This window comes from Melozone crissalis, unplaced genomic scaffold (assembly GCF_028551555.1).
Source record: "Melozone crissalis strain CALT ecotype California unplaced genomic scaffold, PUWL_Pcris_2 ptg000107l_1, whole genome shotgun sequence".
Taxonomy (NCBI): Eukaryota; Metazoa; Chordata; class Aves; order Passeriformes; family Passerellidae; genus Melozone; species Melozone crissalis.
This window is the reverse complement of record NW_026535884.1, coordinates 1248383-1306628: the sequence shown is the minus strand read 5'-3', so window position 1 is coordinate 1306628 and position 58246 is coordinate 1248383. Positions and strand designations below refer to the sequence as shown.

The 58246-nt window shown below is 45.1% G+C and overlaps 5 protein-coding genes across 9 annotated transcripts; 2 read left to right on the top strand and 3 right to left on the bottom strand.

Annotated features, from left to right (window-relative positions):
* Positions 1 to 1279: 1279 nt before the first annotated feature.
* Positions 1280 to 11215, bottom strand: AGTRAP (angiotensin II receptor associated protein). The gene is made up of 5 exons (XM_054292146.1): positions 11156 to 11215; positions 5330 to 5364; positions 5020 to 5131; positions 4045 to 4243; positions 1280 to 2029 (listed from the first exon to the last, which is right to left on the bottom strand). Exons 1-5 carry the CDS (start codon positions 11180 to 11182, stop codon positions 1923 to 1925), a joined length of 480 nt encoding a protein of 159 aa, XP_054148121.1. The 5' UTR covers positions 11183 to 11215; the 3' UTR covers positions 1280 to 1922.
* Positions 11216 to 19299: 8084 nt separating this feature from the next.
* On the bottom strand, positions 19300 to 34855 carry DRAXIN (dorsal inhibitory axon guidance protein). 2 transcript variants are annotated; one of them, XM_054292149.1, is made up of 8 exons: positions 34780 to 34855; positions 34322 to 34404; positions 25570 to 26036; positions 24076 to 24263; positions 23565 to 23676; positions 23126 to 23215; positions 22801 to 22890; positions 19300 to 19434 (listed from the first exon to the last, which is right to left on the bottom strand). In XM_054292149.1, the coding sequence occupies exons 3-8, from the start codon at positions 26012 to 26014 to the stop codon at positions 19322 to 19324; spliced, it is 1038 nt and encodes a 345-aa protein (XP_054148124.1). In that variant the 5' UTR covers positions 26015 to 26036; positions 34322 to 34404; positions 34780 to 34855; the 3' UTR covers positions 19300 to 19321. The 2 variants fall into 2 exon arrangements, with proteins under 2 accessions (XP_054148124.1, XP_054148123.1); XM_054292148.1 differs by lacking the exon at positions 34780 to 34855 and having other exon boundaries at positions 34322 to 34517.
* On the top strand, positions 34537 to 42421 carry MAD2L2 (mitotic arrest deficient 2 like 2). 3 transcript variants are annotated; one of them, XM_054292154.1, is made up of 9 exons: positions 34537 to 34651; positions 37265 to 37316; positions 37531 to 37649; positions 38174 to 38245; positions 39043 to 39143; positions 39259 to 39353; positions 39456 to 39529; positions 40565 to 40657; positions 40958 to 42421. In XM_054292154.1, exons 1-9 carry the CDS (start codon positions 34625 to 34627, stop codon positions 40997 to 40999), a joined length of 675 nt encoding a protein of 224 aa, XP_054148129.1. In that variant the 5' UTR covers positions 34537 to 34624; the 3' UTR covers positions 41000 to 42421. The 3 variants fall into 3 exon arrangements, with proteins under 3 accessions (XP_054148129.1, XP_054148130.1, XP_054148131.1); XM_054292155.1 differs by lacking the exon at positions 34537 to 34651 and adding an exon at positions 35017 to 35066; XM_054292156.1 differs by lacking the exon at positions 34537 to 34651 and adding an exon at positions 35112 to 35273.
* A 33-nt stretch (positions 42422 to 42454) lies between these two features.
* On the bottom strand, positions 42455 to 45972 carry LOC128947734 (F-box only protein 44-like). The gene is made up of 6 exons (XM_054292151.1): positions 45940 to 45972; positions 45510 to 45823; positions 44776 to 44902; positions 44005 to 44100; positions 43531 to 43666; positions 42455 to 42699 (listed from the first exon to the last, which is right to left on the bottom strand). The coding sequence occupies exons 1-6, from the start codon at positions 45951 to 45953 to the stop codon at positions 42553 to 42555; spliced, it is 834 nt and encodes a 277-aa protein (XP_054148126.1). The 5' UTR covers positions 45954 to 45972; the 3' UTR covers positions 42455 to 42552.
* Positions 45973 to 46194: 222 nt separating this feature from the next.
* FBXO2 (F-box protein 2) lies at positions 46195 to 57893 on the top strand. 2 transcript variants are annotated; one of them, XM_054292152.1, is made up of 7 exons: positions 46195 to 46253; positions 48089 to 48357; positions 49621 to 49747; positions 49839 to 49934; positions 51070 to 51205; positions 52126 to 52396; positions 57712 to 57893. In XM_054292152.1, exons 2-6 carry the CDS (start codon positions 48114 to 48116, stop codon positions 52258 to 52260), a joined length of 738 nt encoding a protein of 245 aa, XP_054148127.1. In that variant the 5' UTR covers positions 46195 to 46253; positions 48089 to 48113; the 3' UTR covers positions 52261 to 52396; positions 57712 to 57893. The 2 variants fall into 2 exon arrangements, with proteins under 2 accessions (XP_054148127.1, XP_054148128.1); XM_054292153.1 differs by lacking the exon at positions 52126 to 52396.
* Positions 57894 to 58246: the final 353 nt, after the last annotated feature.

The window sequence follows — 58246 nt, the reverse complement described above, 5'->3', positions numbered from 1 at the left end:
TCTCTTCCACCTCAGCCAGGAGAGGGGTCTGTTTTTATCATCACCTCTGATTTACTGCCCAAAATAGGTATCCTTGAGGCACGGTAAGATCAGTGTTACTCGTGAGGGGTTTGTTTTCATCATCACCTCTGATTTACTGCCCAAAATAGGTATCCTTGAGGCATGATAAGATCAGTGTTACTCGTGCCTTGCTCTGCTTCTTGGAGCTCCCAAATGTACCAAATTTGAATTCCATGAATTTAAGAATTCCATGAATTCCAAGAAAAATGCATGGCAGGTCACCTACATGGGTATTTCCAATGTATAACATCTGGAAGGCCTCCCTAGATATAACTGATTGTGCCAACATGCAAACCCCACAGCATTAAATGCTGGATTTTCAGTCTTTGGTCCATGGATCTAGGTAAAAAAAGCATTTAAATGTCTTATTCAGGGCTCTGTGCTGTCACTGTACAGTTCTAAAGAGCTGAAAAAACCCCATTCACATAAAGGCTCTGGAACTCCACAAGCCCCAGCAATTTCTGCCTACTCTTTCCTTCTTTGCCATCTAATCACAAGAACAGACCAATTCCTAGTCTTGTGCCCTATTATATGTCAAGCCTGTAAAAAGAATGTATAACACTTTTATGGCATTTATGTGCTTGGTTCGGGTACATCAAGAGGTCAATGTGCTTGTGCAGCAGAGGAGTGGAAGCATCTGCTTACGTTTAAAGTGATGGAAGTTGGAAGAAATCTGCTTGGTTTTAAAAATACAAATGACACGTTTCTGGAGCTTAGAGCAAAGTCAACAGGGGTCTTGGTTACTGAAGAATCAACACAGCAGAAGGTCTTGTCAGGAGAAATGCAGTTGTAAAATAACAGATATAAACTTTGACAATGAACTTCTTCAGAAAAATACCTATCTTCCTAGCACTAGAATTCTGCCAAAGGTAACATACTCATTTTCTTCTGTAAATGAATCCTGTTGAAATGTGGTTGTTTGCCTACTTCTGGGGTTTTGTTTGTTTGGTTTTCTTTTTTTAGAATCTTACCTGAAAGCCACAGCAGGACAGATCATCTACAGCGTAAGTAAGTCCATCTTTCCTCAATCATTTTACTTGCTCATCTTCCCACCCACACAATTATATGCAGAATTTTCTACTTCTCAGAGTAAAGCTTAGGCTAAAAGCCATCAGAGCCCTGTAGACCTCCCCCCATAATGACCCTCCCAGATTGGCTGGCTACAGTCCCAAGCCCTCAGGAAAAGCTACATTTTCAAATGAGACATAAGTGACCAGAGTAACTTTTTCTAACACAGAAAAACTGTGTTCATTTTATAGTTTTCTTAGAAAAATGTAACATTTCAACTTCTGTTAAGACAATCAGCTGAAGGCAAAAGGACATTTCAAGGCACAAAGGATCTGTAATCTACATTCAACAGTCATTTTAAGTATCCTGAAGGACATTCAACTTGCATAAAAGCATCAGTTAATAAAACCCAATACCAGATCCTGGGAGCACAAGAAGTTAAATAATGCCATCAAAAACAGCACTTGGGAACTCCCAGGTGTTTCCTGGAAATATATTGCATAAAATCAGGCTAAACTGTGTTGCTTTAGGGCAGTCCATGAGCCTTTTAAAGATTGCTTGTCCAGGAGTGCTTTGAGTGGTTCTCTTATAAAGAAGAGGAAGCACAGTGGAAGACTGTAGGAGGTGCATCCATCACATGTACAGAGGATTTAGGGGGAGGGAAGAGAGCATTGGGATTACACAGTGCTTAACATGACACCTCCAAGATCTTCTGGACTTACTGCACCACCCTAACCTTTAGGCAGGCAAAAAAAAATCAGCTCTTCTCTTGTTTTCCCAGTAGCAGGTGCTGCTCAGTGGGAAGAGGAAGGCCTGGCTGGGCAAGGGCAATGTCAGTGCTGGCTGCAGGGTGCTCAGTAGGGTGGCTGGGCTGCCTTGCTTGAGGAAGGCCACTGTGGAGGAGCCTCTGGCTGATCAATGGGCTCGTAGCTGCTGCTGTCCCGGCCTGCACTGCTGACACCTGAAAGGAGATGGAAGAGAACAAGCTTGGCACAAAGAGAAAAGCACAAGAACTGAATGCTCTAGGAGAAACTAACAGCTCAGGAGCACACATTTTACCAGCTCCCCCAGCACCTGCGGTGTGTGATCCTCACTAAACAAGGGGTAAGAAAAGTCATCCTTCCAACATGCCTGTTCTTTCCTTGAGAACAGCTCTCTTAGCAGCCACATGGATGTGTGGAAAGCAAAACCCACAATACCCCATAGCAGCACAACAGGTTCCTGTAACAGTGCATTTCAGCAAGATAAAGTGTATGAGAACTCAGGGAAAAATGAACAGAGCCAGAAGCTGCAGGAGCTGTGGCTAGCTGACAGCACAGATTTAAAGGAATGCTACATCCCTGAACCATTCTTCCCAACAATGCAGCTATGCCTCAAGTGTGGTCAAATTGCCTCAAATTTGAGTCCAACAGTGCTTCTAACTCCACCATGAGCAATTTGTCTGTGCAAAATCATGTTACTGTCCAGGAGATGAGCAGGGAAAGAGGAGGCAGAGAATATTCATGGACAGCTCTTTATCTATGGGCATGTGCCATGGGGAGAAGGCAACCTGAATCACAGACAGCCACCAGACTATGAGGGATTTGTTCTAAGCAGCAAGGATGCTCCCAGGCAACAAAAAGGGACTTAATGTAGAAGGAAAACAAGACAGAGAAGGCCAGGAAAATTTCAACACTGGTGGGTTCAAAAGAAAATGCCAGATAGCAGGAAAATAAGAGGAAATTTGTTAAGCACGTTCATCACAAAGCAACACACAGTACTGAAAATCTTGTAAGAAAGACAGTTCAGGAGAGGATATGAAACTACAAAGTGTCTTAATTCCCACCTGAGAGGAGACTCTCAGTTTGGCATTGTGGTTGAAAAGAAGTGCAGGAGATGAACTCTTCAACGATTCCAATACTTTCTATACATATATTGAATCCCTATGACAAGCACAGTGAGCAGCTAATAAAAACTGACACAAAAAAGGCACTGCAGGTGACTCACGTGCCTCCTGACCCAGGAGACATAAGACATATCCATCTGGATTTTCACAGGTAGCTGGCAGAGATGACATCCACACTCCACTAGCAGAGAAGTGCAAATACCACTCATGGTTTCTTTCCATGGCTTCTCCTCCCCTGCAGGTTTCCCCCTCTTTTCAAAGGAGTGTGATCTTTGCTACCACCAAAGCTTCCAGACACTGTAATGCAGGTACACCACCTTTTGTCTGGCACAAACTTCTCAGGATGACAAACAGAACTGTGATAGGCTGCAGGTTTTGCCAGCATGAATTCAAACAACAATCCCTGGCAAACAATCAATCCCTGGCAGCTGCCCAGGCATGAATTACTACCAGGAATGCTTGGCAAAGCTGACCAAGACCCAGAATATCTAGCCACAGCCCATCCTCTCTGGCAAATCTTCCACTTTATAATTTTCAAATACAACCAGGGGAAAAATTAAGTGTCTCCAAGCTAACCCACATCAGGTAAACGTTAGTGCCATTTTCCATGTGAGGAACAAAGTCCAAAGCAATCAAGGTAAATAGGACATGTGAGGCCCACGTGGAATTAGAAATCCAGCTTTATTTCCCTCTTGTTCATAATCCAGCCAGAGGAAATACTGCCTCTACTCTCCCCCAAAAGGAAAAAAAAGGGTTGACAAAGAAAGGACACCTAAAAATTTCCAACAAACACACAGAAATGCAGGGGGAGGAGGAGAGGAAAAGACTCTCAACACCATTGTGGGCAAAATGGTGTTGAGATGTCAAAATGTCAAAATCTTCAGTTCTGCAAGGGGAGAGAGGAAGAACATAAATTTAAGTCCAAAGACACACCAGAAGGACAAAATGGGATGACAAACACGAGCAAGACAGAGCAAGCACTGTCTGCCTGGAGTGAGGGCAGAATCCAGTTGCACAGAGCTCAGGCTGATAGGGCCAGGCAGCCCTGAGGAGGTGGCCCACACTGACATGGAAGCAGAAGAAGCTCCTACCTATGTTCAAGGTGTACTCTCCTCCACGTTCCTGATACATCCGATACACCAGGTAGCAGGACAGGGGTTTGAGGAGGAGGCTGAAGATGGCCATGCCCACGCTGAACCGCTTGGCATCACTGAGGTAGTCGTGGGAAGGGTAGAAGATAGAGATGTGAATGATGTCTGTGAGGACTGTGAGCAGCAGGCCAGTCAAGAACTGGAAACAAGGACAGAGAATGGGACATGAACAGAGCAAGGGTTTAACCACTGACAGGAACAGTCAGTATCTGCTTCCTGCAAGATCTGTGTTGCACAATCATCCTTCACCCCGGTGTCACACAGCACTCTTAGTACTGCCCCAGGCAGACAGATACTCCTAGATCAATTATCTTGTATTTCATGCCTTTTCCTGTCAGATATCTTCTCATAATATATTATGATACAATATCTTCTCTCTAGAATTGATATTGTTATATAATCATGAGATATATGATTATATATATATATATATATATCTTATATATCATAAGATATTATGATACAATATCTTCTCTCTAGAATTGATATTGTTATATAATCATGAGATATATGATTATATATATATCTTATATATCATAAGATATTATGATACAATATCTTCTCTCTAGAATTGTTTATTTTTGTATGCCAATCTATTCAAGGCTCAGAAAAGGGTTTTACAGAGCTCCTCCAACTGAAGCGTATGAAACACTTTGAGTCCTCATCTGGCATTACAATTCACAACAGCAGGTTGTGAAAAAAAGGAAGAATCAAGTATGTCTCATCTCTGAAAAGAAAAATAATTGACAGTGAATGCTTCTCACCATGGTTTACAGAGTTCATAGATTTATGAACTCTTAAAAAAAAAACCAAACCCACCCAAACAGGGAGTTTCTGTATTGGGAGCAGCTGTAAATCATCACCAGCTCAAGGACTCTGCCCTCCACCCTCTTCCAGCAGCACCTTTACACTCACCATCGTTATGGCATCAAGGGAATCTCGCTGCACAATGGCCCAGATCCCCACTGCAAGGACACTGAAATTTCCCCAGGCATAGGAGACAGGCAACATGTAATTCATGCATCCCCTGCCAAATGAAAAAAAATCCAGCTCACATTCACAATAAGCCTGCAACAATTTGGTTTTATCCCTGTTCCCATACAAACACCTCACTCTTAGATTTAGGATTTTCTTGCAAACAGGGATTGCTGATTCCCAGGGAACATCCCATTCCTAGTTTGAAGGAATACCCTCTTCTCCCCCAGGCCAGACACTAATCACTCACCACACTGTGAGCAGCCAATGTACCAGAATGATAGCCTATGAAAAAAGAACAACAGACAGGAAGACAGGTTAGCATGTTGGGAGAACTCTGGGAGCATCAGTGTGAAATGGCACCATCTTGTTCCCAAGGGATGGGGGCAAGAGTGGCTTGGATGATGAAGTGAAGGGAGAGGACCCATCTTTGTTGATCAGCATCGAACTCCAATTTATTGATCTCGCTTACACACTTTTATAGTGGCGTTAATTAAGCTCATGCATATTGCAAAATCTGAGCTCATCATAGGTCACAGATCACACATTAACCCCTCCTTTTGTTTTCAATACCAGTGGTTTGTTATTGAATCCAAGATTTGTGTTCTCACCCTGATATGAAAGTTCTCCAGGCCTCCATGTTTGTCAACTTTTGCTTTCCCAAAACTTATCCAAGGACAAGATATTTACTTGTTATTAAAAACAACCTGAGAACCTCTGCTGTTTACATAAACGTGCCTGAGAACTTTTGTTGTTTACAGAAACAGGCTGTGAGAATTTGCTCCTCACAGCTGCCTTTTACTTTTCCATCAGCTGTATATGATTATGGCATGTCTGAACAAAACTCTATAAGCCATTTCTGAGCAAAATTCTCCAACACTTGGACCCATGAACCAGTGCAGAAAGATGGTGAAGCAATTGGGACAGCGAAGACAAAGCTATTTTTCTGCACATCTGTTGCTGAGTATGTCCTGTGGTGCTGCACTGTAGTCATTCACTCTTCTTGTCATCTCTGTCAACATCTGATTCAGGGACCACTTACTCTTTCTAAATGGGTTATTAATTTTGGAACTCCAGAAGGGTTTGCACAGAAAGCCAGGCAATCTGATTAACACTGTGCTAGCACAGTTTATACATGACCGATCTGGCATCCCACCACCAAAAGACCCATAGACAGCCATGCCTGCAGCTCCAAGAATTTCCCTCCAGTCCTCAGCAAATCCTTCTTTTACCTCCTTCCAGCCTGTTCAATCTCACTGCAGTATTAACAGACCTGAAGGCTTCTTCCAGCACTCTGGGAACCTGATCCTGCCAGAGCTCACAGCTTTTCTCTCCCACTGAAGCCACAAGGTTCCATTGCCACCAATGCCCTGAGCAGCAGTAAGGTAATGCTGTCACAAATTCTGTGCTTTGCAGGTGTCCTTAGTGATCCTGGTCCTTGTGTGTAATGGGACAAATCCAAGAAAAAAAAGGATCATACTGTAATAAGTGCTACAAGGATTCTCTTCACCACCACTTGCCATTTTTGTAACCAAGGAAACAAACCCTACATGTTTATTCAGAGAGCAAATAGGAACAAAAATACATCACTTCAGGCTTTTCCTACATCTACAGCCTGCTGGTCACTCCAGCAAAGGGAGATCACTCATATTTGGTCTCTAAACATCTGTGAAAGCAAGAATTTGGAAGACAGGCTCTATTAACAGCCTCACTAAAGACAGGCTGAAGCCTGGACATATCAGAGGATCCATGGGATACAGGTGCACTTTCATTTTTTCCTAGCTGTGAGAAAGGCTTCAAATTGGCATTTCTGCTGACTTTGGTATTAAAAAAACCAAACCCACATTACCAAAACCCCTCTGAAGCACACTCCCCCACCCCAAAGGAAAAAAAAAGAAAATTGGGAAATGAGTACACAGCAAAAGCCTAAGTTACTGAGTGAACACAGGAAAGCTGTATGCAGATAGGAGCATTAAGACACAACAAAAATTTAAGATCTACTGACACCCTGCCAGATTCCTTGACTTAAAACATCCCTCTATGCTCTAACTGAAAACAAAACTAGTTGCTGGAGAAGAGAGTGAAGCTGTGAAGCTGTGACATAAGTGCAGCACAGTCAGGACAGCACAGGGGTGGCCCAGCTGCTGGGCTCACACTGCTCTGCCAGGACACCACAGTGCAAATGATTTCCTGCTCTTCCTTCACTGCACTGCCCCATCACAGCTGCTGAGCACTCACAGACTTTGCTGTAACTTCCAACACTGCTTAGACAGATTTTTACTGATTAATTTTTTTAAATTGTTCATGAAAGCTTACAAAATGCTTCACCACCCCTCCCAAATTAAGTGCTTCCCCTTCTCCCAAATTATACCACACACTGGAAAAACTGCTCATCAGTAAAATGCAAGATATTCCTGGATATGAGAATGGAGACATGCAAATAGCGTTTACTCAAGAGACCATCACAACATCAGGAAAATTCTTAATTAGGTAGTATTTAATTGCATGTTACATACCCTCAAGACCCCTCAAAGCTCACCAGTTAACATAATTAGGCAGGGTGGGTTTTTTTTAAAGCTGTCTAGATCAATACTGCAGTTACTAAATTATGAAGTATGTTTAATCATCAGCATAAAGGGCTGATACTGTGAATGACTGCTGAAATAAAACCAAGATATTCCCTTTTTAGTTATTAGTCCAATTTACCTGACAGTTCTTCAGTGCACTATGGAACTAGCTGGTGGTGTTGGTATGCTTTAACATAGAAAATACAGTGTTAATGAAAAACTACAAATTACTATGTGAGATTAGTTAATTTGCAGGCAGTCTCCTGATAAAACAGCAGAAGAATTTAAAATGTTTCCATCTATCCAAGGAATTAAGTCTATAGCTAAGACAGACATACATGACATACATTTCTTCTTTTGAGAAAATAACTCCAAAGTTATTGATGAACTAGTGGTGGGAGCAGAAAATAAGAAAGGTGGGTCCTTTGTCTCCATCTCTTCTGGGAAAAAGGATGGCTATGTAATTAAAAGCACCCCATTGGAAACTGGGGAGAGCTCAGGAGAATTTCTACCTCCTCTGCAAATCCCAGCATGAGATGGAACTAATTGCCAAGCATAAAAAGAGCCTAGGTCTGCCAGGGTCTCATTAGATGGGAAACTCTTTGGAACAGGAACTCCTTTAAACATGCTTCAGCACAAGATTGCATTTTGACCAAGTTAAAAATGAAACAGTCCCAAATTACAATTATTTTCTTGTTGTATCTAAATTTCTATTTTCCAGTGAGCTCGCCTACTCTGTGAGTGACATTCACCTGAGAACACACAAAACCAAAATATGAATCTGAGTGGCCACCTGTGAGGATGCTCCTCGTTATTACAACAGAGTGATAATAATGAGAGGGCTTAAGCAGTGGGACAGGCTGCCCAATGGGGCTGACATGGCTCTGTTCTTATTTTAAAACTCAGCTGATTGTTGACTTGAGCTATTTGATCTAACTTTGCAGTTTGCCTTGCTTTGAGTAGGAGGTTTAATCACATGCCACACAGACATCTCTATTATTCCTTGCTTCTGTGACTGAGCATTTAAAAATGCCTAAGCACAAAATATGTGTTTCCAGGCACATGAATTGTAGGGCATTGTCCAGGCTTGATCAAAGTCAAACGTTGCATTTCGAGGCTCTGCATGATTATTTCAATAATCACAGGTGTCAAGCAGTCATGGCAAAAGCATGGCTGTGCTGCTTCCCCCGTGTTTTGCTGAGCATGGCTGTTAGAACTGAGCAAGTAGATCCTGTTCAATGAGCATGTTCCCCACCCACTGCAGGGCAAAGCCTGCCACCTTCATTTTACAGCTCTGCAAGGAGCTTAGAGCTACCCCAAGGCTAAGGTACTGCTACATTCTGGCACAAACACAGCTCAGTCATGCAGCTTTCTTGGAACCACTTCTATCACAAGGCTCATCTTTATAATCTCACAGAACCAGTAAGCAGATCATGCCAATGAACAGCAGCAGTGAATGTTATTTCCAGGCCCCTTCTGAGTAAGAATCTTCCCCACTTTTGAGGTATTTTACAGGGAATCAGGCCCCAACTCAGGAACAGAATAAAGTGTAGGTACAATTATTCACTCCCAATTCTTGTCTTTGCAGCTCAGAGCAGAAGTAGCAGACCTGACAACAAGGAATTTCTTAATGCTGAAAACAGTTTGCCCAGGACAAGCTCACACTTATCTAGCAAGAGATTGGGGAATGGTTGTCTGAAACAAGGAAGAAAGGCAACATTTTAGTTTTGTTGTGTTTGTGACTCATTCATTGAAAAGTCAGTGTTTTTCAGCTCACCTATCTCCATTTCCCATGGCAGAACATGTATTTCGTGTTGGCAAACTTTTAAATTAAATGCCTTTAGTTTTCACTGTTGTTTTAGCATAGGAAAAAAAATAAAATCAAGTTAAAAAACAAAGCAGAAGGCAAGATCTTTTAATCTTCCTACTGCCTTGGGAATCACACAGTAGTCCAAGCTTGTCAGAGCAAAGTATCAGCTAGTTCCCAGAATGTAATATAATCCATCCACAAGCTGGGCCTTGAAAAATCCATTTGCTTACTTGCCTCTAATGAGGGAAGTTGCTTTTCTTGGTGAACTAGTAAGAGGGGTATTCATCATTATATGAACACCAATCTTTTCTTTAATACAGCCACATGAAAGCTGTCCTGTACAAAGCTGAGATAATACTATTCTCCCATCCAACCCATAGGCAGCCTGGTCCAAGGCTACTGCTCACAGCTTAACAAATCAGCAAAAAAAGCCCTGATGTGATCTGTGATGCTTTCAGTCACTAGGGAAACCTTTAACCAAAGATAGCACCTGAACCCTGCTGTATTAAATAAGATCACAAAGTAGTGAAGCTGGGAAAGGACACAAACACCTAGAAATCTCAGGCCTCTGAAAATGTGAAAGACAAAAAAATAGAGGAAAATGTCACATGTCTGGTAGCACAGAAGACATCAGAATCAAACATCAACATCAAAAGCTAACAGTGTGATTTTAACATCCACTGGCCAGAAGCAAGAAGTGCTTCTTCCAAAAGTGAAAAATGCTACATTACTGTTTAGGTCTCTTATATTTCCTTTCTGTGGCTATCAGATATTCACTGAAATTTCCGAAGTGCCCAGAGGTGGAGCCTGCCCTACCCAGCAGAGAAGCAATTGCAGTTATGTATCAGATGATAAGCCTCAAGTAAGTGGGCTTATTTTTCCAAGATACTTTGCCTGACAAGCAAAAGCTTTGTCTCCTCAGGATCTTGTGCAGTGTTTATCTTGGCTTAGCTCTGGTCAGCTGATCCAGGAACCTCCATGGTCACTAGTTAATAACTTCAGCAATATCCCTGAAGTAGGGGCAAACTTTGGAGTCATCACCTGGTGGGTTTAATTAAGAATCACAGAATACACTGAGATGGAAGGAACCCATCGGGATCACCAACTTCTGGCCCTGCACAGGACACCCCAAGAATTCCATCCTGTGCTTGAGAGCTTTTTCCAAATGCTCCTTGAACTCAGACAGGCTCGGTGCTGACCACTGCCCAGGGGAGCCTGTTCACTGCCTGATCACCCTCTGGGGAAAACATTTTCCTGACAGCCAACCTAAACCTCCCCCCGACTCGGATTCATGGCCTTCAGAACTTCTGCAGTCTTTGCCCACGTGATAAAAAAAGCAGAAACTTCAGTTCTTCCTCCTCAGAGGGCTCCGGTTTTCCTCCTCAGAGGGCTCCGGTTTTTCCTCCTCAGAGGGCTCGGTTTTTCCTCCTCAGAGGGCTCCGGTTTTTCCTCCTCAGAGGGCTCGGTTTTTCCTCCTCAGAGGGCTCGGTTTTCCCCCTCAGAGGGCTCCGCAGCTCCAGCAGGGCCTCAGCCAGGATCTGGAGCAGACACTCGGCCGGAGACCATGCGAGAGGAGCAGGGTACAGTGAGGCCGATCCGATCCGAGCGCCCGGGGGGCTCAGCCCGCCGCAGCCGCCCCCAGCCGCCCTCCCGCTTCCCCGGCCCCGCTCCCGAGCCCCGGGGCAGGCAAAGCTCCTACCTTGAGGCTGACGGCCGGCAGCTCCATGGCAGCAGCCCCGGGACCGCCGGCAGGGCCGGGCTCGGGGACGGAGAAGGGCGGGAGGAGCCGGGACACCGCCCCCGGCCCCGCCCGGCCCCGGCCCCGGCCCGGACACGGCAGGCAGTGCGCGGCGGCTCTGGGGCGCACCGGGGTATGGAATTTGTATGGAACCCCCCATGAGGGAAGAATGATGCATCTGACTCCATCTTATCAGGCTAATTAATTACTTTATTACACTATATTATTTTATATTGTATTACATTACATCTAAACTGAATCTGCCAAGCGCTCCACTGCACTCAATCTCGTGACTGTCAGCCGACAGTCCCGACACACACACACCCTGACAGGCCAAGGAAACAGAACACCATCCCTTTGGTAAACAATCTCCATATTGCATTCTACTTTGGCACAGCAAATGATAAGAATTGTTTTTCCTTTCTCTGAGGTTCAGAGAATGTGAAACCCAGAAATATCCTGGGGGAGAACTGTGCCTTGCTTTTCTCTGTGAAGAGAAATGTGGCTACACAGGGGACCCTTGCTGGGGTTCACTGAGTTGCAGCTGGTTAGAGGTGCTCCAGTAGAGGAGACAGCCCGGCTGCTCTGCCTGACTGATGTGAACCTCGCAGCTTCTAACCTCATTAATGCCTCGAAGGTGGGTGCCACGAGGATAGTGCCAGACTCTTCTCTGTGGTACCCAGTCACAGGATGGTGGGCATAAACTAAACCACCAGAAGTTCCAGCTAAACATGACAAAGAACTTCTTTACGTTGAGGGTGGCCGAGCACTGGGACAGGCTGCCCTAGAAGGGCATGGAGTCTCTCTGGAGACATTCCAAACCCAGCTGGACACGTTCCTGTGTCACTTGCTCCAGGTCACCCTGCCTTGGCAGCAGGAGGGGGTGGCAGGGAGTTGGACTTGATGATCTCCAGAGGCACCTTCCAACCCTAACAATTCTGTGATTTTGTTTCAAAAGCCACCATTAAGTTAAAAATATGCATATATCAGTTTCTTGGCTGCAAACACCCAGCCAAAGTGTGCTGGCTCAGATCAGTTTGTTGGCTCCAAAAACCCAGCCAAACTCTTCCATCTGTTTGCACATGCAATGCAGTGAGACAAGGTTGGACATTATACTTTGATTGTAATCAGAGTCTGGGTAAGCTAATGTGTGCAAAGGACTTAGCAGCTTTTCTGCAGGAAGAGAGTTTTTGTGCATGTGTCAGTGGTGTGGCCAAAGTGTAAGGAGTGACAAAGCTGTTGATAGACACCAGTAAAAAAGTTATTTTAAGGTGCTAACTGTGCTCAGCTATGTCACCCAACAGCTAAGGCAAGTTAAGGTCAGTCTTAGGGGTTGAAGCAGGTAGCTAGCATGGCTGGCAGTACTTAGTTGCTTCCTTTGGCCCTGGATTTTTCCCTAGAACAAGATGACTGAACCCTTTGCCTAAAAACCTGGTACAAATAACAAGTTCTTCATTTCTTATTCTGAAAGAAACCTGGTTTCATTTCAGAGCTAGGGAAGTTGATAAGTGACCAATTCAACCCTACACAGTTCAGCTATAACCATTTCCTGTCCACTTCATACCAGCAGCCTTCTCTGCAGGTCTAGCAAATGAAATAACAGAACCCAGAGGTCAGGATGACATTTCTCAAACCCTCCCATCCTTGCCTAATTCATGCTGTCTGCAGTGTAAGGCTGCAATGTCTTACTAGGTTGGTTCCTTTCTTGTCATTATTCCTTCTTAAAGAAAAGATGGGGCCTCTGAGAAAGTAGCTGGGTCAGAGGTTCATTGCAGAAGTTGGATGTGGAAATGCATGAGTCACCCCTCAGTCTCATTTCCAGTTCAAGGAGTGAGAATTGTGCAGTGCTGAACTCGCTGTCAGACATTCTCAAACAAGCCACAAATGTAGTGCAATCCAGCCTGTCCTTGACCGTGCCCTGAGTGCTATTGACTGCTTACAGCAGCACACTTCAAGATTTCCCAAGGCAAAGCATTAAATGCCAAAATGAAATTACCTACAAAATGCTAGGAAGCATCAAAATAAAACTGACTGGCTGCATAGCTCAGAACAACAGTAAAAAAACCCAAAAAGGCTGTGCAAGCCCCCTCAGGAATCTCTGAATATGTCACTTTCAAATGAAAGATTGAAATATAACTCATCGATTGCCACATGACACATGAGCTGTGCCTTCACCTCCATTATTGTGTCTTGCCTGGACACATTACTGTGTCTTGCAGGGAAGTTGTCTTTATCTACAGAAGTCGTGGTATCAAATGAGATCAATGCTTGTGGTTCCAGTAATGTCAAGTGTCACTGTCATATTTTCTGAAAAATCCCTTTGCCCAGGATTCTTCTCCTGGGAAGCTGAGAATCCTCAGAGAAAAAGGAAAATAATAATTATCTGATTGCTTCTCCTGTGTTTTGCTGCTTTGGAGTGTGGTTGGAGATTGTTTATCCAACAGGTGAATGTTTGGTTGATTTCATGAGAATTGTTTTGACTTAATTACCAATCACCATCCAGCTGTGTTGGGACTCTGGAAGCAGTCACATTTTCATTATCATTCTTTGTAGCCTTCTGTAAATATCCTTTCTATTCTTTAGTGTACTTTTAGTATGCCATTCTTTAATATAATACAGGATCATAAAATAATAAATTAGCTTTCTAAGAACATGGAGTCAGATTCTCAATTCCTCCTTCATCCTGGGGACCCAGAAAATACCACAGTCAAGAAATGGCTGGATTTCAACGTAAATGACAAAAATCTAGGACACTTGGGATGGGGGGAAAGACAGACAGACTGAACAGCCATATTGTTGGCTCAGTGCTTTTTGTGCAGTGCACTAGGATGCCCTTCTGCCAAGACAGGTATCTATCAAAGGAGAACTGTTTGTTCTGAAGATAAATTCCATTATCCCAGTTGAATGATAAGCACTGTTAGAATCCAGCATCATGTGGGTGTCACCCTGGTTTTTTTTAAGTTTTTCTAAGCCTTCTGATGTTTATATTCTTGTAATGAACTTTCTCACGCACTTCATGTAAAGTACTCATTGTTTTGCATTCTTTTATGGAGGAGGAGAAATTTGATGGACTGTTGGTTTGTCCAGTGTCATTGGAGAGGTGGCGCTGTCACCCTCCAATCCACTGTCACTTTTGGAAATTTATAAATGTTGGAGTCAGAAATTAAACTTCTCTCTTTTTTACCTTGGAGAACTGTGTGTCTGTGTCGTTTTATTTCATGTCCTACAGTGACAATGTGGGTGTCTCTGGTGCCTTCAGCATTCTCACTCAGCCTGAGACAGTCTCATTATCATTTATGCAGCATGAGCCATATTTTGAATTGATGTATCCTCTGTTTAATGCAAAGCATTTCCCCTTGTACAATAAAAACACTTGATTTCATTTTGTTCATCAATGTATCATGCAGCTAATTCATCCCTGCTTATTATATCCTGGGCTTGCTTGTCATGGGCTCAAGGGACTTAGGAATTATCTCATGGATATGAAACCATGAGAGCTATGACTGACATTATGCATTTATATGTCTCTCACACCTGTCTGATCTGGGGGTTGCTTGTTTTTTATTTCTACTTTGTGCTGGTGTACCTTGTAAATTGCCTCTCTGTGTAACCCACTGTCTCTCTTCCCTTCCCCAGGTTTGATAAAGCAACACAACATGGTGAGGAAGATAAGCAGCAAGTTAAAGAAGGCCTGCAGGGAGGAGCAGGTTACCCAGGAGACTGGATACAGAGATTTTTGTGACTAGAAGACTGCTCCAAGTGAGTTCAGCTCACTGCAACCAATACCTAGCAATTAGCTGCTTTATGCAAAATCTGGTGTTTTTAAAAATCTATTGGTTTGCCTTGTGCAGACTGAGTAAAAGCCTGGATCCCCTCCTGATAGCGTAAAAGTGAGGCTAATAAGGCACAAATGCTTTCCTTTGCATTTTCAGGACACACTGTACCTTTGGTGTGTAAGATGATAGCTATTCCATAGGGTTAATTCCATAGAGTTAATACAATTTCTCCTACTGGCCCTTGGAGGTGCAGACAAGCTCACCCCTCATAGTTCTGCCCTCCTTCCCCTCTCTAGGGGTTCAGTCTGAAGACAACTAAAGGCTGCAGCTGACACCAGTATCTCTGAGTTTTGCCCCTGGCTATGGAGCTGAGAGCAGTGAAGGCACCACCTCAGCACAAATTTATATAGATCAGCCACAGAGCCTTTCTGAATAAGCAGTGAGGAAGGGCATATAGAAGTTGCCTGGCTCTACAAACTCCCTTTTAAATCCCAGTGGGAAATCAGCAAACAGAATCATTGTCTGGATTGGAGGGGAATCTGAAGGCATTTTGTAATGCTGATGGAAAGCCTCCCCCTGCAATTTCACTGCAATTTCACTGGCAAGGTGATCTGGGGAGTGGAGAGGGTCACATTAATGTGGTGTCCTGACAAATGCACTTGGAAATCCTTCCCATCTCAGCAGCAACGAGCTGCTCCTCTGATTTTCTAAAATCCAACTAAAGCTTTGAGATATCATTAAGAGACCACTCTTCAAGGTTCACCGGCACTCCAGAAAATGAACTGACACACCAGAAGTGGTTTTATGGAGTGCATATGCTCACTCAGAACATTCCAAGGAAACAACAGCCCTCGGGTTTTTTTGATAAAAAATATGAAAGCAATGTTTTTTCCAGGCTTCATGTAGCAGAGAATGACTGGCATGGATGTGAACAATTTGGTACAGCATGGGTTTCAAATTGAAGCACTTTCACACACTGTGGATTTACAACAGGGTAATTACTGGGGGAGGGAGGGAAGAGAGAGAGTTTCAATAAAACACCTCCAAGCAAAAATGAATGCAGACTGTTACAGACCTGAGACAGAACGATTCCCAAGTGTTTTAATTTGTGCTTCCACTCCTTGCCTGTCTTGCAGTCATAATTTTGGCAACTACCATCAACATCCCTGAGATTCAACAGCATTGTAGAGCAGGCAGCTGCTGAAATGATTATGTCAAATCAGCATGCTGTTCTCTCTTTTCCATGTTTAATGATTCTCACCCTTGGAGAGCAGTTTAAGGTGAGGCATAACCCTTGGGCTCTCAGAGGCCACTAACAGCAGTAGCTGTAGAACTGGACTTTGGGTGGGACTGTGTCACTCACCTTTCTTGCATGCATGCTCTGTGATTAACTTTAGAAATTATTGCACAGAGTCCTGCTCTGGCTGGTTTAGGGCTGGTCCAAAGTCCTTTCAAGACAATAGACAATCTTGCAAGAGCTCTGACTTAAATTATCTGGAGGCAGCAGAGAAACTGAGCTTGTGTGAATTCTTAATTTGAGTTTCTTAAACAATCGGTAGAGAAGAACATCTAAATCAAGCCTTGCTTGACATTTGTGTCTCTCTCTTGTTCAGACCTAATGCCCCCAAAGGCAAAACTTACTGACAGCACTGTGACTATGGGATACTGGGGAGAAAGGAGAAAACTGCTAAAAGTAACCCATGATGGTGATGCTCTGCAGCTGCTGTCACAGAGTGGCACTAAGAGCTTTGCTGAGCTCACAAGTGGGTTGGGCTTGGGCAAATGCTGCCCTGGGGTTTTATATCACAGGCTGCTCTTGCATTCCACACCTTTGCACGTTATTTACTCAACAGCTTTCCTTTGCACTGCAATTGTGAGGTCAGGAGTTGATCTGGCTGACCCATATTTCATGCTGATTCTTTTCACACTGCTGTGGCTGTGCAGCATGTGCCTGTGCCACTGCTCACCCTCCCTGCTCCACCTCTGCCACACCACAGCTTGACTCAGCAGCAATGACACTTGGTCACAGGCTCTTTCTGAAACTCCAATGTGAGCAATCAATCCAGTAATCTGTAAATTGTATCAGTAAACTTGACTGATGATAGTTAACTGAATTTTCACTGACCTTAACTAATCCCACCAATTAAGAATAATGTTTTCTCTGTATTCAGAGTTAATAGCAGACTGAAGGCTGAAAAGGTAAGAACTGAAGGAGTAAGTCTCCTTTTAGAGTCTAAAAGCCCTGATAAAATTCAGACTTGCTTGTATTTCATGATATGCAGCAATCTTGCCTAAAACACTGTCCATGATCCTACAAGGATCCCATTTGCAGTGTAAGAGGCAAGGAATACCTCATCACCAAAGATAAAGATCCCTGCAAAATTTCCTTCTTTCTTTCAGCTGCACTGTTCCCCCAGACCTTGGCTCCTACACTAAAAAGCAGTGTGATATCAAACCTGGTTTTGATAGTGCCTGTGCATGTGGTTCTCATCAGTGTCACACAGACCAGAGGCTGAGAGCTCTGCAATTGAATGTGATCAATTAGGAGCCTTTTTTCCCTTTATGCTTCCACTGACAATGGCTCTGGCAGCACCACCCACTATTCACATCTGGGCTGAAGGAGGGGCTGCATTGCTCTCCCTGGGTTAATAAACTGAATTCTTGCTGCTGGGGCATCGAGCTGAAGGCAAACCACCTTTCTTTATTTCTTTTGTGCTGAGACTGTCATGCTGTAAACAGAAATTGAAACAGCTGCATCCAGCTCTGTGGCAGGTTTTGCCTAAGTGCTCCCATACAAATTCCTCCTTTAGCAGGTGTGCACGGGTCAGAAGTGACATTGGGACATTCACAGCGTTTCTCTGTGGCCGTGAGTGGGCACTCAAATTAGAGATGTAAAGTGCAACTCTCACAGTTTTTGAGTGAACACACAATGCAAAGTGGCACTGTAGCATGAACAAGATTGCAAATTGGAGTTTTGAATAACTAAATGGAACACAGGGGGTTTAGGGAAGCTGTGTGAAGAGGATTCTGCCCACAGCACCATGATTAATATTTCTGTTCCTAAAGAAAGTGCTATACATCTCCAGGCTCTGGGATATAAAAAGCTTCATAGCTGCAGAAGTCAGGGTATTGGAGTTTCAGCAGTAGCTGCCACTACTCCAGGTTAACACACAAAGCCTTTGTTGCTCCAATATATCATTGAAGCCAGTAATTAGGTATTAATATTAAGAAATTTAAAATATCTGGCTGGCTACACTAGGTAGAAATAATTATCTCCAATTTGAGTGAGAGTACAGGCAACCTTGGGCAGAGAAATTTTTCAACCAGTGGTACAATTGTTCTGTGTGATTACCTCAAGTCACCAGTGTTACCTGCTGACCAACATCCTTACAGGCTTTTCTGGCTCCTCCACATCCTTGGGTGCAGTGAAAAAGCAGAAGAGTTGCACAAAGGATATCCATCATATCTTTATTTACATATCACAGAAACACACATGCAACATGTCACAGGTTTTACTACAATGGAACAGCCTGTCCCTATCTCCTGTTACCAAAAAATTTATTTTTAGCTCACTAGGAAAACTATCACTTCCCCAGAAAGCTCCTAAAAATAGTAATTAAAAATAACAGACCTGGCAGGATAGAAAAATGAGTGAGAGCTACAGGCTGGGATGTGTTGCCACATCCTTGCAGAAACCAGGTGGTTCTCCGAAAGCAAGAAAGGAGGGATGGAGTGGGATTGGGTGGTCCCAAAGATGACAGGTCCCAGGATGCAGTGGTAGTGTGAAATAGCTAAGGAAAATGTCTGGAGCAGTGAAAAAGGGAGAGAGCAAGAGGTCTGCCAGAGGGTCCTCTCTCACCTAGGCAGGCAGCTGATCCATCTCCCATCTTTGATTCCACCTGGATGCTACAAATTTCCTCTCCTCTAGGAACTTCCAGTCCTTAAGGAGGATCTGTCTACCTTTATTCTCAAGCAATAATTAAGGGGTAAAGTTTAAGCTCATGTCCCCTTGGCTCTGAAAGATTTCCCCATCTTGCCTCTCTTGAGAGAAGATGAAACTGCAGAGCCTTTTCCTGCCAGGACCATCAGAATGGGAGTAATGATCATTGCTCACTAACTAGGAGAGGGGCACTCAATTCAGTGGCAGGAATGTGCTGAAGGAAGGGACAGGGAGTGCAGCCCTGCTATGGAAAAGGCTGATGCCACTGTATTCATAATGAACACGAGTTTCAGTCTAGCTGGGACCTGGCACGTTCAGAGCCTGCAGCTTCCCTCATTTGCTCAGCTTTTCCCTCTAATTCCCACTGCTAGGTATAAAGAGTTTGACTATCCAGGCAGGAGTCCCACCCTCCTAAACATTAATGAAAGATCCCTGCTCTCCGTTGGCTGAGTCGGGCTCCACACAGCGCCCCTTCCTCCGGGTCACTCTTCGGTTCCGGTGGAATTTGGCATAACAGCGCAGCCCTATGGAAAAGACGTTGTGAAAAATGTGTAATTTATCATTGGCTTTTTGCAAATATTCAAATGAATGTTATATGTGTTGTGTTAGAAAGTTATGCTGGGTTAATTTTCTTAAGTAGTGTGTTAAATATAGTTTTGGGTTATAACAAAATGTTAAAATAGAAACTATGGTATGTAAGATACTTTTTTAAAGAGAAGAATGAGGTACTCCCACTGAGATAGCAGCCACAGGACACCTGAATCTTTCAGAGAAAAAGAATTTATTGCTCCCTTATCAGGAGAAACGAACTTCTTCCTGCCTCACTCAGCCCTGAAGACAGCATTAGGATTCAGAGGAAGAAGCTGACACTGCCCAGACAGAATCCTGTGTTTGAATGGAATTTCTGCATCATGTATGAGGTGTATGAATATGCAACAGGCTGTTGCTTTTAAGGGTTAATCCTCTGTTAACTTGGGTCCTTTTTAGGGCTTATTTTGCCCAGAAAGAGGTACCCAGACTGTCTGTAACTATTTGTTTTTATTGTCTCATATTGTCCTAAATCCTAATTGTTCAAATTTTTATTACTCTAATTATATTACTATTTTAATAACCATTTTATTACTATTAAACTTTTAAAAACAAGTGATTGGCATTTTTCACAACGTGCAGAAGTGAGGAGGGACCAGGGCTCACTACAGCAGTAACACCAACTATTTCTCTGCCTCAGATACTGCTGCACTGGGGACAGTCCTGGTGCTGTGTCAAATAGGGTGGGAGAGAAATGCCTCACATTCAAGGCCTATTGCTCTCTGGGCACTGCCATTCTGTTTGGCTCACTGTTCTGGTTTGGGATTCATTGTTCAGTCAGGTTTCCCTGGATTCTTGAAATGCCAATGAATTATTCCAATTGTTTCCAGTGATTTTATGGAAGCCCTGCTTGGTTTCCTCCTATTACTTCCCATTACTGTCTAAGTAATCTCTCCACTGGGAAATTACTACAGACTTAATGTGCAGCAGCAATGACTAGGGACCTCCCCTTGCTATTTATTTCTCTGAAGCTTCAAGAGAGAAGGGAAGAGGCTTTGAAGTGTTATTACTGGGAGGTCTGATCCAAAGCCCACTGCTCATCTTCTTTAATTTCTCTGTTTTAGATGCTCAATGTGCACGGTCTGAAGGAAGCTAGCTAATATAGCATGGGTGAGTATGAAGGGGAAAAAAGGAATTTATTTGTAAAAACCATGAGTACATAATCTCCCATGGCAACAGAAGGTAATGGGAGCCTCTGGTCATGGTGACTATTTGGTTTCTGGCTCCAAGAGGTTGATTTTATGCTGTTTCTTGTCTGACTTTGTTGCACCAGAATGTGTAGCTAGTTGGGCCAAACAGGGTGGATAGCCTGTGGGTAAATAATTCTCATGAAAACCCTGCTTTTCAGTAGTGCAGGATCTTGTCACTGGGCTTGCCAGGAGCTGATTTGATCATTCTAGAAACTGCAGGTCTTTTCACTTCTAGAGCAGGCAGCAGAGGATTTATAGCTCTTGTAATGAGACAGCTCAAAACTTTTCTTGGTTGTACACTGGAGATCCAGCTGATGTCACACAGCAGTCCTTGGGAATTGTGTCCCTGGGCTACATTGAGACCAGCTACCTTAAAAAGCTGAGTTTGTGCCCCTCATTACCAATCACCCCAGGGCAAACTGGCCTCCTAAAGGGGGAGCATGCAAGATCAGAGCTCTACTCTTATCTAAGCCTCTTGTCTGTCTTACCTGGATCTCCCCTCTCTGGGGATCTTTTTTATGGTACACAGGATGCACATTTCCTATCAACTGATAACTAGCTTAAGGACAAAGCAGGGCCTGGGGCAGCCTCATTAAGGATTGCAGAAACACAATTCTTGTTTCTAGGCTAATCTATCAGAAGGTGATCTCTGATTAGGACCTTGTGGTGTTACACAACACGCCCAGGGTGAAGACTATCATTTAACATTGCAACTCCAGGAAAGCTGCCCATTGAACTGGGTGAAAAGTAAACAGCCTGATCAAATCACTGGGTACCTAATGCAGGTCACAAAGCTTGGCAAACAGAGTTTTTCTGGCAGGCAAGACTCAGTGCCTGGAGCTGATCCTGAACATGTTCAGACTAGGAGTGCCTTTTAACACTTTCATAATGCACCTGCCTGGTAAAGGCTGCTGTGGATTCTTCAGAAATAGTTTTAAGAAACAAAAGTCTGAGTCCTTCCCACAGCTACTAAATTGCTACAAGCTCAGCTGAAATTAACTTGGGGAAGTCATGCTAGGTACAAGGGTATCCCCAGCTGGCCATCGCTGCTCGGGATAGCGCAGCCATGTGTCACAGACAGATTTTATGAAAAATCCTTTTGTTAGGATCTTTTCTCCTGAAAAGCTGAGAGGCCTCAGAAATGTAAACAATAATTATCTGCTGCTGTGGAATGCAACAGGTGGATCTTTGATTGGTCTCATGTGGTTGTTTCTAATTAATGGCCAATCACAGTGCAGCTGTCTCGGACTCTCTGGTCAATCACAAGATTTTATTATCATTCCTTTCTATCCCTTTCTAGCCTTCTGATGAATCCTTTCTCTATTCTTTTAGTATAGTTTTAGTATATCCTTTTCTTTTAATATAATATATATAATAAAATAATAAATCAGCCTCCTGAAACATGGAGTCAAGATTCTCATCTCTTCCCTGGTCCTGGGACCCCTGTGAACACCACCACAGCCTTGTCCAGCACAGCTTTGCTGGGCTCCCAGGCAGTTCACAGCCACCTTAGCAAGCTCAGCTCTTTGTGATTATCACCTCATTTTGTGATTTCAGCTCTTTAACTTGCTAAGTGCCTTAGGGAGATGCAGGGAGAGAGAGGAGAAGGCTGTGTGAGTTTCCACAGGGATGGATTTATTAGCAGCCTCTGCAAAAATCTCAGGGACAGCTCTTCTCCCAAGCTGGGCAAAAGTAGCTCTTTATATAGAGTTCAAGAGTTTTAGAAACTGTCCAATAGTAGGGGTCAAAAGGAAAGTAACCTATAGTTTTACAGAGAGATAAGCAAGGGTCTGAAGGTGGAAAAAGGGGCTTAGGTCCAGTCATCATGACTTGGCATTTTTTGTCTTGGCCATGGAGGCCTTGCAGGCCCTGTGCCTGCTACAACTATAGATATAAAGATAAAAGATAGATAGATAGATAGATAGATAGATAGATAGATAGAAAAGAACTATTATTCCTTTCCTCATATCTTTGCCAGAAAGCCCTGTAATTTCAAAGCTATAATAATTTGGAGGAAAGGGGTTCACATTTTCCATTCCAAGGGAGGTTCCTGCCTTCCTTGGCAGACAGCTGTCTTTTAAAGCAAGACAGGGAGCAAAGAGCTGCACTCACCTTCAGTGCACATACAGTCATCATAGCACTTGTTGTTAAGGCCTCGATTGTGTGGCTTGCAGAGGTGTTCACGTAGGTCACAGCAAGAGCCTGCAACACAGGAGCAGGGGTCAGCACAGCTCAGGTGTGCCCTTACCTGCAGGGCTACTGACACCCATGATAGCTCCCTTGTACAGACATTATCTGGTCCCACAACACACCTAGAGAGCCTCTGCCCTTCCCTTGCACACCACTTCCTATCACTAGTAGAAATTGGAATGCATGTCTTAAAACCTGGGCTAGATTGCAAACACCCCATGTTTGCAGAGCCATTTCTGATGCTGACCTGGGGGGCAGTCAAGGTGGTGGTCACATGGCTCTCCTTCAGCTGTTGTGGTTTCATTTCCACTGTTGGGGCTCTTACTGCGGCGTTTTTCTGTGTAAAAAAAAGATGCTGATAGAAAATTTCATTTTTGGAGAATATATTTGGAGAAATACCCTGTTTTTCCCAGGGTAAAAACAGCCTCAAATTTCAAGAGTTTGAACTCTAACCTTCATAGTTTATTCCTCTCCCTATTTTTTCACTCTCAATTTATAATTTTTATTCTGCCTTCCAAATATCCAAAATGAGAAGCATTCTGAAACTAAACACAAAACTCAATCAGCATTATGCTGCTTCTCTCTTCCCTCACTATGATCTCCTGTCCTTCAGCACATCTATGAATACTAACCATAGACAAGCCTTACAGGATGACTTTTGGGAAAGAGGAAGGGAGGTTTAGCACCTTTCTTTTTAGCAGATGGCCACATTTCTGGTTTGAGATCCTCATAATCAGTCCAGTCAAAGAGTGCCATATCCAAGGTGGGCATCACATCCCCATCTTGCCTGAGGCGAGCCTGCAAACCACAAAAAAACAAACCAGGTAGACAATGGATTGCACTTCTGTAGAGGCACTGAAGGCTTTGCAAATTTTCATGGTGCTTTTACATGAAATAAAGCTTTTAAAAAAGCTTTATGATTGCCCCTCCCTTTCTCCACTCCTGTCTTATCCACTGGGGATTCCTGGCATCTCATGTTCAAAAGCAAAGAGCTTTCCCTTGTTGAGGCTGAGGGCAAGAGGGAAGTTTCCACTGCTTGTGTGTGACAACAAAAGGTGAGCAACGAGTGTTGGGACATGCTGGCACTCCAGTCAAGTGCTCCTACTGTCCCTGTGGTCCTTGAAACTCAGTGAAGCTGGATAGCTGAGGGAGAGGCAAGGCTTGGAGGTACAGAACAGCTCCCAGCTGTCTCCTTACCTGTGACCGTGGTGAGGTGGCTGGAAGAACAGGAGGCTCCTCTGTGGAAACAGCTGTGTCCAGTGCAGCAGTGAGCAGCGGGCTGGGAGTCAGACTTGGAGCTTCCTCTGCCTGAAGATTTTGAAACTGTTCTTCAGAGCTTTTGGGTTTCTTGTACAGGGAGCTTGGCCCAGCGCCAGGAGTCTTCCCTGCAGAGGGCAACAGGAACAGCGGCATTACCTTTCCCATCCCTTTTCTCCCTGTGACAGATTTGAATCAAAGGAATTCATGTTTCATCCTGTTGCCAACCACTGTGCCGTGATCCTGAGCTGCTGTTTTAGACCACAGTATAACAGAGTAATGAGCTATTACAGTGATAAATCAGCTCCAGAGTATATGCAGCTTGATTTTTACAAGCTTAAGACATGCAAAATCACACCTCCCTCAAGATCTGTCTCTTGTTTAAGAAGCAAAACATGTTTTTTTGTGGTCTCAAAAGTACAAAATGTACCTGTTTAACCATTTTTAAACCAACAGATTAAGCTATTGCAAATACCTGTGAATACATTCTTATTTGATTTTAGTAGTGAGTTATTACAATTTAGCTCAAGTCAGGACTTACCTAACTTGAAATTACCTTCACAGATATGTCCATCTTCTTCATAAGTATTAATTTAAATACAGACCTTAAGTTAACCTCAGGAAATAAGCCCTGTTTGTAGTCTGCAAATATTGCTTCAAACCAGCTTTGTTGCATGTTCTTTCATATTGCTAACACAAGCTGTTTAGTCAGCCCTCTGAAAAAAACAATAGAGCTCTTCTTACTGAGGCAGGGAGGAGTGAAGGATGGAACCCAAGGACGTGACACCCAGCTTGTCACACAGTGTAGATTGACACAAATTGCCTAGTTTTAACAGAACTCAAGGTTTACCACAGAAACACCCACCCACAACTTGACCTGCAAAGGAAAGCAGTTCCAGTCAAAATCAAGCAATGTTTTAAAGTTATCACTGCAATTTCACATATGCAAAATCTGAATTTTTGTTGTTGTTGTTGTTCAGCATAAACATAGAAGGGTACAAGCTCTGGTGAGAAGAAACTGCTCTTCAAAACAAAATAAGGGGGTTGTGTTTTTTCTAATTCTCATTATTTTTTTGAAGTCAGCGGAGAGATTGAGCATGGCTCAAACATGTTTGTTCCTAATTTGGGCCACTTGCTAAAAAGGAAAATAAAAACAAAATAGACCACCCTAAAACAGTCCCTCAAGCCTTAGGGTCTCTCAGAGCTTCCCCTGTAAGACAAACTAGGTCATTTTCACAAAATTGCAGCCAGCACTAAAATTCTGCTTCTGCAGTTCCCCCTTTTTCTTGCGCCTCTTTTGTTTGGCACATTTCCCCCCAGAGCAGGCACACACACCCTCCACACCCTGCACACACACATGTGGCTCCCCCACAGCTGCCTCCTCTTGGAGATGCTCATTCCCAGTGCCACCAGCTCCCCTTGGAGCTCCAATACCTCGGTGGTGTTTGAGCCTGTCCCTGCGGCTGTGCCGACGGTGCTCTCGGTTCTGCTTCTTTCCTTTCTCAGAGCCTGGCGACTGGTTTTCCCTCTCAGGATACGATTCAAACCCCAGGAAAACATCCTTATTCTGCTTCAGGGCTGCTGGCTGTCCCTCTGCCACCAGCTCTTCCACAGCTGAAGCTCCACTGCCCATCCTGAGGCTCTCCTCCCCAGCCAGCTGCCCTCTTGAAGGCATCTTCTCCTTCTTGGCCAGGCCCTGCCTGTGGTGGCGCCCAGTTCTGGGCTGCTGCAGCCACATCTCTTGGTTTTGGAGGTGGTGGTTGCTCCCTGGGGCATTTTTGAGCTTTGTGCCAGGGTTCAGGGAGATTGCAAGGCTGATGTCTGAAAGAAGCAGCACGCACAGGAAAAGGAAGGAAGAGAAGGTGGAAGAAGCTTCCATAATCGTGGGTGCTCTGTCTCACCTGCAATTAAAAAAAGGGGGGTAAAAAAAAGCAACCAACACTTAGGAACTGTAAAGACCATCAAGATTCAGTCCTAGGACACTTAGATAAAAACCATTATGGTGACACTTAGATAAAAACCATTATGGTGGCACTTAGATAAAAACCATTACGGTGTCCTGAGGTGGAAGCAAGTTATTCCCTCTTTGCTTATCTCCTCTTGTCCCTGGCTACAGCAGCTGAGACACATGTGCAGGGCCTGCAGGGCTGAGAGGTCCCAGTTTCATGTGCAAATGAGGTCATCAATCAGCAGGACACTTCCCTTTGATTCCCCACCAGCCCCCCTACCCTGCTATTCACAGCCACCATCTGAAGGGCTGGGGGGGGCTGCCTGCTGCCCACAGCTCTGAAGCCTGGCACAACACCAGCTGCCAGGCTGGCATCCTGGGCTGGGGGCACCGGCCCCTCCTCACAGCTGGTTTTCTTGCAATGGAGATGTCAAAATGAACAGAACTGGAGGCAGATGGTGGCCACACAGGACCAGCTCTGAGCAGCTCAAGACAAGAGACTTGCACACGTGCTTGCATGCAGCTTCAGGGTGGCGGAAATTGGTCAAAGAAAGAAAAAACACTGGAGATTTTGTGCTGGTACCTCATGGCATGGCAGGGAAATAAAAAGGCTGTCAGCAGAGCAGGGGATGCTGGTCTAAAGCACCAAGGGGCAGAGGCAGGCTGAGGTTTCCTGAGCTTGTCCCGCTTTCCCTCCTTGATCCTGCACAGGTCACCAGGCAAGGCTGTCACTGGGAGGGGAATTTAAGTCCCAAGAACATCGAGACCAAGTTTCACTGAGTCCACCAGCACAGTGGCTGCAGACTGTTCTCATCCATTCTGCTTCACTGCCATGCTTTTGAGGGGCTTCTTTCATCCTTTTGTTTGTGTCACAAGACGTGGCTTTGGGACGTTGTGGCTTCGTGCTCTGTGCAAGTCAGAGCATTCTCTAATTAAGTTATTCAGTCATCCTCCCCTGTCTTTTCCCACAAAATGGGGGAAGGAATTTGCAATTTGCAGCATTTCTAGTGCAGCTTTTCCAGACTATCCCTTTCTCTAGACAGCATGAAGACATGCTTAAAAACAGAGTTCCCAGGGATTCTGACTGCCACAAAACCAGGCCTGTGCTAATATTTGAGGAACAGTCACAGAGTTACAGCCACAGCTTTCCACTCAAGCCCATCTCAGTCTTCATGCACCTCAGCACTTGGCTGCACCTGATTTCCATCTGTTCACCAGCAGAACCACTTTGCTGCTTAATCACAGGGGCTCCTACTCCCTCCTCCAGGTGATTTTCTGCTTGGCCAGCCTGTTGATTTGGCACAGCCTGGTTTTTGGTTGCAGGGAGGGGGCCACAGGGGTAAGAAGCTGCTAGAAGCATCACCATGTCCGACAGAGCCAAAAGGAAGGGAAGGAGGTGTGAGAAGAATAGCAGATCTGTCTTTACAAACCAGCTGTGGGGCTGCTGGTAGATAAAACCAGCACTGGAACATAAAAGAAACAATGGGAAGGATTCCACTAATTGATGGATGGAAAAAGATATTTGCTTTTACAAACAAACTTTAGGGTTGCTGATAAATGAAATTAGACATTGAAAAACAAAAGAAGCAATGGGGAAGAAAAACTCCTAAATTCAGTAAGAATTAAAATTAAAAGGGAGGGTTATACATTAGATGAAAATCTTCAGTATCAGGTGTTTTGGGAAGTCTGAACCTCTGAAGCACCTCATAAATGGGGAAAGAGAGAAGGGAAATGTGGCTGGGAAATTGGGATAAAAAGGAGGCTGTGTCCTGCAAAAATTGGAGATCCCAGGGGAATGCCCCATGGCCTCTCCCTTTATTGGAATAAAGCCAGAAAGGACTCCTCTGCCTCCTTTTTGTACATAAACCTCTGGTGTTTGTGGGTTAATTTCCGTAACAGGTGCTCCAGGCATTCGGAGCAGAGATTCCTCTGCAAGCTGTGGTGAGGACCCTGATAAAACAAACTGTGCCCTTGTGATGCATGAAGTCCATGGGGCACGCAGAGATCCACTCACAGCCCTGGGAAAAGTGCTCATGGTGGAGGGGATGGGGGGCAGAGAAAGCTGGGATCCAGCAGGAGACCCAAACAGAGAGAGGGCCCTGCTGCCAGAGATAGAGATAGAGATAGAGAGAGAGATAGAGATAGAGAGAGAGAGATAGAGATAGAGATAGAGATAGAGAGAGAGAGAGAGAGATAGAGATAGAGATAGAGATAGAGAGAGAGAGAGAGAGATAGAGATAGAGATAGAGATAGAGATAGAGATAGAGATAGAGAGAGAGAGATAGAGATAGAGATAGAGATAGAGATAGAGATAGAGATAGAGATAGAGAGTTTGGGGCCCTGCTCCCAAGCTGGAGCAGCCTGTCCTTTGAGGAGTGCACCTGTGGATGAGTGACCCACACCACAGCAGTTTTGGGGTGGTTCTTGCCTGCAGGAGGGAACCCAAGGCAGAGCAGAGGAGATTCCTCTCCCTGAGTGAACAGAACAAGACCTTGAGTGATAAACTGACCAAAATCCCCCTGCCCTGTCTGCCTCTGCTGTTGGGGAAAAGAGGGAAGGGCTGGGGAGGGTAAAAGGTGTTTTAAAGGCTTCTATTACTTCTAATTATCCTCCTCTCACTCTGTTAGTAATAAATTTACCTTACACCTTTAAATTTGAACCTCTTTTGCACTTAGACTATTTTTCTCCTAGTCCTTATCTCAATCTGAATTAAATTCGTTAATTTTTTTCCCCTTTCCTCTGCCCAACTACAGCATAAGAGGGTGAGCAGACAGCTTTTGTGGGTGCTGGTGTTTGGCCAGTATCAAACCATGACACCAATCACTGGAACCTGTGAGGGGCAGCAGGTAACAGCCTTTCAGGCCAATTCTGACTCCAGTTTTTGTGGAGATGACAGAAGATACCCTAGGAGTAGCTTGGGCTCTTCCTTTCCCCTTTTCTTTCAGCCTGAGAGAGAGATATGGAGAATTTTGAGGGTGTAAAAACTTTGCCATCACAGCAGCATCATGGAGTTAAGAGAGAGATGCCTTGATCCTGTTAATTGAATAAACCCTGCTCACGCACTCCCCAGCCAATCCTGCCTTTCCAGGATTCCTCTCTGCTGCTGTTCATAGCCTGGGAATGTGTTTTCAGTTCTGCAAAGAGGCAGGCAGCACAGGGGCCTTCTTTTCAGGCAGTTCTCAAAAAGCAGGTATTTCTACTGGCCATAAAAGACAATAAACTGTTCCTTGAGGACTGATTTAGGAGGCACTGGGAAGCTCACTTGCAAAGGCATAACACTAGAAATGCTATTTTATTGCCAGCTACCTGGAACAAAGGAAACCCAGACTGACAGCTAAATCTATTAAAAAAAATTTAAGATCTTCTTCCAAACTAGTAGAACAAATATCAACACACAGCTCTGCATGGGGCCATTTGCTTTTTTCCCCAGACCATGGGGTCTTTGCTTTTTTCCCTAAGATTTTCTCTTTAAGAACCAGCTGGATTAAGACATCACTCAGAACAACTCAAAGAGCTGTAAAGAGCATCTTACCTTTTCATCTGTAGGCAAAATACCAAGAGGAGAGAACGAGTGCAAAGAGAATGCAAGGGTGTCTCCAATCTCACTCTCACAGACGTGTCCCTTTGATGGGGAATCTGACAGACACATTCTGATTTTCAGTGGGAGCTGGGAGGCAGCTAAATGCTGCAGGGCACTTAAACAGAAGGTCTGCTTCAAAGCATAGGGGGTGTTTATTTAAGCAGCCCAGCTGTCTTGTTGGCACAAGCCAGGGTGAAAATGCAGGTAGGAACACAGATTGCCTCATCTCTGCACTGGCAGGTTAATGTCACTGTGGTACTGTCACTGGGAATCTTGCATTAATAATGTACCTGCATTAGCTGACAACCTGTTCTATGCTGTTGTCAGGGAAATCTGAGCTGTTTGCTAAACCAAACCTGTGCATGGACAAGTTTTGGGTTAATGCAACACTGCTGTGCTAGAGGCAAAGCAGTCCCAGCCTTCTCCTAACTGCTTGTTTCCATGTCCTGATCTAGCTTTAATTCCAGAAAACTCTTCATATCTCCTTCATTTTCTTACCCTGTAGAATTCACACTTACAAAAGACAGCTAGATAACAACAGCATCCCTAGTTCTCAGTGCTCAGGTTTATTGTATTTGCTGGGAATGTTCAGATAAAGGCAGGAATGATGAATTTGGCTCCATGTTCTCAGAAAGCTAAATTATGATTTTATGATACTCCATTATATTGAAAAATACTATACTATACTATACTAAAGAATACAGAAAGGATACTTACAGAAGGCTAAAAAGATAATAATGAAAATTCATGACTCTTCCCAGAGTCCTGACACAGCTTGGCCCAAATTGGCCAAAGAGTGAAAACAACTCCCAGCAGAATCCAATGGAACAATCACCTGTGGGTAAACAATCTCCAAACACATTCCACATGTGAGCACAACACAGGAGAAGCAAATGAGATAAGAATTGTTTTCCTTTTCTCTGAGGCTTCTCAGCTTCCCAGGAGAAAAATCCTGGGCAAAGGGATTTTTCAGAGAATGTGAATGCCATACAAGTTGAACACCAAAATAAACTTCACCCTCTTTTCTGGCAGGACCACAGCCCACAAAAGAATCCCATGCTAGCCCTGGGCTCATTGATGACAGCAAGGTTCTCACCCTGCTGATGCAGCCTGCAAAGGATGAAATTCTGCCTGAGACACACACCAGCAGAAAGAAGTCTGGCCTTGTAAGGAGCTGCCTTTCCTAAATTGCTATAAACAAACGCACGATTTCAACAAGCCCAGAATTCATTGTCTTCTTAGGGTTCATATATTAGTAAGGGAAATAGATGGAATATTTCCATGTTAAGCTGCCCCTGTAGCTCCTCACAACCCCAGACCTACATCCTCATTGCTCCACCCCTCTTCCTGCACTGCCTCTCAGACCCTCAGGATTACAAAGCACCTGAGACAGCAAATCTACCTCTCACATGAACACAAGTACAGCAAAGAGCTGCCCAGAGTGTGGGCTCAGGGCTGGGCAGTGAGTTGCAGTGCTGTTTTCCAGCCACAATTTCTGATCCATTTTGGGTTAAGACATCAGTGGGTGTTTACAACCCCCTAAGTGAAATTGAGGGGGGGTGGGGGGTTGCATTTTGGATAATTTTCCCTGTGGGAAGTCTTCTCTGGACTCTCTAATATCATTGCTGTTTTTCTGCTCTCTGCTTGTAATCCTGCAAGGATTGAGCAGGTACATGGAAATTCTCTCTTGCTTTTCTGCTATAAATACAGTTATGTCACCTTGGCTCTGAAATAGACTCTGAAAATGTTTCTGGTGTATTTAGTTTGAATTTGACAAAACAGGAACATTAGATCATCTGCATCCATTCACGTGTCTTGCTTAAAACATGATATCTGACGGTCCTAGCTTTAACTTTGCACATTTCTCCATGTCACACCCAAGAGGAACAAAATCCCTGAACTGAGAGACTGTCAAGATCTTTGATGCATTTATTATGCTCAAGGGCTGAACCAAGCTGGACCCAAGCACGTGTGCTGGGCTAGATTTGTTTTTCGCTCTGATAAGCTCAGACTTTGGCAGACATGTGTAAAGATTTCCTGGACTGCAGACAACCCCAATCTGCAGCAACACACAAAATGTGTGGGCATCTGCATGGGTGCTGTGTGTGTGTGCCTGTGTGGCAGGGATGGCAGACAATAAACCCAGCTCTGTGTGCCAGGCTCCCTGCAAATGAGGAGCCATGGGGTGATGGATGGGCTTGAGAAGGCCTGGAGCAGAATGGATGGGGTGGGCTCTGTGGTGGCTGACATGCAGAGAGCTGGCTGGAGCCATGAGGATGGCATTGTGCAGATAAATGAGATTTGACTTCCCTGCTGGGTGTCTTTCCATCTGTTTTTCTGTTTCTGGAGGCAAACGCTGGGAAGGTTCACAGACAATCTGCCAAGAGACTTTCCCATTTCTAAAAGCTCAATCCCAGCTTTGTGGGGTCTCCCAAAGCAGGCAGGTAATGTTTGCCCTTCTCTTTTCATTTCCAGGACAAAAGTACTAAGATTTTTATTCTTTTCAACATCTCCTGCACACAAGAATTGTAAAGAATTTGTAAAGAATTGTTTTTGCAGTTGTCCCAGACATCCTCGGGATGACAGAACACCTCCCTGCTCACAGATCTTCAGTCCTTTTGCGCTCCCTTTCAGAGCTGCCCTTCTTTTTAGGTTTCCTGCTTCCATCATCACCATTCCTCCCTATCTTGCCTTTCATACTTACCAGACTCCAAAGTTTCTTTGTCCCTCCTGACTGTGATGCAAGACATTTCCTCTCTGCAGATATTCAGGCTACCTGAACACCCCCTCCACTTTGCCCTTTGAAACATCTGGTTCCTTTACTTGTGCTGTTTTCTCTCACTTTGGCACTCCAGAATAGAAAAGGCCAAATTCAGTAATAATCCAATTGCATTAGTGGCAGGAGAGACAGGACATAAGGATTGTAAGGAGCTGCCTTTCCTAAATTGCTGTAAACAAACACGTGTTACAACAAAGCCCAGAATTCATTGTTTTCTTAGGGTTCATGTATTAGTAAGGGAAATAAATAAATAAGGGTTCATGCTTGTAAGGCATTAAGCAGTAGCTGTAGCTACCCCTGTGCCTTCACAAAGCCTCTCCCTGTATCCAGTGACCACTTGAAAGTTGATTCACTCAGCATTAGTTGTAGGGCTGGAGCTGGGACTCCCCTCACCCATCAGCTCCACTGACAGCCTGTGCTCTGCTATCCTGGTGAGCACAGAACTCATGTGTTCACACAGCACAGCCCAGGGAGCTCCCTGTGCTGCAGCCCAGGCTTGTGAGCTGCCCGAGTCCCTGCTGAGCTCCAGCACCCCGCTTTTGGCTGACACTGGACCCCTTCGAGTCAATACATGCCCCTAGGCACAGCTGAGCCGCTCTTTCTGCTGCCCTGAGAGCTTCCCAACACAACATCTGCCAGGGACTGGTCAGCCCAGCAAGCCACTGCCTTGAAGGGCAAGGGGGGCCCGTGAATGAATATGCAGAACCCTCTGCTCTGCTTCCCTCTGGGACTTCATCACAGCATCACAGGCGACCTGCCATCAAACAGAGCCTGCTCTACCCAATAAAGAGACTAAAACAGCAGTGAGCCTGAGATTCACACCCAAGATAGGGTTGTTTGCTGTCGGCATGGCAGAGAAGACTGTTCGGTTTCGTGCCCAATGCCAGGTGACAAATGGGACACAATCAATAGGAGAGGTCACTGCTCACCCAGCTGGAAAGTACTCGCCGGTGTTACAGGGAAGAATGGGGCAGATTTGCACTGATCTTTGCTGGGAGGAAAACAAGGATGTGTCTCGACTGGCAAAACAGACAGAGACACATCCCTGTCCTTTCAACATCCTTCCTTGCATGACATTCTCACTTTGAACCATATATATAGAAATAATGCCTCCTTCCTCAGGGGAGAGGACACGGCAATACAAAACCACTTCCACTAAACCCTCCAGCTGACAGAAAACTTCAGGTGCGAATTGGATAAGCGCCACTTAAATTCTGCGCGATTAATTACTAGTTGCAATAAGCCATTAACTGATGTCAAGCTGATTTAATTCAGAAACGAGACCTCACTTTTCTCAACAGAGGAAGAACAGACAGCAAGCCGCGGGTACGCAGGGGCTCTGTAAACACAATGACTCGGTGGGAAAAGCTTGGATCTCCCCTCGGCATCCCTGGCTCGGAGCCGGGACGTTCCTTTGGGGTGTGTGCGAGGGGCTCAAGCCCTGAGAGAAGGACGGTGCCTCTGTCCGAGGCGACTTTTGCTCCCAGAGTGATGTGGGGAGGAATCTGGCAGGAGTGACCCACAGCGGGGCGGTGGGACCTGAGTCGCAGAGCCCGAACCGCGCATCCCTGCGAGGCGCAGGGCACGGAGCCGACCCGTGTGGTAAAACCCGCAAAGTCCGGAGCGCGCTCCCCAGCACGGGTGACAATAGGTCCGGCAGATGGCACCGCGCCCCGGCCCCGGCGCTGTCCGAGCGGAGCGATGCCGCCGTAACCGGAGCTCCGCGCATCCCGCCGGGGCAGGACCGGGCATCCCCGCCAGCCCCCGTGTCTTTGTCTGCTCCGGGGCGCACGGAAAGTGGGAAGGTGCTCCCCATTCCTCCCCAGCCCCTGAGATAGCGGAGGCGAATCAGCTCGGCGGAGCGGGCAGCGCTGCTTACCTGTCCGGAGGTGCCGGTCCGGAGAGCCTGGCGGGCAGGGCAGGGCAGGGCAGAGCTGTGCGAGCGGCGGAGGGGAGGCAGGTCTGCGGGGGGCAGGGGGTGTTCAAACCCGAAAGGAGAGGAGGAGGAGGAGGAGGAGGAGGAAGAGGAGGAGGAGACAGGGGGAAGGCAGTGGGGGAATGTGGAGAGGAATCGGGGGCATGGGGAATCCCGGGGGACTGGGGTGCATGGTGCCGGAGGAGGTGGGGCTGCGACGGGCGGAGGGGCTCTGGGCGTGCGGGGGGCACAGGAGGAGTGCGGGCCATGCCGGGGCAGCGTGCTACGGAGGAGGTGGGTGCGACAGCGCAGGGCGCTGGTGGCAGCAGCGCTCCCTGCCCCGGGCACGGACGGGACAGACAAAGACCGGAGACAAAGGCGTGGCAGCCCGGGGAGGCGGGGAGCGGGTGAGCCCCGCTCACCTGTGCGGTGCAGCGGGCTCCGCTCTCCCGCGGGCTTTCCCCGCGTTAAGGTCCCGGGGAGGGAGAGCCGCTGGGGGCTGAGCGTGCCCCGCTCTGTGCACCGAGCCCCGGCCCCGCCGTGCCCGGGGAGCCGCGGCCGTGCCGGGACCCCGCGGGGCAGCGGGACCGGCCCGCGCCCGCTCCTCCCGCCCGCCGGGGGGCGCTGCTGCCGCCCCCGCCATGGCGTCATCCGCAGGCGCTGCCGCCGCCGCTTCCCGCGCTGAGCGCCGTGAGGGGCGGCGGGCCCGGTACGGAGCGGGAACAGCGGGAGGGAGACAGCGGGGCGGGGAGCAGCGCCGGGCGGACACGGGGACACACGGGGGAAGGTGGCCGTGCTGAGGCGGGGCGCTGCGCGGCAGTGGAGCCGTGCGAGGAGCCCCGTTCCGGGAGGGAGCAGCGGCAGACGGGCGGTTGCCAGGCTCGGTTCCCAGGCTGAGGAAAGGCGGTGCCGTGCGGTTGAGACGAGGAGTGGCGGCGAGGGAGTGGCGGTGAGGGGAGCCCGGGTGAGGGAGCGGCGGTAACGGGAGCTCGGGTAAGGGAGCGGTGGTGACCGGAGCCCCCATGAGGGCAGTGGCGGTGAGGGGAGCCCGGGTGAGGGAGCGGCGGTGACCGGAGCCCCGGAGCGGGCACGGCACGTCCGGGCTGCTGGAGCGGCCTGTGCGCGCTCTCTGGGCTGGTGCGGAGCTCCCGTGATAGGCACGGGGAGGGCGCTGGGTTATACTTACATGATATTCCTTATCACTTGTTTTTAAAATGTTAAAAGTTTAATAGTAATAAAATGGGTATAAAAATAGTAATATAATCAGAGTAATAAAAAGTTGGACAATTAGGATTTAGGACGATATGAGATAATAGGAACAAAGTGTTATGGACAGTCCAGGTACCTTTTTCTGGGCAAAATAAGCCCGAAAAAGGACCCACGTTAACAGAGGATTAACCCTCAAAAGCAACAGCCTGTTGCATATTCATACACCTCATACATGATGCAGAAATTCCATTCGAACACAGAATTCTGTCTGGGCAGTGTCAGCTTCTTCCTCTGAATCCTGACAGCATCTTCAGGGCTGAGTGAGGCAGGTAGAAGTTAGTTTCTTCTGATAAGGGAGCAATAAATTCTCTTTCTCTGAAAGATTTAGGTGTCCTGTGGCTGAACCTCAAAACACAGATTGTTTATGATACTCTTTAGGTGTTTTGTACTAATTTGAGAGCCACTGTGGCTGGGGTGCCAGAGAGATTGTTAACTATCTTAATTGTATTTAGTGATCACTAATATTCCAGCAAGTCCTTGTATACAAGGGTACAACTCTGTTTTAAAAACTGGGGCTGAAAGCAGCTCCCTGTTTTGTGCAGGTTGAACTAATTCTTTGTAGGTCTGAAAACATTTTATTGCAGCTGAAACAGCTTGAAAATGAATGTCTATAGAACTTATTGGAACATCTGTGCTTTGTCAAAAGTCTTTGTAGAAAACTTGAGTTACTGGTGGAGCCAGAGTGCTCCAGAGGCATTTAAAGACCTCTACAGTTCATGAATGGTGCTGCTGTTAGTGGTTACAATTTGTTGGCTTGCAGAGGTAAAATAATTAAACAAAATAAAGTTTCTAATAGATAATTATGTACACAATGTGACATAAATTATATAAGGCATGGAGTCTGCTATGCAGGGAAAGCTGTTGGGAACCTGAACTCCAGCATCTGCTCTTTGATTGTCAGTTTGTCACAATAATGTGCTGCCCTTTGTTGCTCACAAATTTCAGGCTCCCCAGGGATGCAATCACAGCCCAAGCCTGTCAGAGTTCAAGGAGCAGCTGAATGATGCTCTAAATCACATAGTTTAGCTTTTGGTGGTCCTGTGAGGAGCAGGGAGTTGAACTCCATGATCCTTATAGGTGCCTTCCAGCCTGAGGAATTCCATAATCCTGTGTCACAAAGTTGACTTAATTATGCAGCTCTGCAGGGTTTGGGTTCCTTGGGACTGCAGAGGGAAACTCAGAAGGTGTTGGCAGTGGCAGCAGATGAGAACCTGTGTGATGGTGTGTCAGTGGAAGATGCAGCTCCAAGCTTGGACATGCAATGGTTCATGGAGGTGAAATAATAGAACAGAATAAACGCAAATAACAGAATAAACCCAAAACCCTGAGAAGTTCTTGTGTTATAGTAAGAGATAGGGCTTAGAAAAGGCAAATACTATGAAGCTTTAAAAAAAAAATGTTTCTTGTGTTACTAAAAAGTATTTGTCTGAACTTTCCTGTATCCCAGAAAGGGAGAGAGACTGAAAATCCCAGGGATTAAATGATGGATAATTTCTCATCCTGAGCTGTGAGCTCTGGTTTGTGCACTGCTGGTAATCCCTGAGGATGTGCTGGGTTTATAGGGTTTAGCTCCATGATCTGACTAGATGAATAATACAGGAGCCAGAGGATAACCATTCCTTTTGTGCTTATTTCCAGGGCCTGGGGAAGATGACCACTCTCACACGGCAGGACCTTAACTTTGGGCAAGGTAATGTGTTGTACCAAGCTGCACCTGGTGTCCTTGTGAGGCTCCTCTTGGGGGAGTGTTGTAGGGTTGCTCTGTCCCTAAACTTTCTGCAGGTAAGAGGAGGCAGGTGAAATTTATGCAGAAAAAAATAACCTGTAAAAAAGGTCCCCTGAGTCTCTGGTATTGCTCTACTTTCCCACACCCTATTCCAGCATCCTTTACTTCTGTTTTTCAGTTGTTGCAGATGTTCTTTCAGAATTCCTGGAAGTGGCTGTTCACCTCATCTTGTATGTCAGAGAAGTTTACCCTATTGGGATCTTTCAGAAGAGGAAAAAATACAATGTACCTGTCCAGGTAGGAGATTTTCCTGGAAGCTGACAGCCAGGTGGACAAACAAAATATCAAGGATCAATCAACACTCAGCAGAAAAAACTTACACTTTGCAAAGTGATTGTTAAATGGATTTATTTTTGAGGAGAGCTTAGTTTCTGTCATAAGAGAGGACATAAAAAGTGCTCATGGGACAAGCAGCTCATGGATAACAGCAGTGAAGGCTGCCCCAGCTCTGTGCAGGGAGGTAACAGGAATGATGTTCACTAGGAATTAGGGATGGTTGGAATATGCTATTCCCAACGTGCTGTTCTGGGTATCCATTCCAGATACACAACAACTGCTTGGGTGCAGTGATGTGCCCCAGCTGGTTAACCCTTCCCTGAAAGAATTGCTGATTTCAATGGGCAACTCAGCATTTTCCAGCACTATTTGAATCATGACTTGAATGCTTTGTACACACTGGTGCTTCTGTTTAAATCTTCCATTTTAGCATTGTCCTGGCTCATGTCCAACACAGCTCTGACTCTTCCCTGTGTTTGCTGCAGATGTCCTGCCACCCAGAGCTGAACCAGTACATCCAGGACACGCTGCACTGTGTGAAGCCTCTGCTGGAGAAGGTGAGCTCAGACCCAGGCAAAAGTACTGCAAGCGGATTTAATAGAAAGTGAGAGAACATAAATATTATATTAACTGCCACATTTGTTTACAAATTTACCATACACAATATACTAGCTGATAAAAGTTCCTAACAAAACTAAAAACATCATAACCTTCCTGACAAGACCCTGCCTTGTCTCATATAGCACACAAGGACACATGTCTGTATATTTCCAGTTACATCACCCAGCATTCTGCTTTACAATCCATCTGAGTTTAAGCACCTGTTGTGGCAGAACAGTTTGAATGCTTTGCTGAGAACCAGGAAGCAAAGGTAGGCCTGGACTCCAGGTTTTGTGAGAGAAGGATGTGACCAATGAAACATTCCAGGCAGGTTTGCTATGCCTTGCTTTTTGCAGATAATTTTAATGCACATGTAGAAAATGGAATTAGGTCTGTTCTAAATTGGGGTTGTACAAAGCTGCTCTGTTTGGACAATGGTCTTAACTCCATCAGTGTCAATCAGGCTGTGCATTTCCTCCTTTGTTCCAAAACAGGACCTAGAGGAACATACAATTTAGCACACTTCATCTCCCTCAGCCTCAGCCACAAGCTGGCAGCTTAACACCCAGCAAGAAATGGTTTTGCAAAAGCTTTTTTTTTTCTGATTGCTAAGAATAATCTGAAATCAGGTTTTGGATAAGGGCTTGTGCTGTGGGTCCCAACAACTGAGTGTACTCCACTGTATCAAAGAATGTGAAGCACACTGTGGACAGCTCATATTAAGGAAGGGATTTTTCTATCTTGGTTCCTGCAGAACGATGTGGAGAAAGTCGTGGTTGTAATTCTGGATAAAGAGCACCACCCCGTGGAGAGATTTGTCTTTGAGATCACCCAGCCCCCCCTTCTTTCCATTAGGTGAGCTTTCCCCTCCTGTTTGCCCCTGGCATCCAACACCCAGCCCTGGGAGACATTCTGGGAACAACTCCAGGCCTTTGCTGCATGCCAGTAACAAGTTCTGTCTCCTCCACAGTTCTGAGTCCCTGCTGTCCCACGTGGAGCAGTTACTGCGTGCCTTCATCCTGAAAATCAGCGTGTGTGATGCTGTGCTGGACAACAACCCCCCAGGTAAATGTCACCTGGATGCAGACAGCCTCATGCCTGGCATTGCTTGGCTTGGCTGATCCTCTGGGAGCTGTGCCCTGAGCTGGAACCTGACACTTCCCTTAGGTTGCACCTTCACAGTTCTGGTTCACACACGGGAGGCGGCCACACGCAACATGGAAAAGATCCAGGTGATAAAGGTGAGTGATATCCTCGGGCACCTGATTGTGTGTGAGAAGCTGCACAGCAAAGACTGGGCACTGCAGAGTTTTTGGCATCTTTAAGGTTAAGGCTGAGAGATATTTTGAACATATAGATTGGTGTCACATGAGGCACATCATAACTGTACTTGAAATGTAGTGAAATTGTAAATGCTGGTGAGCTGACAGCACATTTTCCACTCACAGCCACCACTGCCGACAACTTCAATTGAAATAGATTGTAACAATACAGCTTCAAGTCTTGAAATAGATTGTAACAATGCTCACCGTCCAGTGCTTGCTCAGACACTTAGAAATACTCAGGCATGTAGAATAAGTACTTTAATTAAATCAAGCAGAAAAGCAGCCCTCACCCACCATCCACTTTTGTATAAAGAGCAAGAAAGACTAAGGTTAAAGTAATGAGTACGTTTGGGGGCACAAATACATTGTATCTTACAAGAAACTGTGTGCAGAACACTTTCTAAAGCAAGATTATTTTTAAAGAATCCTTGCTTAGATACAGGGAAACTTTTTTCCTGAGTCAAGTTATTTTAGCTGTCCTAAGGCACAACAAATAAAGCTAGCAAAGTATAAAATTGTTTCAAAATGAAAGTCTGTTCTGCACTGCTCAGTAATGGAAACTTGTCGTGTAGTAGACCCACCTTTAGATTTGCAGGGCAGGATGGAAACCCATGCCCTAAGCATTCTGGAGTTGCAGTTAAATCTTGGTGTAATAAACTGGGCATGGTAGCTCAGGACAGCAGAGAGTGTATCTTTAAAAGAAGTGAGATGTCACCTTTGCAGTAAATGCAGTGGATTCACCTCACAGTTTGATGCTGTAACTGAAGACAATTATGCTGAGCATCAGGGACAAGCGTGTAAATGTTAAGTTTTGTTGTAGGGGATGGTTTGAATTACCTGTTCTTCCCTCAGCCACTCTTGTCCCTCTTTCAACTTAAGTGCTGAGGAGGAGCTCCCCTCATAGCACTGCTGGGTTCTGCCAGTGACACCTCCTTGTGTTCCTGCCCCCAGGATTTCCCCTGGATCCTCGCTGACGAGCAGGACGTGCACATGCACGACCCCCGGCTCATTCCCCTGAAAACCATGACATCTGACATCCTAAAGGTGAGCAGGGCATGCTGACCAAGAGGTGCTGAACCTGCTCTGGTTCTGAACTGTGAGTGCTCTGACATCAGCTCTGCAGTTTTCTGTGGTGTAACAACTCTAAAACATACTGCTGAGCTGTAGCTTAGTCTTGCAGATGTCTGTGCCAGTAATCAAAGCAGGGCAAGACTCCTCATAGTAAAATAGGAAACCTGGTTATGGGGGAAGGTATGAGCACTTACTATTCAGCCTGTTGCAGGCTTTTTTCCCCCCTTCACCTACCTGTATACCAACAGGACTGTTGCTTGTTTCTCTCTCCAGATGCAGCTCTACGTAGAAGAGCGAGCTCACAAAGGCACCTGATTTCAAATCTTCCTTGCCTTCAAGCTTCATCTGATCTTCCAGTGGAGTAAGATCTGTCACAAACTGTATCTTGATAACCATCTCTTCAGCTGGCCTTCTGGGTGAATGTAGAGCAGCTGCTGCCTCTTTATTTCAAGTGCTCTTACCACTGTATAAAGAACTGACTTGGAATGGGGAGCCAGAGCCTGTTCCCATCTTGACTTGTGTGAGAGCACAGGTGTTGATGCAGTGCATCCCTGGGGAGTCAGTGCTTTATTACCAGTCCAGTTCTCACCTGGAAAGGGCAGCTCCATTGCACACAGGCAGTGACAGACAGCTAGGAGCTGTCACACAGTCCATGAGAGCAACACTTGTGCTAAGGGGGAGTGAGGCCTTATGTAGTGTCTGTCCACTGTGACCATCCCAAGCAGTCTTCAATAAATACCAAGTTTTACCCCAGTTGAACTGGGCTGAGTTCTGTCAAAACCAGGCTCCCTTCTTCAGCAAAGAAGTATTTTTATTTTCTTTTCTGGCCTGTATGTGGACTCTCAGTTCCTACGAAAGGCTGTACAACCTTGGTCTCTCCCCTTTCACTCAGAGTTGCCATTAACAATGTGGAATTTGTCTGTCCAGCAAGGACACCTGCCAAGTATCCTACTCCTAACTGAGAATAAGCAAGGAAAGCACTAATAATCCTACAGCTGTCAGAGGAGATAGAACATGGCCGTAACATCAGCTCTGGGTATATAAGGGTGGGAGACACAGTTCAGACAAGCTGAGCTTGTTTGTCAGAGAATTTGGTACACTAGCCTGTCCAGCACCTCCTGCTTCCTCCAAGGAACAAGTGTAGGAACATTATAGATCAAGTCTGGGCACTGCTTTAACATTTTATATTGGGTTACACTGCTCAGTATAAACCAAAGGTGATGTGGGAAAAGCCCAGCACAATCAAAAGGCACTTGTGTTGTTAGGCAGCTGCCTGAAGGGACTTCTTACCTCCTCTTTCCCTACCTGTTTATTCAAACACCAAGGGACTGTTTTGGATCGTTTTGATCATACACACTTAGAGAAAGGGTAAGGAATTCACTACCAGTGACACAGCACTTAGGGACAAGGGGTGACAGTTTCCTGATGCTATGAAAGGTCTGATGCAGATCATAAATCTGAAACAGGAAAGAAAATACCATACAAGCTGTGGCAGAGTCCTTGTAGATACCATTTATAATCTGAAATTAAGCATTTTAGCCTTATCTTTCCTATATTCCATAAACATGAAAGTGTCTTTAAGTCTCTGTGTGTTAGCATAATAATGTATTAACTAGAAAAGATAGATCTCATATTTAATTGTCCCAGTTTTTCTCTGGAAGGGCACCAGTAACTGGAGTAGCATCCATGGTAGAAGAATATGGAAGATGAAGACAGAACACCCTCCCAAAAGGCTGGGCCTGCTGAATTCTACTGTGAATATGAGCTGCAAGACAAAGCTAGGACACACCCAGACAGAACAGGCAGACAGTGCACCTGAGGCCACTTGGTTCCAGTCCTGAGGTAAAAGCAAACCCTTCCAGAGTGCCTCACAGTGAGCTGGGGGGCCCAATGGTGATGCTGCTGTTTGTCACACGCACCCCATACCAGCCTGCCCAGTACTGGGTGTCCTGGCCTCCGTGCTGGAACCAGATGTGACGAACTCCTGCTGGGTAATTCTGGAAGGTGTGAGAAATCTGCACAGAAAAGAGAATTCCTCTTTAATTTGCCTGAATAAATCAGTGTTCACCTAGAAGCTCAGAAAACTACAGTGTGTGAATCTTAGAATGAGCTCTTCCTGAGCCTAGATAGCTTTCATTGAAAGTGCACCATACCCTGTTTTTGGGGAGGAGGGGGCAGCAGGGGGAGCAAAGCAGCTTTTCTCACTCAGCCTTCTCCCCAGAATCCTACCTGTGTTAAGCTAACTAAGCTATCCCATCTATAAAAGATAAACCTTAATTTCAGAGCACTGGCATTGTGCCAGCGTCAAACTGTAACACTAACATTAAGCTTGATTTTTAAATGCATGTATAAGTAACTTCTAATGCAGAATGTACAGCAAATCAAACCAGGTAATCACCTGTAACAGTTTAAGAAAAGTTAAGTCTGCAAACATCTAATTTGCAGAATGCAAATCAAACCAGTTAAACACCTGTAACAGTTTAAGAAAAGTTAAGTCTGCAATAATTGGCTATTTTTAAATAGCAGTTTTTTGATCAAAAAAAGCCCTGAAATCTGCTCGTTATTTAATTATTTAAACAGAATCTTACATAAAACCAAGAAACAATTAAAACACTGCATTAAAACAACACAGAAGCCCGCAGGATACTCTATAGAAAATGCTGGGCACCTAAAAATATTAGCTGTCTCATTCAGGACGCTACTGCTTCTTCAGCATCATCAACAGCAAGAGCAGAGGAGGCTGAAGAGCAGAGAAAGTCCACTGGCACTTTTGGCCAAGTAAGACTTGCAACACACCAGTGTCACAAGACTGCTGTAAAGCTCCTGCCTCCCTGGCTGCTGCTCACCTCTCTCCACTGGGCATCACTCCACTGCTCAATGACCACTGGCTCAGGATGGAATTCCTGCAGGCAGATCCAGTCCTTGGAGAGCAGCCTCACGGTGAGCTCGTAGCGACACCCGCAGTCAAACCTGGCAGCGTACCTGGAGGGGCAGGAGGAATCAAGGAGCAGGGCTGTATACACAGCATTCAGTGGCCTTTATTTTTCAAAAGCAGTCTCCAAGGGGATCCCTGTCTGCAGAGGAAAAGGAGTAAAGGAGTGTCATCCCCATAGCTATAGAGAAGTTGTGGAAGTTACAGCTATCCCACCCTTCACAGGATTGCCACCGTGTAGTCCATTGAGTAAATTTAGATTTAGCTTCTTCTTCAGTCAAGAACTCCCAAAGAATAAAGAACTGATTTTATGGCATGAAAAGCTCCAGAAGCCTAGCTTACCTCTAGACCAATGCTAGAAATTCTACTTTTCAGTGCTTCCACTCACCAGTCCTTGACTGTAATTTCAGGCCGTATCTCATCCATCAGCTGATTCCAGTAGCCTTCTTTATCCAGGGTAATGATTTGAGACTTGAAGCATGGCCTGAAACAGACATAGAAATACTCCCAGTTCTACAGAACACTTTTCTCTTGCTGTCCTTTCCCTGACAGCTTTAATACCCACCCAGATCCTGAAGGCCCACAAAGCTGACCTGGCTAAACCCTGCCTTATCCATAGCCTGACAAGAAAATGAACTGAATTAGCTTCACCCCAAGATAAAGAGAATAGTTACCTACAAGCTGGATTAAGAGGGGTCTTTGTATTGGTAACAGGAAACCAGTGCCTAGTGCTTGTAAAAGCTGTTGATCCTCCTCTGGTGACAGCTTTTATTACAAGTTGTTTGTGTGACACACCCACCGCTCCTGAAGCTTACAGAGCTTTGACCTTGTCATGTAAGTACAGACTGAGTTTCTCAATCAACCTTTCTCTACTACCTTTGGGAGAGGAGAAGCAGGGACCCCATGTGGATTATCCTAACTATAAAAATTACAGGAAGTTCCTGCTAGGCAGAGAAATTTAGCACCTGCTGTGATCAAATCTCTCAGCAGGACCCACCTCTTTAGATTAACTGGTATAAAGGGTTAATGAAGCTCCTTCCTTTTCCCTCAGGTGATCTAAAGTTCAGGACCTGCCACCAGCCTTCTAACCGTGGTGCCTTTTCAGACAGGTGGGAGGAAGCAGTTTCCCAGTTCCACATTACTGGAATCCAGTTCTTACCCATATGAAGTGACAAAGTATTTTTGTACTCTGGGGTCTGACATATGACTTCCATGAGCTCCAGGCAGATCCTCAATTTTCCACTTATCTCCTTCATTGGCATCAATTGTCCAGTGCTGGAAGTTCTCTAAAAACACAGGTGTCCAAGGTGAGGGTTAGAACCTCACTTCAGCTAACAGCAGCATCTCAGCTTTTGTTAGAATCAGCAACAGGAGAATACTTCAAAGCTACTTGATGTTTTCAAATTCACTGTATTTTTCCTACAACTGTAAGTGACTCCTGTCATTATGCTGTCATTACCTTTATGTGGATGTCAGCATCCAGGACAGCAGGCAGCAGATTTCTGACCTCATCAGAAAATCAGCAGCAGCAATAAAGTAGGAATACTGTAGTTATATTAGTCAAGTCTTTGGTAACAAAAGTTCTCCAGCTGCCTAAATGTTTAATCCCAATCCCTGATCGTTTCACTAGTACTTGCAGTGCAAATTAATTGTCACTGCCTGTTGTACTGGGGCCTTATGACTCCAGATTTTTCTGGCTAAAACCACAAAGTATTGGTAAATACATATCCATCTATCTACAGCAGTTTTACTGCAGGAGCTGAGCTATAAATCTGACCTAGCAGAGCTAAACCCAATAGCTGGACAGTCCCACAGCACAAGCAGAAGTTGAGGCATGACTCATTTAGACTGCTCGGAAACTCTTAGCCCTTTATTATAAATAACGAAACCAACCTTCAGCACGAGGGTTTTTGAGTAAGTTTTTCTTCATGTGGCAGAGCATATAGAAGATCTTCCAGTCCGAGATGCTCCTGTCATAGCTCTGACGATAAAACCCGTCGCGCTGGCACTTGCGCTTCCACAGCGTGTTCAGGTCCACCACGTAGCGCCACTGCGAGCACACCAGGCGGCAGGTGCGGAGCAGCTCCCGGGCGGGCAGCAGCGACAGCAGCTCCACCAGCACGTCCTCGGGCAGGTCCCCGATGCTGGTCATGGCAGGCCGCGGCCCGCGGGAGGGCGAGGGCAGATCCGCGGCGCGACGGGCCGAGCTGCCGGAGGGGAAGGCAGTTTCCTCTCGTGAGTAACAGCACCGCGGAGAGCCCGCCCGGCCCCCGGCCCGCTCCCGCCGCCACCCCCGGGCCCGATCCCCGGTGCTCGGTCCCACCTGGCTCCGCCCATCGGCGCCTCCGGACGCGGATGTGCGGGGCCGCCGGGGCGGGGCTGCGTTTGGGCGGAGCTGCTTTAGGGCAGAGCTGCTTTGGGGCGGGGCTGCATTTGGGCGGGGCTGCTTTAGGGCAGAGCTGCTTTGGGGCGGGGCCGCCGGCTTGGGGCGGGGCGGAACCACGTTTGGGCGGAACAGGGCGGGGCCGCGGGGCAGGTGCCGTTCTCTCTGACCGGTCCCGGTTCTCTCTGACCGGCGCCCCAGCCCCGTGAGCCGTGCTCGGTGCAGCCCAGCTCGGAGCGGCTCCTGCGGCTCAGGTAAGAGCGCTCGGTGTCCCCCCTGAGCCTCCGCGGGTTTCCCGGGCTGAGGAAAGAGGAGGGACACGCGTGTGCCCCGAACTCATCAGGGGATGAGCGCTGCCCGGAGCGTGTCAAGGGATGCAAAGCCTTGCCGGTTTGGGTGCTTAGCTGGGGTGGGAAAGGAAAAAGGAAAAGAAGAAGGGGAAAAAGAAAAGAAAAAGGGGAAAGGGAAAGGTGCCTCCGTCCCTCTCCGAGTGCCGGAGGAAGCCTGGCTAACAGTGCTCTATCAGCACGCAGGGAGCAGGAGGGGCTTCTGAAATTCCTCTGCGAGATGAAACCAGCCTGATCCCTCCCGCCTGCTTCTAAAATATTACTTTTTGGCCTTCAGGACTGTGGTTGAGGGTTGGAAGTGTGGGGAGAATAAGAAATCACTAATGCTGTCTGGGAGTTTTAAATTACAGTTTGCTGGATGCAGTGCAGATAGAGGGCACATCTGAAATGTAGGATGCTGTTACAGCAGTGACTCCCAGTTTCTTCCCTTCCTTACCAGGTTTGGCACTGCTGTATTTTGTTTAGTTGAATGCCAGGGTATTTCACCTCTGTTCTTTGTGCTCTCCTAGACTCAGTGAGTCATTCCTGAGGAGTTTGGCTGCATCCATGCAGTTTGCTGCAATCTCAGCCATTTCCCAGCATCAGGACTCAGCTGACATCAAAGCAGTGTCACAGTGCATCCCTCACGGATGCCATGGGCTCTGAATCTGCACACTCATCCTTCCACAGTCCTGCAGCACCTGCACCTGGGGCCTCAGGGCAGCAGAGAGCTGCTTGGAGTTCAGAATTAGCACATGAAGTTAGAGCAAACGCTTCTGACTTTATTCCTCCAATAATGAGGCCATAGACATTAGAATATTAGAGAATATCAGCTGAGTTATTTTCAGTTATACTCAGACCTTTACTTTATACAGGCTTCTGATTAAGTGCCAGCACTCTGAGGGGAAGGCTGTCAGATATGGAATGAGCCACTGCAAAGGTGGCTGGCAAGAAGCTTAACACTGATATTTGAGTACTGCTTTGCAGCATTTGTTATCAGGGATGTTCTTAAAGGCAGAACAAGCACCCCTGTGCTTTCCTCTGCAGAGAAAATCATTACTAGGAAGCTGATTTTTGCAGCAGCAGAGATTCTGGAAGGACTGAGTCCAGCCTGGAAAATGAACAAACTCAGTGGTCAAATACTTACATTTTGTGGGCAGATTTAATTCAGGGCTTTTACTTAGTATGTACAAATAGTAATCTGCTTCAGGCTGTTAATGTAATGAGGAAGAGGAGACCTTGAGGCTAGGAATCAAAAATCCTGCCTTCAGATAACTGTGGTGGTGTTTGCAGGGGTCCCAGGACAAGGGAAGAGATGAGAATCTTGACTCCATGTTTCAGAAGGCTGATTTATTATCTTATTATATATATTATATTAAAAGAAAAGGATATACTTAAACTATACTAAAGAATAGAAGAAAGGATTTCATCAGAAGGCTAGCTAAGAATAGAAAAGAATGAACAACAAAAGCTCGTGACTGTCAGAGAGTCTGAGCCAGCTGACTGTGATTGGCCATTAATTAGAAACCAGCATGGACCAATCACAGATGCACCTGCTGCATCCCACAGCAGCAGATAGTTATTGTTTTTCTTTTCCTCTAAGGCTTCTCAGCTTCTCAGGAGAAAAGATCCTAATGAAAGTATTTTTTATAAAATACGTCTGTGACAGATAACGTATTCATTTCCCCTTTTTACCTACTGCATCAGTGTCTGGCATTGCTGAGGGTGGGAAACCCTGACCACTGCTTTCCACCCTGTCTCAGACAGCTGTGCCCAGCTGCCCCAGGGATGGAGTCCCTCCCTGAAGCAGTCCTGGTCCGGATCCTGGCCTCCCTCCCTGCCGTGGAGCTGGTGCTGGTGTGCCGCCTGGTCTGCTGCCAGTGGAGGAACCTGGTGGATGGAGCTGCCCTGTGGATCCTGAAGTGTCAGCAGGAAGGCCTCACCAGAGCAGAGTCAGATGTGGAGAACTGGCAAAGCTTCTACTTCCTCAGTAAGAAAAGGAGGAATCTCATCAAGAACCCCTGTGGTGAAGGTGAGGGACATCACAAGCTCCAAGGTGTCAGAGAGGTGACCAGTCACTGAGAATTGTGTTTATCTAGTCTTTGAAAATAGTTCTTGATTGCTGTCAGGTTGCAGAATTTTCTCCCTGCCAAGAGTCAAGTCACTCAGTCCATGCAGACAAATCATTTAATGAGCACAAAGGCCCTTGATAATCAGCCCTTGAGAGACATCACCACAAGTTTCAGGGTGTCAGAGGGGTGACCAAACACTGAGAATTGTGTATGTCTGGTCTTTGAAAATATATCTTAGTTGCTGTCATGTTGCAGAATTTTCTCCTTGCCAAGAGTCAAGTCACTCAATCTGTGCAGCCAAATCATTTGATGAGCACAAAACCCCTTGATAATCAGCCTTTGCAAAGGGCTTTTACATAACATTCACTTTATCTAACCTCTACAAGGATCTAAATCATGTTTGAGATACAGAGATGTCCTTTGTAGAAACCATCCAGCACAGTAATGGCTGTGGCATTTGTTTCTGTATTGCTTCTTGCCAAGCCATGACAGGAGAGATGAAGCCTTTCCCAGCTCAGGGGTGAGTCTGCCCTCAGCTCACCAAGCCCTCAGGCTTCTCTCCTTGGAGCAGCTCAGGCCAATCATGTTTTTACCCTCCTCACCTCAGCCCAGCGACTGGGCACACACCCCATGTGCCATCATTCTGAATCTGTGACCTTAACTTGCCAGAGCTGTAAGCTGCTTGGCAATAAACAGCAGTAACCAAGCCTCACAACCCAAGCAGCAACAATTTCACACATCACAGACCAAAGCAGCACCAACACAGCTTCCCCATTTTGTTACAAGCGACCTTCTGCAAGCTTTTCCAACATCCAGGTTTGCCTTTTGAAAACCCTGATGTTTAAGGTCTTCTGCTTCAGAAAATATCACTTAGTGCTTTAGAAAACTTAGAAACAAAGCAATCAGCACCTGTCCCCCGAGGCTTTGTGTGCTGTGACACTGAAAAGGGTGACACTTCAGAATAACTAAATTCTTTCCCTGGAGTACTTTCTTAGACCCACACATACACAGCCACTTTTTGGGAATGTTAAAGTTTGGTGTGATTAGTCAGGCTGAAGGTTTTTGCCTGACCTCTATTTAACAAACATCTCCATAGTCTACATATAAAATCAGTGCTGTGTCTAATATCAAACTTTCTCAAGCCAAAGGAAGGTTCCAGTGGGAGATGGTCAAGTTCCCCACATCCACAGGACTCATCCAAGTCTCTTTTCTGCCATTTGCAGAAGGCTTGGAGCACTGGGGAGAGGTAGAGAATGGAGGTGATGGCTGGAAAATTGAAGAGCTCCCAGGGGACTTTGGAAAAGAATTTCCTAGTGAAGAAGTCCATAAATACTTTGTCACATCTTATGAGTAAGGCTGCTTTCTTCTCTCCCTCAGGAAGGGGGGCATTTTTGGTTCTCCCAGGAGGGAATGTGGCCCCAGTTGGCATCTTTTGTTTCAGGTGGTGTCGAAAGGCTCAGGTCATTGACCTTAGGGCTGAGGGCTACTGGGAAGAGCTGATGGATACAACCCAGCCTAAAATCATGGTAAGAGACTGGTAAGTATTGAGGAAGGCTCTGAGGACAGGCAGAGGGTTAAGAAAGATAAGGAAGAGAGGGAGGGCATAGACCTTATATATATATATGTACATTAAAAAAATATATAAATCTATAAATAAAAAATATAAAAAAGAGATAAAAATATTAAAAATATTTAAAAATATAAAAATACATCTTTCACATATAAAGATGTAAAATATATATGAAAATATACATAAAATATATAAAACTATATATAAAATAGATATAAAAATATAAATACACATAAGTATATAACTAGACTATATATATGTAAAATTATATAAATATATAAAAATTATATATATATAAATTATATATATGATATATAAATCTATAAATATAAAATTTATAAAAATATTAAAATATATTAAAATATTTTAAAATATAAAAATATATTTTATATAGACAATATATATAAAAATACATTTTATATAGACAATATATATAAAATTATATTAAAATATATAAAACTATATAAAAAATAGATATAAAAATATACATACACATAGGTATATAACTATATTATGTATGTAAAATTATATAACTGTGTATAAATTATATATATATAATTATATAAATAAATATATATATGATTTATATAAATCTATAAATAGAAAAATTATTAAAAATAGATTAAAATATATTAAAATACTTAGAAATAAAAAATACATTTTATATATAAATCTATAAAAAATATAAAAATATATTAGAATACATAAAACTATATGTAAAATAGATATAAAATATTAAAATATAAATATACATAACTACATAACTATATTATATATGTAAAATTATATAAATTTATATTATATATATATATAAATTATATTAAAATTATATAAATAAATAAATATATTTGGCCATAAAGCTTCAGCTCCCAGGACCCTGGATGTGGGGCAGGGCTCACAGGCAGCTCCCACAGGCTTTAAACTTTTGGAGCACATGAACTCCCAAGCTCAGGTTCCTGTGGTCAGTGAGGGTGGCTGGTGGGCTGGGCGCAGAACCATTGCAGATTTCCATCTCAAAGCAAGGCTGCAGTAACCTGGTGAGCGTGGTGGAGCCTTTGCAGAGCTCTTACAGGTAATGCCAACACCTGGGCTCTCCCTGCAGGTATGCAGGACGTAGTGATGCTGGCTGCCTCTATGAGCTGTGTGTGAAGCTGCTCTCTGAGGATGAGGATGTGCTGGCTGAGTACAAAAGTGACACTGTCACCATCCCAGAGGGAAATGATGGCGGCTGGACTGAGGTGAGTTACAGGTACGGGCTCAGCAGGTGACACCCCAACCTACATGAATCAGGAGTATTTTAAAGCAGAATTTTCCAAGGGGAGGAGAAGGCTCTGTCATATGTTCTCTGGAGCCATGATCCTGTGATTGGAAAAGGAAAAGGGAGGCTGCTTTATGGGAAACTTGCCGAGTCACCACTAGCAGGTGTAAGGTGCAGGAGATGTCACAGAATCACAAGGTTGGAAGAGACCTTGAAGATCATCGAGTCCAAACTGTTCCCTGACACCTCAACTAAACCCTGGCACCCAGTGCCACATCCAGGCTTTGTTAAACACACCCAGGGATGGTGACTCCACCACATCCCCAGGCAGCCATTCCAGAACTTTATCACCTTTCTGTAAAAAAACTTTCCCTAATATCCAACCTATATTTCTCTTGAAGCAGCTTGAGGCTGTGTGCTCTGGTTCTGTCAGTGCTGCCTGGAGAAAGAGCCCAGCCCCACCTGAGCACAGGCACCTTTCAGGAGTTGTAGAGAGTGATAAGGTCACCCCTGAGTCTCCTTTTCTCCAGGCTGAGCACCCCCAGCTCCCTCAGTGGTTCCTCACAGGGTTTGTGTTCCCAGCCCCTCTCCAGCCTCGTTGCCTCCTCTGGATGCACTCAAGCATCCCAATGTCTTTCCTGAACTGAGGGGCCACAACTGGGCACACAATGTCCAACCTGGAGTGATTCAGTGCCCTCAGAACAATGGGATCAAAGCTTCTCCGACTGTGAATTCCCCAACAATGGGATCAAAACTTCTCCCACTGTAAATTCCCCCACTGTTACCCAGCCTGGCAGGTCTGCCTGTGCCCAATGGGGCTGAAGGCTCTGTGCACTGAACAATGATCAGTTTGTGGTGGTCTGACACTTCCTAACAACCATTTTGTCCCTTGTCCCACAGATCTCTCACACGTTCTGCAGCTACGGGCCCGGGGTGCGCTTTGTGCGCTTCGAGCACGGCGGGCAGGACACGCTGTTCTGGCAGGGCTGGTACGGCGCCCGCGTCACCGGCAGCAGCGTGACCCTGGAGCCATAGCCCTGCTCAGCAGGACCTGCATGCTGCAGTTCACCTCCCTCAGAGCATCCATCCCCCAGCCTCTGGATGGTTTCTGCATGGTGCTGCTGCTGCCTGTAGAGCATTCGGCCTTCCTGCATAGGAGCGTGTGTGCGAGGTGCCAGGAGCCACCGCCCGTCCTTCCTCAAGAGGACTGTGCAAAAATGTGAATGAATTTGGGAATGCACCTCACCATGTGCACTGGCGTTCTCTGGCAGACAGGAGATCACCCAAAGGTCCTGCAGAGCTCCTCTGTTAGTCTCTAGTGCCTAGCACCCAGCCTGAGTCATCTCTCCTACCTGCTCCCCTGACTGGGCACTCCTTAACTTGAAGGGATTCCTTAAATATATTTTCTGCAAGTTAGAGTGGGAAGAAAAGAATAAAGAAAGCCACACACCCCGTGTCTCAAAACATACCAGGGAAACCCAGAGCCCCGTGCTCAGCTGTTTCCACGACCTGCAGTGAGAACCTTGGCTTCTTGCATTTATAAAATGATAACATTGTTTACCACAGAGGGGCTCTAGCTTGGCTGTCAATACTGTTAGTTTAATTTTTAGTGATAATGCAAAGCAAGAGAGGTTGAATCCTTTTCTCTTACACTGTTCCCAGCATCCATTTATCAGGGGAAGTGTTGGAAAGAGAAACATGTCTGATGTCCAGCCCTGGGGCTTTGTTTGGCTCCCTCAGAGAGATGGCATCTGAGAGTAATTGCTGGTGGACAGAGAAAGAGATTACAACAATTTAGAGTACTGGGTTAGAAAAAATTTGAAATAGGGTCCAGAAACAAATGAAAACAAACTCATTTACCCCTTCCTGGCCTCTTCAGGCAACAAACCAACAGTCCATCAAATTCTCCTTCTCCAGAACAGAATGCAAAACAATAATTATCTACAGAAAAATGTGTGAGAAGGTTCATTACAAGAATGTAAACATCAGAAGGCTTAGAAGAACAATTCTAGTCATTCCACTCAGAAGAGCATCCCCTAACAGAGCTGGTGTTGCCTAAAGGAAGTATATTTTTGTGTCCATCTGTCTGCCTTCCCTCCCTGGGCTGCCATTTAAGTGCCCTTTACACAAGTAGTGCCTGCTGCTGCCTGCAGCCAAAGGAAGGAGCTCCCACCTGGACACTGCATGCTGCATCCTCAGGCTTTCTGCACAGCTGCACCTGGGTGCCACACGCACCACAGTCCAGGCAAACACAATAAAGTGACGCAATTCTGTGTGGATTTCCTCTTTTGTCTGGGTATTTGTCCCCTGTGCTCAAGCGTCTGTTTTCTGACTATGTGGAGCATGTCAGCCAGTTCTCTGCTAAAGCAGGAGTCCCTGTGCTGTGTGTAATTCCATGGGCGTCCCTGAAAGAGGAACGTGCTCTGTTCCTGAGCACCCTGCACCCTTGGGAAGCACTTAATGTGCAGTGTAACAGCAAACACAAGTGCATTTCAAACATAGTGGGAATTCATTGAAGGTACAGGAAGGCTTCTGCAGAGCCCAGCCCTGCTGCACACCTCCCAGGTCATTTGTCACTAGCTCTGCTGTGAGTTCAACCTTAGTTCTGACCCAGGAGGCACCAGAATCAGTTCACAATGCAATTGTTTCCCTTCCCTTAACCCTGCACACACTGCCATGCAGTGCTTTACCCACCTTTAGCCTTTAGTGTAGCTTTTACAGAATACAGAAAGGATACTTACAGAATTCTAAAAAGGTAATAATGAAAACTTGTGACTCTTTCCAGAGTCCTGACACAGCTTGGCCCTGATTGGCCAAAGAGTGAAAACAACTCACAGCAGAATCCAATGGAACAATCACCTGTGGGTAAACAATCTCCAAACACATTCCACATGAGCACAACACAGGAGAAAAAAAATGAGATAAGAATTGTTTCCCTTTTCTCTGAGGCTTCGCAGCTTCCCAAGAGAAAAATCCTGGGCTGAAGGGATTTTTCAGAGAATGTGAATGCCACACTGGGGACGCACTTTCAAATTGCAGAGAGAGCAGCTACAGTGAGTTCAGCTGGGAAAACTCACAGAACCTGGCAAGCACAAGGATTGCTCAGGGAGCTGAGCAGTGTGTGAAGCAAAGGTTCACAGACAACTTAATGTTTTGTATTCTTTTCTGGAGGAGGAGAAATTTGATGGACTGTTGGTTTGCCCAGTGTCATTGGAGAGGTGGCACCGTCACCCTCCAATCTACTGTCACTTTTGGAAATCTATAAATGTTGGAGTCAGAAATTAAAAAGTCCTTTTTTACCTTGAAAAGAGTGACATTTTGTTATTTTGTGTCCTATAGTGACAAGGGAGAGCCCCTTGAACTCTGAAACAGACACAGAGAGGCTGCAGGAGACAGGGCAGGATGACCCAGGAGTTCTTTCTGCTAAAAAAACTAGCGGCAAGTATAAAGCAAAATCAGTAGAATAAATATGTATGAACCTATTGTGAAATTGCATGCATATGGATTAGAGAGGGAGATAAAAAGGATCTGGAGTTCCCAGAGGTACACATGTCATTTAAGGGAAACGATCCCCACATGCATCCAGCACTGTAATAAACACGCCGGCTTTACAAATTTCACAAAAGTTGTGAAATCTTCTGCAAATCACTCCTCAAGCTGGGTCCCTGGGCAGGGACAGCAGAGGGCACTCGGGCTGCAGGCAGGAGCCACTGCTGGCTCTCTCCATGCCGAGCCACACACAAGAGATGTAATTAATCACACTGCTCTGGATGCCGGGTTTGGGTCTGCTCCTGAGCCCTGCACCTTGTTTTTTCTGGCTGCAGCTTAGTGTGAATGTTTTCTTCTCATTCTCTTGCAGTGCCTGCTGGCCTGGTTTGCAGTGCAGCCTTTGCTGCTCAGACCCTAATGCTTATCCCTGCCATGCAGGACACCTGTGCACATTTTGGAAGGATTGCTGCCTCTTGGGCAGCAGACACAACACACCTCTATTGGATGCAGGCAGCCTTTTAAACTGCAATGAGTAATCAGAGCAGTGAAAGCTGCCTGGACATAAACCAAGGCCTTTCAAATTCAAGTGGAAGCAGCACAAGTTGCCCAACACTATCCTAGACCACTGAAGTATCACTCAAATTAGTAATGTGCCTTTCCTTGCAGAGTGTATTCTAACCTTAATGCAGTCCACAAGAGTCTTGTCACTGTCATATTTTCTGAAAAATCCCTTTGCCAGGATTTTTCTCCTGGGAAGCTGTGAAGCCTCAGAGAAAAGGAAAACAATTCTTATCTCATTTGCTTCTCCTGTGTTGTGCTCATATGGAATGTGTTTGGAGATTGTTCACCCACAGGTGATTGTTCCATTGGATTCTGCTGTGAATTATTTTGGCTTATTGGCCAATCGGGGCCAAGCTATGTTGGGACTTTTTACAGAGTCACAAGTTTTCATTATTATCTTTTTAGCCTTCTGTAAGTATCCTTTCTGTATTCTTTAGTATAGTATTCTTTAATATAATATAGTATCATAGAATAATAAATCAGCCTTCTGAGAGCATGGAGGCAGATTCATCATTCCTCCCTTCACTGGGGCACCCCACAAATACAACAGGGCTGCAGGGCTGTCTGTGTCTCACCATGCCCAGGTTCTCCCATCCCCTCTGCATGCAGAGCTCTGCAGCCCTCCCCAGGCAGGCAGGAATCCCAGATCCATCACCCATGCCCTTGGCTGACCTCCCCTGCAGGCACTCAGAGCAACTCATCTGCAGCTGGATCTGTGCAGAGCCATTAAGCACAGTGCAATCAGTGCTCCCAGAGAGGCTGCAATAAAGCCATAAGAGCTCTCTTTGGGCTGATGGATGCTGGGGAAACACATCTCACTGCAGCAGGAGCAGGGGCTTGTTGCAATAGGGCTCAAAATAGAACAACACGCACACTGGAACCTCCAAGGTAAAAAAGGGAAGTTTATTTCTTGACCTTGATATACATAGAATTCCAAAAGTGACCTTGGATTGGAGGATGAAATTGCCTGGTGTGTTGTTGGGGTCCTCAGGACGAGGTGGGAGATGAGAATTTGACTCCACATTCTCAGAAGGCTGATTTCTATTCTATTCTGTTCTATTCTATTCTATTCTATTCTATTCCATTCTATATTAAAACTATACTAAACTATAGAGAAAGGATTCAGAGAGAAGGCTAGAAAAGAATAAATAATAAAAACTCGTGACTGACTCAGAGTCTGACACAGCTGGACTGGGATTGGTCATTAAGTAAAAACAATTCACATGCTGGGATAAACAATTCTCCAAATCACATTCCAAAGCAGCCGATCAGGGAGAAGATGAAGCTTCCCAGCTTCCCAGGAGAAAAAATCCTGGCAAAGGGATTTTTCATAAAATATCATGGTGACAATTGCTGCCTCTCCAATGACACTGGTCAAACCAACAGTCCATCAAATTTCTCCTCCTCCAGAAAAGAATGCAAAACCAATCATTATTTACATAAAAGTGTGTGAGAACTCCATTACAAGAATGTAAACATCAGAAGGCTTAAAAGAACTTAGAAGAACAGGCACATTGGCTGGGCACTGAGAGAGATGGGAGGAAGCTTTGGCAGTGACATTCCACCCACAGAGCACACTGCAGATGTACCATGCTCAGAAGCACTGAAATGCAGTGGGATATCTACATCTACATCTACATCTACCTATATCTCTATATATCTATATCTATATAATCTATATCTATCTGTAAATCTATATCTATACCTATACAATCCATATCTATATATCTATATCTATCTATAAATCTATCTCTATATCTATATCTATCTATAAATCTATCTCTATCTATAAATCTATCTCTATATCTATATCTATAAATATCTATATAATCTATAATATCTATATCTATCTATACATCTATATATATACCTATACAATCCATATCTATATATCTATATAATTTTATCTATATCTATCTATAAATCTATCTCTATATCTATATCTATATCTATACATATCCATCCATATCTATATCTATATCTATAAATCTATCTATAAATCTATATCTATACCTATATATCTACATCTATATATCTATATCTATATATCTATAAACCTATATCTATACATATCCATCTATATCTATATCTATATCTATATCTATATCTATATCTATATGATCTATAACATCTATATCTATCTATAAAAGTATATCTATATCTATATCTATCTATCTAATCTATTTATATGTATCTAATCTATCTATATCTATACCTATACAATCTATATCTATATATGTATATAATCGTATCTATATCTATCTATATATCTATATCTATCTATATGTATATAATCTATATCTATACCTCTATATTGATATCGATATCTATATAATATATCTATAGCTATACCTATGTAATCAATATCTATATCTATATCTATATAATATATATACATCTACATCTACATCTATATCTATATCTATCTATCTCCAGGTTTCCCTGAGCATGAAGATTTTTTTGAAGAGCTGAGAGTAGAGAAAGGATGGTATCAGAGCTCTGCTCCTTGCAATCCTTGCAGAAGGTCTGAAGTCAAGCAGTGATATTTCTACCTCACCACACATAATGCAGCTCCTCTCGTTAATATTGACACACCGAGCACTGCAAAATGAAGCAGATAAAATCCTGATCCAGATATGAGTAATGACTTTGCATTTTGTTTGAAAATTAAACCTAATCTTGTGTTGTCTGTGCTATACAAGGAGGAATAATGAAACAGATTAAGATGAGATCTTGCTCACTCTTGCTGAACAAAAGCCAATTAATTGTCAGCAGGATTATCGTGGAGTCTTTCTTCTCTCAGACAAATACAATCAGACAGAGTCTGTGTGCTGGTGCAGGAGATTGGTTTATTGGTAACTCTGCCTGGACAGATAAAAACACCACAAAGACTCAGTTACCCACACCGACACTTGTCGGGGTCTCCAGCTGGTCAGAGTGACCCCAAGAAAAGTTGGAAAGTCTCTTTTCC

Coding starts and splice junctions, on each gene's coding strand:
- AGTRAP (XM_054292146.1), bottom strand. CDS start 11,182: ATGGAGCTGCCGGCCGTCAGCCTCAAG. Junction 5,365..11,155: donor TGCCGGCCGTCAGCCTCAAG/GTAGGAGCTTTG, acceptor CTTTTTTCATAG/GCTATCATTCTGGTACATTG. Junction 4,244..5,019: donor CCCTTGATGCCATAACGATG/GTGAGTGTAAAG, acceptor CCTTGTTTCCAG/TTCTTGACTGGCCTGCTGCT.
- DRAXIN (XM_054292149.1), bottom strand. CDS start 26,014: ATGGAAGCTTCTTCCACCTTCTCTTCCTTCCTTTTCCTGTGCGTGCTG. Junction 23,677..24,075: donor CCACCTCACCACGGTCACAG/GTAAGGAGACAG, acceptor TGTGGTTTGCAG/GCTCGCCTCAGGCAAGATGG. Junction 23,216..23,564: donor GCCATCTGCTAAAAAGAAAG/GTGCTAAACCTC, acceptor TTTTTTACACAG/AAAAACGCCGCAGTAAGAGC.
- MAD2L2 (XM_054292154.1), top strand. CDS start 34,625: ATGCCGGGGCAGCGTGCTACGGAGGAG. Junction 37,317..37,530: donor GGACCTTAACTTTGGGCAAG/GTAATGTGTTGT, acceptor TCTGTTTTTCAG/TTGTTGCAGATGTTCTTTCA. Junction 39,354..39,455: donor GCTGGACAACAACCCCCCAG/GTAAATGTCACC, acceptor CACTTCCCTTAG/GTTGCACCTTCACAGTTCTG.
- LOC128947734 (XM_054292151.1), bottom strand. Junction 44,903..45,509: donor CAAAAACCCTCGTGCTGAAG/GTTGGTTTCGTT, acceptor CTGTGTTTTTAG/AGAACTTCCAGCACTGGACA. Junction 44,101..44,775: donor TACTTTGTCACTTCATATGG/GTAAGAACTGGA, acceptor TGTCTGTTTCAG/GCCATGCTTCAAGTCTCAAA.
- FBXO2 (XM_054292152.1), top strand. CDS start 48,114: ATGGAGTCCCTCCCTGAAGCAGTCCTGGTCCGGATCCTGGCCTCCCTC. Junction 48,358..49,620: donor CAAGAACCCCTGTGGTGAAG/GTGAGGGACATC, acceptor TGCCATTTGCAG/AAGGCTTGGAGCACTGGGGA. Junction 49,935..51,069: donor AAAATCATGGTAAGAGACTG/GTAAGTATTGAG, acceptor CTCTCCCTGCAG/GTATGCAGGACGTAGTGATG.